This window comes from Marmota monax, unplaced genomic scaffold (assembly GCF_021218885.2).
Source record: "Marmota monax isolate L192 unplaced genomic scaffold, Marmota_monax_Labrador192_F-V1.1 WCK01_AAM20220418_F8-fsc00020, whole genome shotgun sequence".
NCBI lineage: Eukaryota > Metazoa > Chordata > Mammalia > Rodentia > Sciuridae > Marmota > Marmota monax.
This window is the reverse complement of record NW_026692912.1, coordinates 13,301,456-13,373,544: the sequence shown is the minus strand read 5'-3', so window position 1 is coordinate 13,373,544 and position 72,089 is coordinate 13,301,456.

Here is a 72,089-nt window from a genome sequence, read left to right as displayed (position 1 = left end):
CAATCTATGGGCCAGTTTCCTAAGGGGCGGAGGTCCCGTTAACCTTGCCTGTCTACCTCAGCAGCCATGTGGGGCTACTGAGCCCTTGAAGAGTGGCTAGTGCAAATGATAATGTTTCTACAGAGTGGTTAAATCAAATAAATTATTAGAAGTATTTTTCCTAAGTTTTTTTTCTTAATTAACATGCCCACTGGAAAATCTAAAACCACATATGTGCCTTGAATTATATTTCCGTTGGATAGCGTTGAGTCAATCATTCTGAAGTGAGGTAGGAAATGGTCATGTGGTATGAAATAGGTCACCTGAGCGGCAGGAGGTGTGTATAGGGAAGTTTCCTTTAGAAGGAGGGACTGTGTTTCATCTGCTGTGTTTCGATTACCGCAACTACTGTTGTAGTCCATCCTAGTTATTCACTGGGGAGCTCCACAGTAGCACTAGTTGAACATTTTATCCTATCTTATCAGTTATCTATCGCTGTGTAACAACACTAAGGCAAACTGTGTCTTAGAGCAGCAATATATTCTTCATTTCCCAGTTTTTGTGAGCCAGGAATCCAGGCATGAAGTAGCTGGATCCCACACCACAGGGGCTCATCATACTGTCACCAAGGTATTGGCAGAGACTACCCTCTCATCTGGTGACCTGGTGGTTGTAGCTTAGTTGGTTTGGGCCGAATTGAACTCCTTGCAGCTGTAGTAACAAACACATCAGTCTCTTGAAGGCTGTTGTGTGAAGGCTGCCCCCAGGACTTCGTGGGCTCATTGCCACACAGAGGACCTCCAACATGACCACTTGTCTTCAGGGAGGACGAAGGGGAGGAGTTTCAAGTAGGAGTGATGTTGTTATCTTTGCTGTCTTGGTTAAAACAATCACGGGTGCCAAGTGGGGTGGTGGTACATGTTTGTAATCCCAGCGACTTGGGAGGCTGAGGCAGGAAGATTGCAAGTTCAAAGTCAGCCTCAGCAACTTAGTGAGGCCTGGACTCAAAATTAAAATAAATAAGTAAATACACCAATAAAAAGGGCTGGGGATGTGACTCAGTGGTTAAGTGCTCCCTAGGTTTAATCCCTAGTACCAAATACTACTACTAATACTACTACTACTACTACTGCTGCTGCTGCTGCTATTATTAATATAATAATAATAATGTTATTATTATTAATTATTATTATTCACAGATCCTGCTCACACTCAAGGGCAGGGGAGTGTGCAAGGAAATGAACACCTGTGGACAGTTCTATAGGGGTCTTGTTACATTGGCCCACCAAAACTGCACAATGCTGCCTTTGGGACTAGAAGCAGAGACCTAGACCACCGTGTATTCCACATTTCAGGGATGATGCTGAGGCCTCATTTGCTTATTCTGTCTGGGCTGCAGTAGCAAAATACCACAGACTGGGTGGCTTAGAAACCACAGAAATTTCTTTCTCACCATTCTGGACCCTGGGAAGTCCAAGATCAAGGCATTGGCAGGTTTGGTGTCTGGTGAGGACCTGCCTTCTGGTTCCTTGATGGAAAAGGTGCAAAAGCTCCCTTGGGTGTATTGAATACAGACACTGATCCCAACCTGAGGACTCTATCTTCATGACTTAATCACCTCCCCAAAGGTCTGTTCTTCTGATTACATCCCGGTGGGGGTTAGGGTTCCAACATATGAGTCTCCAGGGGATTCAAACATTCAGACCAGAGATTGGAAAGGATCACAGAGGACTGAATAGAAGCCACGGGCTTTGTTCTTAATGTGGGATAGACAGGTTGTAGAACTATGCCTGTGGCAGATTGACCCTCCTCACAGCTGTGGCTTTGAACAGGCCTCTCTCCAAGGTCAGGCATGTTGCATCCTGGCCCCTGGAGTTAGGGAGGCAGAATTCACCTGCTGCTTGGGACTGTGAATGGCTCTGGGCCTCCTGGGCAGGTTGCAGGCGCAGCTAGCAGAGGCCCTGCAGGACATCCAATTAGCCGCACTTGATTCTGCTTCCAATTTCACGGCTGTTCGGCTGGAGACACAGTGTCACTCTTGGTCCTGGAGCACTGGGGTGACACTTGACCACATGCTGCATCTTGTCAGCAAAGAGGGAGCGCATACACAAGCTGCAAAGTGCAGCAAATCATCCTGGAACTTAAGACTGTGAGAATCCTTTAGAGCTAACAGGGATTTTATTTATCTATGAAAACATGGCCATAAAGTCCTGAATGCCAAACAAAACCCAGTTGATGCTTATTGAAAAGGTAATGGGACTTTGAATATATTTTGGTATAATTCCCTTTTTCCCTGCAAAATATGATTTTTCATAATATAGAATTGTCTACACATAATGAAATTTTCTTTTCAAAAAAACATCTTTACTGAACTGTAATTGATATATAAATTGCACTTATTTAACACATACGGTTTGGTGAGTTTAAACATGTTCCTGCTCCATAAAACTACCACCACAATCAGGAACATAGACATACCCGTCCATCACCTCTGGAAGTTCCTCGGTCTCCCTTCTTCTGGTTTAATTTGTTTGCCTTTGTTTGTGGTAAGAACAATTAACAGGAGATCTTACCCTCTGCAGTGTTTCAAATGAACAAATACTATTATTAGCACTATTTTGTACAGCAGATCTCTAGAACTCATTCATCTTGCATAGTGGAAACTGTATACTCCCTGAAAAGAACTCCTTGTGCCCATTGATGGAGGTGACCAATGGGGTTGACCTTTTACAGAGGGCTTGGCAGGCCTGCGTCTCATTTAAAAGAGCTGGAAGTCCCTCAATTTTTTGGATGGGAAAGCTGAGGCTTAGAGATTAGCTACCTGACTCACAGAGCAGGGGAGTTGGGGGGGGGGGAATGGGATGGGGTGGTCCAATCCAAACCTCTAGGGTCACACCTACCCCCACCCCACCCACCATCTTCTTCAGGATAATTCTGAACATCTCCAGTGATAAGACCAGCTTCCGTGGGTGACCTCTGTACACCACACACTGTCTTCTAAATTCCACATGGATGCTCTCATTTAATCCTCACCATAATCCTGACAGGTAGTAATGATCATTACTGCCATCTTACAGACAGGAAAAGGAAGTTCAGAGAGGTTAAGGCACTTCTCAAGGGTCATACAGAAGGTAGGTAGGAGGGCAGGAGTTTGGACACATCCCTTAGGTTTAACCACTGTACAAACGGTGGATAGCAGTGTCGATAGTGCCCTGCCCTTTCCTCTTTGCGTTTGTGGAAACCGAGCCCTGGAGGAGGAAGTGGCTCAGGGTGGGGTGAAGGGATTGCTCAGTGGTAGAGCACTTGCCTGAGGCCCTGGGTTAGATTCCCAGCATTGTGGGGGGGAGAAGAAATGCAGGTGAACTGAAGCTGGAACCAGGTATCCTGCTTCTCAGGCCAGTAGACTTTCACCTTTCAGAGGCAGTGACCTTGAAATGCCCTTGATGTGCTGTCCTTCCCCTCCACAGGATGGAGGCAGGATAATTAAAATCTCCCTCTTCTTCCTTTCCTCTCTCCAACACTTTGTAAACTATGTTCCCCCCAGTCCTGTCTTTTCAGCCTTTCCAGCTGCCCATTTGGATAAGATCCGATGCCCAGGGGTTTCTCTGATGAGCAACATCACCACCAGCCCCCTCCCCGGGGAAGCCCAGGAGAGGACCCGGAGGACAGGGAAGGCTTCCCATTAAATTGGTCTCCTGCAATCTGCAGAGTTTAATCTTCACTTCAAAGTGTTTTTGATGGGCTTTCAGGTCTGCTACCCGCTTCCGGCCCTCCCCTGTCTTTGGGCCCAGCCCCCTTTCTGTCGCCTGCATTCAAAGTTGTGTGTGTGTGATTGGAGGTAGGGAGGGGACCGGTGGCCCTTACTTCATCTCTGTCTTCCAGCTGCCTTTCTGAGCAGACAGAAGTGCTAGCTTCGCTTCCTTTTCCGGAAGTTTGGCATCAGCTGCCCTATGGAGAGCTGACCTGGGTCTGTTCCAGAAGCATCTCCAGCCCAGCGCTCCCAGCAGCGGATCAGTTCCTTCCTGCTCCCCTCCCCCTCCCCCCTCCCTCCTTCCCGTCCTCCCTTCCTCTCCCCCACCCCTCCCCCTCCCCCTCCCCTCTCACCCCTGACCTTGTCTTCTCCCTCTGCTCTTGCGTCTCTTCTCCATTGACTGTTTCTGCACTGTCCTTTCATGCTTTGGCCTGAATCCCTAACACAGCTCCCCTTCCAAGCAAAGCAGGGCCTGATCTCCTTCTAAAGGGTCCGGGGATTTGCATGGAAAATAATGTCTCCGAAGGCCTCATTATATATTCATTCGGCAGGACGCAGGTTTACCGGGAGAAGCCCGGATGCCTACTCCATAAATGAATCCCTGGCAAGGCAAATCCACCCAGACCGCAGGCACCCCAAGTCCTCTTCTCCACAGAGGACCTATGAGGCCCTATTATTCTAAATCAACCAAGTGTATGTTTACAGCTATGGGATAGAAAAACTCTGGATTGGGAAAAACGGGCCATGTTTTTGATGCTGACCAGCTCTGGATGTGAGGTCTGGTCCTGCCTTTCTGCCTGGCTATGGGCAGGGTCCTTAGCTCTCTGAGCCTTAGCTTTCTCAACAGTACCTATTTCCTAAGTTTGTTCCAGGAATTACATGAGATGATGCTTACATGTTTTACTGGACCATAGAAGGTGCTCAGTAAAATATTCCGTACTTCTTTCCTTGGGATCCTCCACAGGGAAGAATTTTAGAGCTTTGGAATGCGACATTCTGCCCGTTGCCCCATCCCCCATTTGAGGGATGGATACTCTCTGTCTCCAGGGAAGGATACCGCCTTGGCTATTTTTTTTTTTTTGAGGCTTTTTTTTTTTTTGTCTGTAAAATAAAGATAATTCCAGTTCTGATTGTGAGGGGGACTCAATTGCAATATAATCAGTGTACTCTAAAAACAAGTCCATTTCTGACAATCATTCTGTCTTCAAGATAACTCGTCTGGAGTGCTGTCTGGAGTGCTTTCTGGGTTTTAACTCGTTTTCATGAGCCCACCTTATTTGGTTTAAACACCAGAGGGAAACTCGTTTTTAAGGCTTCTACTAATTTTAAGCTATTCTTGTGAATTCATGAAAGCAGCCCCTTCCAGACATGTCGACTCTTGCAGGCTGAGTGCAATCCATGTATTAAATATTTTGAAAAGTATTTTCCCGTCTTTCTCTACATTGCTTTATCATGCACAAGTTTCATTATTCAAGTCTTCTTACATAAACACACATGCATTGAGGTTTGTGTTAGGGAAAAAGAATTGGAAAACCATGCTTATTATTCATGCAAACATCCTTAGAGCAGGAAAGCCAGCTGAGGACGTCAGTAGCAGTGGGAGGCTCAGGCTGAAGTTTGCAACTCTGCTGTCACACCTGGGTTATTTAGCTCATTTCTTGGACTCTCTATATTAAAGTGGCTGTCATGGGCAACCTAGTGGTTATTAGTCATTCATACCTTATTTATGCATAGTCTGTAAAAGGAATTAATTGCAATAAGGGATGCTGCGTACCCTGCGTGGGGAAAGGACTTTGCAAGCTTGTGCTTCCAGGCTTCGTTTTGGTCTGCTTGGATCATTCTTTGTACTCATTTGGATCATTCCCCTGCTCTCCTACAGGAAGGACTCTGCTCCCATTGCCTCCCGGGCTGCGTGGCTTTCCTACTGTGCACTCTGCCTCCAGACTCAACCACACTGTCACCCAAAACCCACGTCAGATTGTGAGAGATGAGGGCCATGCTTGATCTCTCAGGCCCCTTCCATTTCTGATCAACTGGGAGTTGGGGTTCCCAGTGCCCCCATCGTGAGCACCGTTGGCCATAGAGTCTCCTCTCTGTGTAGGAGAGGGGGGAGAGACATGAGCTGAGCCTCTCTTGGTTTCAGCCATCCGCCACTGCTGTGCCTCCTCAGTCGCCCGTGTCTCAGAAGGTTCCTCCCTGCGGTTCTTGGTGGCCGCCTGCTCTCCTCCATCTCCTTCAGAGCTGCTGGCCAAGCTGGAGGCCCTGCACCATGCGAGTGTGGATTTGCCGTGAAATCGGCCTTTATCTCCTGTGTCTGCAGAGTCCATTTGTGTGTGGGAGGGTGGAGGCTCCACGTCTCTGTCTCTTCAGTACCGCATCGTTTAGAAGAAAAAACAGGAACAGGTGGTTGATTCGATAAATATGTCACCAGTGGCCAAGGTAACACAAGCACAAATTTAGTGTCTATGGGGACCTATCAGAGAGCTGTGATTTGCAGTCTGGGTTCTCATTCTGGCTTCATCACTGAACCTGAAGAAATCACTGCCCCTCTCTGTGCTTCGGTGTTCTGAAGGCGGGGTGGGTGGGGGGTGGGTAAGTGCGATGAACTTTCTGTCTAAACTTTGTGCTGTGCTAAATCCCAATACACCATATTTCATGGTTTGTTTTTCTTCCCCCCTCACATTGTAACGTTTCTGAAATTGATTTGCATCTTACAATCAATGGCATGTCATAGTTTAATTGGCAACAATTTTTTCTTTGTGGGTGATGCATAAAATTATAGCGTGTCACGCAACTGATGGCATCTACATCTGATGAATTATGTGACATCCTTTGTTCTTTCCTCCTTCTCGTGACCATGGGAATCAAGTGAAAGAACCAGGTCTCGCAGCAGGTAGTGTCTCCCTTCCGCATCACTTCTCAAATTAAGCCATCTGGCTGCGACTGTTAGGATCAGGTTTAGCTGCATGGAAAAGGAACCCTCCAAATAAGGGTGGCGTTGGGAAAATCATTCATGGCTTTCCTCACATCCATGCATTTCAGAGGAAGGCAAAGCAGACTTGGTAAGGCATGATCAGGGCCCAGCTTCCTGATATATTTGGCTTATTTATTTCAGGGCCTGGGTCATGTGCTCAAGGTCATGGTTAGCCCAACAGGGTGAACAGAGCTTCAGTTATTCATGGCCAGTGAGCAGGAAGGGAGAATGGGAGGACACTAGGATGCCCCTTAGTTGATTCAGTTCCCTGCAAAGAGTCTTCTTGGAATCCTTCCACAAGGGTCAGTGTGCATACTGTCCATCCAGAGCTTGGTCACCTGATCAACCTTAGCTGAGAGGGAGGCTTGGGAATATAATAATTTTGCTTAATTTGTCGCTTCTTCAAATAAAATTAAGACATTTTACTAAGGAAAACCAAGAAGCAGGCAGGCTACTGGGCAGGCACTCAGCAGTCTCCGTGACCTCTGTGAAATGTGGAGCTTATGAATCTGTGAGTCGGGGGACAGTGGGTCTCATTTCATCTTTCCTTGCTTGGCCTTGGTTTATTTTTTTTTTCAGATACGTAATATGGTTTAGAATGTTTTTATGTAAAATCCCAGCAGCTCAGGAGGCTGAGGCAGGAGGATTACAAGTTTCAAAGCCAGCCTCAGCAATTTAGTGAGGCCCTGAGCAGCTTAGAGAGAGCCTGCTTCAAAATAAAAACTAAAAAGGACGGGGAATGTGGCTCAGTGGTAGAGCACCCTTGGGTTCAACTCCTAGTACCAAAAAAAAAAAAAAGAAAAAAAAAGAGAATGTTTCTAGGTAATAATAATATAATTTTTGTGCGAATTATACAAGACACAGTTATGAAACTGTTTCTTGAATATAAAAGATTCTCTAAAATGAAGGGATTTGGCTTTTTTAATTTATCAAGAAAATCTTTAAGAAGATAAAGTCCATTATGAATAGTTTCACTTCTCGTTCAGCTGATATTGCTATCTGAACATTTACTCTTCTCCTTGAACCTGAAAATCAGCTTCCAGGTATTCTATCCCATGCCTTGATGTCAACCTGAACGAGATCACACACTTTCCATTCCAATTGCAATCTCTCATTCTGCAGCACCCACCCCCCAACCCACTCTGCTAGTGACAAACACCTAACACTCCAGGGGCACTAGCTGAGGTTTTTCGTATGAATGTGGATGTAATTTTGAGTTTAAGGGAGATATTGGAAGAGTCAGGCCACCTGCTTTAATTTCAGGGCTGACTTTGATATCTACACCACTTCAGAAAAACCACATCCTGCCATGATCACCTTGCCGTTTCCTTGGTGGAAACAGACCACTGGGAATCGACTCTACAAAGCTATAAGGCTAAAGTAGATAATGTATGTGTACAGACCCATACAGTCCCTGACCCACAGTAGGTGCTTTTTTTTTTTTTTGTCGACTTGGCAATGGAAGTTGCTGGAATGTTGGAGCTGTGGGAGTCACTGATTTCTTCTTCCTCTTTCTATAAACGGGAATGAAGACTGGAGTGTGGGGAGTGACCTCCCTGTTTACAAAGCTGACGTGAGTCTTAGAGTGCAGATGCAGATCCCCTGATTCACAAATACCAGCTTCTACCCACATTCCAACTCTGCATACCTTCAACCATACAAATTCATTTTTAAAAAATTCACATTAAAATTGAATGCATATGCTGGGGGTGAAGGTGAGCTCCTTGCAGCCAGTGGGAGCCTCCATGGTGGGAGAAGCCAGTCCTGGTGGCTGGTTGCATTTGTCTCTCTCACAGCACTTGAAGTGATCTTCAGTGGTGACAGAGGCTACAGAGTGCCCACAACACTGTCCTGACCCCCTGAACTGGTAGGGTCAGGGTGTAGTTGTCCCCTGACAAGATTTAGAACCAGGCAGCCGTCCCCAGACGTGGCTGTCCACAGGGTGCCAACAGCTGCCTGTGTTGGGAAGTGCCGGGTAGCCACTGATAACAAGGTGAAGTCTTGTGACAGCCGTGGCTCTCACTTGGGGCCTGGGCTGGGAAATGCCTGTGAAAATCATGAAGTCCCCTGGGCTGCTGCTGCAGGAAGACAGGTCTGCCCTGCTGGGTGTTTCACTAGTGTCCACAAAGTTACAGATAGCACCGGCTGATGGATGTCCTACACTGGCTAATGACCCGAGTTGCTGCTCATATCTTCATTCAGTGGGCAACGTGAGACCCACCTGCAAGGAATGGCGTTAGGTGACAGCATCCAGGTGCTGGATCCTCTGGGCTCACCTCAGCTTTTGGGCTGAGATTGCGTTCTTCTCGGGGTGGGCCCCCGTTGTTCAACTAACACTTTTCTCTATCCTATTACTTAATTAACCTGACAGACGCTTATTAGCTCTGCTAGGTGAGTGGCATAATAAGAGACAGCAGAGGTGGGCGTATGTCAGGGGAAAAAGCTGGGGAGTGTGGAGATGAAGATGGGGTGCCACAGCCTCACCCCCGACGGAGCTGATGTGCGTAACATACAAAGAGGGGACCGAGGCTGTGTGCCTGCTCGTGGTGCCCGTGCAGGGAGCGGGAGGAGGGGCCGTCAGTGCCTGCGATGCCTGCAGCAGGCATTTTGAATGTGTGTATAGTGGCTCTGGAATTGGAAGGGTAGACTCTGTATATCAGAAGTGGAGTGACTTGGTTGGCAATGAGGGACAAAGAGTCCAATTGAAGGAAAGCAAGGTGGCAGAAGACAGTGTCCAGTGCCTAGTGAACAGAGAATTGTTGGCTCTGCCACTTTGTCTGGAGCTTAGGGGGCTCTGACTAAGTGTCCAGCTACTCAGCCCCTTTGATCCTTGCTCTGAACTTCTGGCCTCATTGACCTCTGAATTCTCTGATGTCCCAGCGTCATATGCATTCTAGCTCTTGCTGATCCCTAGATGTAGGACCTTTTTATCTCCTTCCAGCTCCTGATCTCAATGATCATAACTCAACTTAGAAGCCACTTCCTTGGAAAGGTCCTTCCGCCGTCCCTCTAGCATGTGGTCTGACCCTGTTTCCCACATGCTACTTACACTCCTCAGCGGCTGTGCATTGTCCACACTCTGTCTACACTCTGCCCACACTTGTACCATAATGATTCAGTCTCTATTTCTGTTTTCCTTGCTGTATGCCAAGCCCCATGAGGCCCAACAGGGTATCTATTGTCCCATCACTGTTTCTCCAGTGCCCAGCATTGGGCAGGCAGGTGGGTAATAACTCTTGAACATCCCTAAAAGCTGGTCAAAGAGATGGGGTTTCTCTGTTAAACAATAGGGAGCCTCATACATATTCATGAAAACATAGTCCTGCAAACCTCCTTGGTAAGAATCCATAATATTCTAAGTCTCTGTGGCATTTTTCAGTTTATATATCTGTGCCCAATATCTCATTATCCTCTTAGAGATTCCTTGAGAGCATCTAGGAAACTCCCTTTATCCCCTAGAGGATAAGTCTGAGGCTCAGGGAGGTTGAATGGGGTAATAAGATCACACAGCTAGGCTTATTAAAGAGTCAGCTCAACACCAAGCCTAATGACTTCATATTCCTGATCCTTCCCTATTGTGTGAATATTCTTTCTTAGGAAAAAAAAAAGAGCATCTCTTAGAGTTGAAATAATTGAGAAACCATAAAGGGCAGTAAGTAGGAATGGAAATATTTGTATATTCTCAGGGGCTCACAGCACAGGGCAGATAGAAATTACTAAGAAAGCTGGTGGAATCATGGAAGGAATTATTACTTGGGACAGTCAAATAATAGATAGTATTAGTCAATGAAAGAAAGTGGTGGTTTCTGTCCTTATAGTTTCAGGGAGATTCTTCTTACTGCTATGTTTCCACCCTTCTCTCCTTTAGGGCTTCCGTTTTGTTTAATATGCAAAAGGAAATGCACATCCAACCTAGAGCCATACCAGCCCAGTGAAAACGAAAGGTTGCAGATGCGAGATGTACTTTCTAAGCAGCTTTTTGAAATCTCCAAGATTCAACCAAAAGCAGAAGTTTAATTTTCCAGGTGTGCTTTCTAATCAAGAGGTATAAACTTGAACGGATGCTGATTCTTTTGGGGACAGCCTGGAGATGGTATTTAGGACAGATAGTCCAAACTTGGGTCATCATCAGAATTAGTTGGGGGTAGTATTTACAATCACTTGAGTGCTGTATTTAAAAATGAGTCACCCTTGGAGACTTAGGTCTTAACAGTTTGGGGAGAGATACTGGGAATCTTTTTTAACCTCTCCAACCTCAGGTAATTCTAGCAGTAGCCAGATTTGAGTCTCCCAAGTATAAGAAAAGGAGCAAAGCCATGGGACTTCTTTGTCAGATCACCAAAATATAAAACGTGCTGAGATTTATTCCAAACGGGGAAGACTGATTCAGTGTTAAAAAATTAGCCAGTTATCTTCTATATCAACAAACTAAGGAAGAAAATATCCAAGGATCATATCAATTAACACAGGAGAAGTATTTGAAAAAATTCTAAACTCTTCATGGTAGGAACCTTCAGCAACCTAGAAATAGAAGAAAATACACTCAAGCTGATAAAGAGCATTTATAAAAAATCTACTGCTAACATAACACTTGAAGGTAAAAGATTGATTGTTTTCTGTATAAGTCTGGGAACAAGACAAAGATATTCATTCTTATTCAATTTATTACTAGAAATACTATCCAATGTAATAAGACAAGGGAATTCATACATAGAAATGAAGAAATTAAATGGTCTTACAGAAGAAAACCCCAAAGAATTTACAAAAGAAAAGAAATTTTTTTAAAAAAAATCCCCAAATAAGTGGGTTCAGCAGGATTACAGAATACAAGGTCAATATATAAAAATCAATCACATTGCTGTGTATTAAAAAGGAACATGAAAAAATCAAAATTTAGACTTTTATGCTGAAAAAATAGAAAAAAAATAACAACTCAAAGAAGACCTAAATAAATGGAGAGATTATTGTGTCATGGACTAGACAAATCAACATAATAAAAATACTAATTCTTTCCATAAGGTTACTGATTGACCCATAAGGTTTATGCAATTCCTATCAAAATCCTGGTAAAGTTTTCTGTGGACATAGGCAATGTTAATTAAAATGTATATAGAAAAATATCTGGACAGAGAAGGGTATGATTAATATGACTCTACCTGACAGTGAGGCTTACTATGTAGCCACAGGAATCAAGACATGAAGTGTTGGTCATAAATTAATGGGACAGACAGAGAGCATAGATACATAAATTAATGGGACAGACAGAGAGCATAGAAATACACATGCACAGGTATGACTTATAGAATTTGACCTATAGAATTTGCATAGTTAGTTTAATGGAATGAGGTCAATCTTTTCAATAATTTGTGCTGGAGCAATTGGACATTGTAGGTAAAGCATATATATGCACACACACAACAAATAAACAAAGAAAGCCAAACAACACAAACTCCCTTGTACCTTACAAGAATTACTTTGCAATGGATTATAGACAAATGTAAGCTTTCTCAATTTTAAAAACTGAGAACAGATTCATGGTTGCCAGGTGTTAAGGATGGTAGAGTAGGGTACTGTGGGTACGGTGATGTAAGCGCAACGTGAGGGATACCTGAGATCTCGGAAATACTAAGTATCTTGATGGAGGTGTTAGATATGTGGACTTAAGTGGGTAATAAAATGCAGATTGTATCGACAGAGCTCAACACCAACACACAAGTGCACACATGTGTGCATACACACAAACACACACCCTAATACAAGTAAAATGGGGAGAAATCAGAAGAAGAGCCGCAGATTAATTATATCAATGGTGGTAGATGTGGCACCATAGTTTTAGAAAATATTCCCATGGCAGAAAATGGTGGAGATTGTACAAGGAAAATCTCTGTACTCTTTCTTATAACTGCATGTGAATCAGTAATTGTCTCAAAAAGTATTTCAGTTAAAAATGTAGAGTATCTAGTTTTTGTGACTGAACCCAGACAATACATAGACTTGGGATAAAAGCCAATGTCAGTATGCAGCACAGAAAGATGCAAAATAATTCAGGTCCGTGGTGAAGTTGCTAAGCCCTGAATCAAACCGATTCTAAAGTTCATCCTGTCTCCATACTTCCTGGTCATAGAAGGCAGTGATTTCCCTATTGTTTAAGAAGCATGGACCATGGAGAGATTTTTCCTTTCCTACTGGACAATTCTCAGGTGAGCCAAAGAAAACTTACATTTTATGAAACTCACATTTGGAAGGCAGTGATGATGTGGCAGAAAAATAGTAATTAAAAGATGATTTTAACTTGAACCTCTTTAATGACTGGGTGACTTTGATGTGGAGTTATTTATCTTCTCTGAAAAGCCTGCAGATTCTTCTGTAGTTCTGTGGTAAGGTTCTATTCACGAAATCCATGTTTTCCCAAGTGTCTTTTGTAGGTTTCAGCAACAGCAAGTTGTATGTACAAAGTCTCTACCTCATGGAGGTTGATTCTTAGCCCAGGGAGACATGTACTAAATACATGACCAAATAAATACATAAGATATCACAGGATGATAAGTACTAAAGAGGAAAACAAAGCAAGTTCTGGAGGTGTGTGGGGGTAAGTAGAGAGAATGGTGGGTGATATTTGGTTGTATGGTTGGTCAGGCAAGGTACAGATTCCAGTAAGATATTTGTACTAAGAAATGAAGGGAGAGAATTGGTGAATGAGCCACCAATTGGTGAATGAGCCAATTGGTGAAGAGCTTCCTAAGCAGCAGGTAGAGAAATTGGCTTGCTTCTTTGGACATCTGCTTACCTAGCTATTAAGTATGGACCAGACAATCTACTTAGGTAAACTTTATCCTCAGTTTGTTCAATATATATTGATAATCGATAGCATCTTGCTAAAATTTTTATTAAACTAATCACTTTTCAGTTGCTTGAGTTGGTTTCATATGAGAAACCTCTATGTGACCTCTTGGCTTCTGCGGGTGGAGAGCACAAGTGACATTCTCTGTCAGAGGCAGTGAACTCAGATGTCGGTTTCCCTTCTCTTTCCATCTCAGGAGAGTGATGGGTGAGTGGGTGTGAGTAGACACGAGCCTAGGGGTGTCTGTGCCCAGTGTCTTCACCTATCAAGAAGTCATGATTGGCAAGGGCCAATTTACAAGGGTGGAGATGTGTGCATCAAGCGAGGAACAGGAAGAAAAGGAACTTCATAAATTTTGTTATTTCATTTCAGGTCAATGAGATGATCATCCCCACTTTGTTCCAAAATCTTTTGCTAGAAGAAGGGGCATACGCATGAAAAACAGGGACATTAACACCTAGGAAAAAGCATATATATATATATATATATATATATATATATATATATATATATATATATATATATCCTATTTTTTGAGGGGGGGTTGGGGATTAAACCCAGGAGTGCTCTACCACTGAGCCCCATCTCTAAGCCTTTTTATTTTTCAATTTGAGGCAGGGTCTCACTAAGTTGCTTAGGGCCTTGCTAAATGGCTGAGGTTGGCTATGAACTTGCAATCCTCCTTCCTTGGCCTCACAAATTGCTGGGATTACAGGCATGCACCACCGTGCCCGGCTACATAGATCTTATTTTGCACTTAGCTTCCGGGTAGGTGGGAGACTCTTTGAAACTCATCTGATGAGGCACAGGTTAAGGATCTCTATGAAATGATTGGGTTGACAACATACTTTTAAAATCAAATAATATGTGGATTATTTGGGGAGTCAAGTGGGAAAATAGACTTAAAATGTATCAGCCTGGGTATCATTCAGCATTCGAGAGGTTGCATTTGTGCAGGTGTGCAGGAATTGGTGCATTCATGGATGCTTACTGTGAAGGGGAAGGAGGATGAGATTGCTTGTTTGTGAAACCATATACATGAGTACATTTGGGAATAAGTCTTAGTTCAAATATGAGTGTGTGTGTGTGTGTGTGTGCACGAGCATGTGAATGCGTGCCTGTGTGGCTATGCATCTGTCCATGTGCCTTTGTTAGCGCTTGTTGGAAGTGAATCCTTGCCTCTGGGATCAATGCACCAAAAGATGAATCTCATACAGAGCAGGACCTGGCCCCAGGGGCTGGCTTCCTGCAAGGTTGTCTGAAAAATGCTTTTGCAGTCAGATGCTAACACAGTCTAAAAAACACTGACCATGTCCAGCATTGTGTCTGCTGGATTTTCTGCAAATTTTAAAGAGAAAAGGAAAGCATAATCCGCTCTTTGGTCTGCTGCTGTTTGTAGCTCTTTTGTTCCTTCTACTGATGGAAGGTCAGGAAAGAGAAAAAAATTTTTTTTTCCAGCATGAAATCAGCTCCTCCTATATCCTTGGGTTTTCAAAAGGGATAGTACAGAGCACGGTGGCAAGAAGCTGAACTTGGGAGTTAAAATATGTGAGTTCTAATCTTGTCTCTACCATTGGTGGCTGATGCTTGGAAAAAAAAGCCATTGAAGAATCTTCCAAGATCCAAGGATGGGGATAATATCCGTTTTGCCACACTGTGGCATTGTTAATAGATAACGCTTGCAATCATTTGCACAGAAAAAAAAAACATCTATTTTATTTAAAAGATAACCTTTCACATTTAATCAATAAAATTTAAAAAATACTCGAGAGAATTAAATAGAGCTTCCTTTTTTTTGTGGTGGGCATTCCAGATTAACTCCAAAAAGGAGCAAGGGAAGTTCTTATCATATATTTATTTAAAACAAATATTTGCTCAGCATGTGTTTTATACCAGGTACTGTGTTTGGTTTTGAAGACACAGTGAAAAAAAAAAAACAAAAAAAGAAAAAACTGAAGCCATAATCCCCACATAAGGGAATTTGCTGTCTATGAGAGGGACAGATATTAAGCACACAGATAAGCAAATAAACAAATAAAACTGTAAAAAAGTGATCAAATTAATACCAATGGAAACTACAGAGGAACAGAGGGAGGGATGGGCTTAGCCTGTGTCCTCAAGGGAGGCCTGAGATCTGGAGGGACAGGGTGGATTGGTATGGAGCCATAGCACTGTCTGAATTCTCCCTCTGAAGATCTGCTTCCTCCTGTGATTCTGTAGAACAAACATGAAATTGAATTCCTATTCCATGCTGAAAAGTAAGTAAGAGAAAGGGGTGGAGGGATATACGTAAGAAGAATATTAAGCGATAAATCTTATTTTTATATTGTAGTCTCTTTCCTTCAAACTGTTCCTAATCCCCTGACTTTGGGTTCATAAATAGATAGAATTTTCCCTCATGTTATAGCTTTGCCTAAAGACAATGAGCGATTCCACAACAAATGATTTATGTACTGAAATCCAAAGAGATTTTACTCATAAAAATACTCCAGCCGTTTATTTTGATCATCCGATATATCTGAGCCTGGCTTGGATGCTTCTGAATTAACTGCAGATTAAATGATTCAAGCCAGTTGGAAGAGCATAAAGGCGGAGTGGGGTGGGGGCCCTGCAGGAGGCTGATGGCCACCGTGATTGTGTCCTTATCAACTCAGGAGCCAAAGGGCTTCCAGGGCTCTTTTCAGGATTAAAACAGGTGGAAGGAAGATCTAGGACCTTGAGGAGTTCTGGGGAGCCTGAGTGTCCAGCTGTAAACATGCTTATTGAGTGTTTAGCACGAGTTACACACTGAGGGTGCAGGAGAGAACGCACCAGGTACCAGCACTGTTCTCTGAGAATGTCCAGAGAATGGGAGGTTTGCTGGAGAAGGAGATTAAACAAACAAGAGATCTACTGATGCATCTTGATCCCAGTGTCACATCAATTTAGGGAAAACTCAGTGTGGGTCGGACCACGGTTAGTCTTGTGGATACCAGGGCTTTGTTCCCTCTCTAAGTAATCCTCACTGTCCTCCTGGTCATTCGATCATCCACCTGCTATTCAACAGCTGTATTTACAGAGCTTCTATTGTGCATTTTATTCTGTCCCACCAGTAGGAGTCCCGGAAGATGAATCAGTTGGGACCCCCACCTTCAGAAGAGCCCACCATCTCTTGGGAGTGAAAGGCCATTTGCACAAATCATCCCAGGGAAGGCAGAACTGGGTGTGTGTGTCCAAGACGTTTTGTATGAGATGTTGGGAGTGTTCAGAGGGAGCCGAGACCTTACGTAGCCGGGTAATTGACTTCATGGAAGAGGTAACACACTCAACCCACGTACATCGAGTGCCACACTCTAAATGCAGGCTGTGTGTGGGATTCTGGAGTTACAAAGACTATCAGACAGAGGAACTGCCCCAGGGCAGGTTCCAGTACAGAAGGTGAAACAGACATTTACACGGTAATTTCAATACAGTGTGGGGGAATTCATCTACTAAGGATCTAACTTCTTTGCGTTATTGTATGTAGGTGCAAAGCAAGCAGAAGAGAAGTTCCCTGCCCCTTGGGGATGGAGACTAAGGTTGATGGTCTGGCAGATGCATCTGGCTATTTTATTGGGCATCACCAGCCTTGGTTTATTGTCAGATGGGGTAGGTGATGGGGGAGGGGTGGGAACGGACTGAGCCTACTGGAGTCGAAGCCCTGGGAATCCAGTGAGCAAGGTTATAACTGGGACTAACTCAACCAGCAGTCTGCTTCAAACAATAAAAAATCTTTAAAAAAATCAAATAAATAAAATAGTCCAAAAGGTGGGTTGGAGGGACCAAGCCAGAAGATGGGAGCCACCTCGATGTCCAGGGAGTCGGCTGCAGGTGGAAGGAAAGGGAGGAAGCGGACGTGTACCGGGCGCATCCTCAGGGCAGGTGTTACAGGCTGGTTGCCGACTTGTGTCATTTCTTTCACTTTACAGAGGACGATTGCTAGAGAGAGTCAAGGCCCAGACCTAGGTAGGACTTGGGATCCTGGACATATGATCAGAAAATCACTGAGTTAAGTTTTTAGGAACACAGACACACGAGGTTGGAGGGAGAGAGATAAAAGGTCTTTAGAAAGGAGCCGGGGTGCACCCAGGAGACACATGCAGTCCTCAGAGCTGGAGTGGTGTGCGGGAGGACCCCCGGAGCGGCTCAGGGTCTTCCTCTCCTCCCTCCTGTTTGAGTGGAACCTAGAGCTGCCTGCAGGTGAGGGCAGCGATGCCCTCTATGGACAGAGGGGGCAGGGGAGATGGTAGTTTCCAGGGCTTGGTACAGAAGAGCATTTCTCCCCCAGGAGCCCTGTTCCCCACTTCTGCTCTGACTGCTCTCCATGGCAAGTGAGATCAGGTACAGGATGCAAACTCCCACGGCCCCCGAGGTTTTCATTCGCAGCACTTAGAAATTGTTCAGTTGCAAGTTGCTGATGCTCAATACAAAGCGGCTTAAAGAATGAAAATACTTATTGTTGTTTGTATTCTTCACAGCTGCCATTCTGACCGGAGTGAGATAAAATCTTAGAGCAGTTGGATTTGCATTTCTCTAATTGCTAGAGAGGTTGAACGTTTTTTTCATACATTTGTTGACTGATCGTGTATCATCTTCTGAGAAGTGTCTGTTGAGGTCTTGCTTTCTAATGACTTCTCCAATAGAAACAAACAAATTAAAAAAAAAAGATTAAATAACTTATTTTAACAAATTTTTTTATTTATTTATTTTTTAAAATTTTATTGTTGGTTGTTCAAAACATTACATAGTTCTTGATATATCATATTTCACACTTTGATTCAAGTGGGTTATGAACTCCCATTTTCACCCCGTATACCGATTGCAGAATCACATCAGTTACACATCCATTGATTTACATATTGCCATACTAGTGTCCGTTGTATTCTGCTGCCTTTCCTATCCTCTACTATCCTCCCTCCCCTCCCCTCCCCTCCCCTCCCATCTTCTCTCTCTACCCCCTCTACTGTCATTCATTTCTCCCCCTTGTATTATTTTCTCCCTTTCCCCTCACAGATTTAAAGACAATTCATTTCTAATTGTTAACATGCTATACAATTTGTCCTTTTAAAGTACATACATAACTTTTACACATTTTGTATATTCATAGATATGTGCAATCATCACCACAGTTTTACATTTTCATCATCTCAAAAAGAAATCCTGTTTCTCTTAGTTGTCAATGCCTATCCTCCCATACTTCCCCAAATGAAGCAAACACTAATTTACTCTTGATTTCTAGAGATTTCTTTACTCTGGATACATCATATGAATGGATTCATGCAATAAGTGAACTTCTGCGACTGGCTTCTTTGGTTTAGGATAATGATTTTGAGATTTATTCAGGTTGTAGCAAATATGACCACTTCATTCCTTTTGATGATTGAATAGTATTCCACTGTATGGATGTACCACATTTTTCTTAAGCATTCCTCAGGTTGATAGGTACTTCAGTTGCTTCCAGCTCCTGGCTATTACAAATCACGCTTCAACAAACATTCATTGACAAGTCTTTGGGTGGACAAGTTTCATTTCTTCTGTGTATGAAGCAGGAAAGGAATTGGTAAGTCATATGGTAGCTCTGTTTAATGGCTTGACTCTCTTTTGTGGTTGCTACACTATTGTATTCCCAACAGCCATGTATGTGGATTCTGATTCCTCCACGTGTTCCCAGCCTTTGTGAGTATCTGACTTTTGGACTTCAGTCACTCAGTGTGGACTTTTGCTTTGCATTTCCTTCATGACTAATGATATCAAGAATCTTTTCATGGGCTTATTGGCTGCTTTTATATGTTCCTTGGAGAAATCTCTACTCAGATCTTTTCTCATTGCATTTTTAAGTGAGTTTTTTTTGGTATGGGTGATTGAACACAGGGGCTTTAAATTATATCCACAGCCCTTTTAAAATTTTCTGTATTTCGAGGCAGGGTCTAAGTTGCTCAAACTTGAGATCTTCCGGCCTAAGCCTCCCAACTAGCTGGGATTACTGGAGTGTACCATCATTCCCAGCTGAGTTATTCATCTTTTTATTACTTATGATGGTTTTTGTCTGAATATTCTCAGGATCTGGTAAGTTTTAGGGAAGTAGATCCAATGTCTCAATAACATCACCAAAATTTATTTTCTTTATATATGTTGTTTCTACCCTCTACTGGTATTGTTTTTTTTTTTTTTCCTAAGCTTGCCTCCCTTTGTGGTTAAAAATGACTGATGGCAACATCTGGGTCAAATATTTTCTCTGCCACATCCAGTGGCAAGAAAGGGAGCCTGTTCCTCACTGTGAAAGTCCTGGCTTCCCTGGGTAAGACTGTCTTGGTCACATGCTCACCTCTGAGTCAGTCATAATGATGATGAATGGCTCTTGCACAGATTGAATTGGGCTGTTGAGGGTGCATTGAAAGAGCTGAGATTGGGCCTACTTCCTAGCTTCACCCCAATGCATATGGCTGCCACACAATGGTGGTGGGTTGGGGCAGGTTTTGGAAAGGCATCCTACATAATCCACTTGGCATTTTTGTAACTATATATTTATGGAACTATTTGAAGTTTGTGCTCCCCATTTAGAATATGAAGGCAGGAACTATATTACCTTTTGCTTGTGTTTAGAACATGATCCTATTCTCATTAAATCACGGACAGATCTGCCTAGGCTCTGTGTATGCACCCTCCATGGATCAGAACACTGTAAGGTTAGCATTTTATTATCACTTCACTTACATATGAAGATATTCAGGCTCATACAGGTCAAGAGACTTATTGAACAACCCAGGTCTAGTAAGAGACTGGGCTAGAATTCGAACTCAGGCTGTCTGAGTCCTGGGTACCATTTTTTTTTTTGTGTGTGTAAAAAGTGAATAATTTCTATCATTGCAGCCTTTATTACATTTTCCTCACAAAACAGGTGTTAGGTAGTCATGCCTGAAAAGAAATAACATTTTCATGTTTTAAAATAAAGGCATGATTTTTTTTTCTTTTTGGTAAAAAAGTGGTAGAGGTCAAAGACCATACTGAAGAGTCAGGTGGCTGGAGGAGTTTCCCAGCAGCCCCGTCCTTCGCACCGCCGCTGCAGCTTGGAAACGGAGGTCCAGGTCAGAACATCTGAGGTCCCTCATATCAGTCAGACATGTCCTTGGACCCTCACGGTGCTCTCCTCTCTGGAGGTCGAACCAATTTCCGACGTGCATGAGCAAGTGCAGAAATCCAGAAATCAACTTTGAAACCAGGCCTTATGCCTTCTGTGATAAATAATTGAAAAGTCCTGTAGACTTTTTTTCAATCCTTCAAATCAAAAGAGAAATAATGTGAGATCAAAACCCCCAGAAGAATATGGAGAAAAATATTCAGAAAAAGATATGGGTGCCTGGAATAGAAAACATCTTCTTTTCCCATGCATCAAAAGAGCTCCCAGTTTATCAGACGTTTCCACGTGGGCCGTAGCACCTTGGGAGGAGAATAAAAGCAGAGCAGTGAATTCTAGGTCATTAGACTGGAAAGTCGGTGGAAATGGAGCTCGATCTTGTCTCTCCTTTGAGACGGACGTCTTTGCAAATGATCTCTTCCATTTATGACTATTTCCTATTTCCCCACACATTTGGGTGAAAATAAAGTGCTTAGGTGAATGGTAGTTTAAACTTTTCTATGCGTTGCAAAGTGCTTTGTCCTGTATCATCTCGTATGATCTTTATGAGGAGGGTACATCACTTTTAATGGAGAAAGGCTAGTATTGGTAGTGCCATTTTACACTGGATAAAAATGAGGCTCACAGTTGTGCCTTGATAGGTTGGGTGTCATATAGTGGATGAGGACCGGAACTGAAATTCTTTTAGGGCCTTTACCCTCTTTGATTTGAAGAATAAAAAATATCAAGGGGTTCTAGATATTTTGACATTCACTCGAAGCTCCCATCACTCTTCCATCTGGTGTTTTCTTTGATATAAGGAGGCTGATTCATAGTGGGGTAGAAAGGGGGAACAAGGGAGGAATAGACGAATTCTAGATAGGACAGGGGAGTGGGAGGGGAAGGGAGGGGGTTAGAAATGATGGTGGAATGTGATGGTCATCATTATCCAAAGTACATGCATGAAGACACGGATTGGTGTGAATATACTTTGTGTATAACCTGAGATATGAAAAATTGTGCTCTATATGTGTAATAAGAATTGTAATGTATTCTGCTGTCATATGTAAATAAAAAAATAAAAAATAAAAAATATTCATTCTGATTGCTGTGTAGGGAATGGGGTGGGTGCAAAAATGGAAGCCGGAGACGAGTTAGAGTGACATGACCATGATTTGGAAAGGAGAAGAAACTGGTAGCTTAGAGCAAAGAGGTGGTAGTGGAGGTGGAGAAGAGTCACACTCATGTAATTTTGAAGGAAAGTCAACAGAATTTGCTGAAGTTTAGATACAGAGCATGAGAGAAAGGAACCAAGGGTAGCTCCTGGCTTTTCACCTGTACGATGGAAAGAATGTAGGAATTTTTAAGGTAGATGCTCACGCTGCTTCAACAGGTTTATTCCCTTTGAAAATTGGTCAGTGATATTGTTATAGAGCTCAGAACTTCAAGGAATAGGAGTCATGATCTGAGCTTTTGAGAGGATAGAAACAAGGAGTGGACATAATATAATGATATAAGATTCAATGCTAGTATGTGTGTTTGTAGAAAAAAAGAATGATCTAGAAAAAGTAATGGGAAAAAGGAGACGTTTTCCCTTTATGATAAACCTGTTGTACCTATTACACGTGCCACTAGCTTCAGAAGGGTAAAGGTAGTTGCTGGTCTCCTCTTTTCAGGAACAGCAGAGTGGAAACTCAAATAGAAGTGACTCTCTTTTTTGAGAAGGATCCATGTGCTGCTGAGAAAAAAGTGTAACTGCTTGATGTTGGGTGGTATAATCTATATATGTCAATTAAGTCTAGGTTATTAATTGTGTTATTGAGTTCTATAGTTTCCTTATTCAACTTTTGTTTGGAAGATCTGTCCAGTGGCAAGAGAGGTGTGTTGAAGTCTCCCATGATTATTGTATGGTGGTCTATTAGACTCTTGAACTTGAGAAGAGTTTGTTTGATGAACATAGCTGCACCATTGTTTGGGGCATATATATTTATGATTGTTATGTCTTGTTGGTGTATGGTTCCCTTAAGCAGTATGTAGTGTCCCTCTTTATCCCTTTTGATTAACTTTGGCTTGAAATCTATTTTATTTGATATGAGTATGGACACTCCTGCTTGTTTCCAAAGTCCATATGAGTGATATGATTTTTCCCAACCTTTCACCTTCAGCCTATGTATGTCTTTTCCTATCAAATCCTTTAACCTGGTTTCCTGCCCGCAAAAGTGGCTTCCAGCCCTGAGTCCATCCATTGCCATAGTTTGGATTTCTGTAGAAGCAGGGGCCTGCTGCAGGCCTTGGTGCGATTACTGACGTCCCAGGCAATGGCAGAGGTAGAAAGCAATTGCTCAGAAACTGGAGACATTGTCCAAATGTATGCGCATCTTTTGATGCTACAGGATACTTCTGGCTGGTGTGTGGATGACGTCAGGGGATGGTGAGACTGGATTGCAGGGGCATCCCCAAGCTCTCAAAGGCCATCATCTTAACAAGAGGAGACGGAGAGGAGCGACCCCACCCGTCCTGACTGACCGATGGCCACTGTGTGTGTCTGGCACTGTACTTTGCCTTTGACCTGCCTTTTCTCTTCAAAATAACCCGTGATTAGGTAACAGGAGTCTTGGAGTGGTTAAAATACTTGCTCTTCTATCCTCTAAGAGTGGAGGAGCAGAGTGGATAGCTCTTCTATCCTCTAAGAGTTTCCTTCTAGTATCGATATACTTATCCATCACAAAGTGTGTAACTCTCACCATACCTGAGGTCACTAGTATCTCCTCAGGGGTTCATTGAGAACATACTGTGTTCTAGAAAAGCATGAAAGAAATCAATAATTTTGACCCCTGTCTATCTCCAGGCACAGTTGTGGGCCTTTGGGATGCCTTATCTTTTTGAATCTTCTACTGTTTTAGTCATCTTTCTCGTTGTTGTCTCCAAAATACCTGCTAAGACAACTTAGAAGATGGTTCACGGTTTCAGAGGTTCAGTCCCGGTCAGCTGACTCCATAGTTCTGGGCCTAAAATGAGGCAGAACATCATGGTATAAGGGTGTGGCAGAGGAAAGTAGTTCAGGACATGGCAGCCAGAGAGCAGAAAGAGAGAAAGATCTTCACTTGCCAAGGACAAAATATAAACCACAAAGGGTTGCCCCAGTGACCTACTTCCTCCAGTCACACCCTACCTGACTAGAGTCACCACTCAGTACAGAAGTCCTTTCAAATTATGAATCCATCAAACATATTAATCCCCTGATTAAGTTACAGCTCTCATGATCTAATCATATTTCTGGGCATTTCTGCATTGTCTCATATGTGAAATTTCAGAGGCACCTTGTATCCTACATACCCACAATGTCTATGTAGGATTGGGAGGTGGAGGCATGAAGACTGCCAGACAGAGGAAACGGCTGGGCTTCTAGAAGCAAACTCCTAGCTCAAAGTCACATGTCCTTCAAAAGGTACTTGTAATCATTACACTATGACCATGCTAGAAAAAAAGGTCACATCTCCAATACACGGAAGAATCAGGACACTCAAGAGTTCTTAATTGAGACATGTGTTCTTCCTGTCTTCTTTGACCTCCTTCATGATTCTCCTTCAGCAACGATCTCTGGATGCTCACAGGTCTGCATTGTCTCCATAACCAAAGGCTGAAGCTGTCTAAATATTTTCTAAAGAAGAAGCATCAGGATTATCCCCACCTCAGAGAAAAATTGGGAAGGCCCAACTTCACATAAGCAAATGGGATAAAAAGACTTCATAAATGGGAAGGGGTCATGGATTATTATTTATTATTATTTATTCATGATTATTATAAGAGGCATAAAATCTAACTGCTCAGCTGGGAAGAATGTCCCCTGACCCTGAGCATGTGGGGGTCTCTGGGGAAATTCTGAAGACAGAATTTTGCATTTTTGACTTATTTCCTGCTGACTTCATTAAGAAAACATCGATTCAGTGGTGCAGTGTTGACTTTGTCTCCATTAAAGTCACGGAGGGACAGTGCCAAGGGAAGAGGGATGGGCCTAGTGGAAGCAGACAGGGAAGTGGGATGGGCAGACGGCTGGGCGGGCATCTCTTCCTACGCAGGGTGACTCCCTCTTTATACCTCAAAACTTCTCCTAAGTATAGAAAAATCCTGACAATACCTGGGGACATGGGCATCTATACAGATTTTGACGTCAAACAGAGACTTGTGGAGAGGGTCACGGGGAAGACATTTGGTGGTACAGATTGTTGCCTGGCTGGTACAAATGTTTCTGAGTCCTGGATTCCATTGGCAGCTTCTAGAAAAGACTCCTTAAGTTTAAAGTTTAGTTTGCTCTGGGTGACTTCAGGCATGGTATTTACCACCTTTGACCCTCATTTCTTATTTTTATAAAAGATTGTGCTAGAACTTTCCTTACCAAGTTATTGAAAGGAGATAAGGAAATGATATAGATGAAGTTATTATCTCTGAGCCTTACACATAGTAAACATGCAGTCAATGTTAGCTACCATCATGTCATACAACAGCCAGCTATGTCCCACCACTATAAATGCAAACAAAGAAGTACAGCCAGATACCTCAAGTACTTTTCAGAACAAGGTATGGAAGGAAAATAAATGAAATGGGGAGAGCAGGATGGAGAGGAGAATAAAAGGAAGGAGGCCACGCTTTCCTTAAGTATATCCAAAGCACTAAATGTTTGGAATTAAACAGGATGAAGTTTGAACCACAAAGCAAGTCATCCAGCCTCTTAAATAACACCTTCTGCTAAAACTTGAACAAATCAGAGATCAGATGCCTTTTCTATTCCTGGCAGAAGAAAAAGTTGTACAGAGCTACTGAGAAGAAACAGGATTTATTAAGGGTCTCCTGTGCTCTGGTGGAGAGTTTTGATAGCAAAGATGTATTTGAAATGCCCAATAGATAGTAGGTGCCTAAGACGGGTATTGGTTTGTTGGGGTGAAGTTTCAATAAGGGACCCAGAAATGCTTGGAACCTACTGTGCTCTTCAGCCTGCCTCTCCTGTCTTTCCCAAATAAGGCACCGTACACATGGAGCAAGAGAGAGCAGATCTGAGGAATCACTGTTAATACCTGTTTAAGAACCTGCGCCCCCAAGGAAAGACTTTCTAATAGGGCGCGGCCTTGGCTGGAGGCCCACGCAGAGCTCCCTGTGGCTACTCGGCCTGCATCTGATCTGCCCTTGGTGCTAGAGTACTCAGGGTCTTCTGCAATCAGGGTTCCAGGGCCCACACGGGCTGCCCTACTTACTATCAGGTCTTGCCTGACTGAGAGTAATATTCAGCTACTTTAGTTATCACCATTACTCCCAGCTCTCAGAGTGGAAGGTCGACAGGAATCACGACCATCATGCTCCATTTCTTCTATGTGGGAAGTGCTGCTTTCATCACATTTCCCATCAACACTTTTAAATAATCCTCACAACCAGTTCTGGGAAATCTTTGTTCAGACGAGGAGACTGAAATGGAGGGGTTCAGTGGTGTCACCAGGTGACCCAGAAAAGACTCAAAAAATAAATCTTCAGATATCTAGTTCATCACTCCTTCCATTACACTGTGATTCCCAAAAGAAATGGAGTGTAAGCCCTACACTACATTGATTTAATTTACTAACATTTTTTTTAATTTTCAAAATATGAGACTGTGAATTTCTTGAATATTAAGACCATGTTATATTTTGTCTGCATTCTCCAAAACTCATACAGTACCTGGGACGAGGCACACACTTAAAATGTTGTAGAAAGCGAGGAACAAAGAAAAAAAATGGAGAAGAAAATATTTTAGGGTATGCACACCCCCTTCATTCTTCAGATACCTACAGCATCACTAATGTGAAGTATTCATTCCCAGAAGCAAGAACCCTTTTCTTTTTATTTTAGTGGGAAAATAGGCATTAGTTATTCTCTTATTCTATTCTCTTTTGGAAAATGCAGAATGAAGAGGAAGGAGAGGAATTATCCTCCTCAAGTGTCCTCCTACAATTTCTCAGACATCATGAAAACATCCATAGTACAACTCACTTAATATGAGAGAAACATTGATTATATTCAAAACTCTCGAGTGTGTTTCTTAGCAGTTGCTTGAGATAGAATTAACAACTCCTTTAAATTAGTGAAAATCCTAAATTCGTCGGAAAGACTCATTCAGCTGCCTCTCTTTGCCTTGCGAAGTCATCTTAGCCAAAGTTTTGGAAATCAGAACATCTTAAAGGTGCTCATTGGAATAAATATTGCACATGAGCGGTCTGATCTCTGTGGCCTGATTGTGTGCCCGGTGTCTTGAAGGGTGCCCGGCCTGCAATCAGAACAAAATGATTATTTGTTGGATGATTTAAATGAATCCAAGAAGAACCTCGGAATGACATTCTCCATAGTTTATTTGCTCAGTTCAAGTCCAAGTCACTGGTATTTGCATGACTCTAGGTCTCCTTTAGAAAGAAGTTGATCCCAGTTTTTCTAATGATTCTGTGAAATCAGGCAGACCTGGCTGGATATTTGTGGTTGATCATGCTAATTAGCAAACGGATAGGCTTCCAAACACCAACTGTAATACCTGACTTGTGTATGCAGCAAGTCCAAATGTATTCAAATTGTTTACATCACCACTGTGTGCAGTTTGCCTGAAGAATATTTATTTGATTGCTTTCTTTCGAGCAATGCTTGATGCAGCTGCAACTCAAACCACTTTTCTGAATCACACCAGCTCACTCTGTTAAGGCTCAGGACAAGGACGCACAAAATTGTCTTTAATTCTAATTGAGGGCTTGAATCCTGGAACACCTCGAATATTGCAGGTGACACATGCTGTCTCTTCCAAGGCCACATTTTGAAGGGTCTTCTAACAAGGAAGCAGCCAGATATGAATATGGTGACATTAGACCTTGTCAGATAGAAACATCAATATTGGTGCATAATTAATGCTTGGAGCTTATCCGACATGGACAGAGCAGGCCCGGAGTGCTTTCAAAAATCAATTTGCTACCTGAATTACAAACATCGTGAATACAACCTGACAGGCTGATGCTATTAGAACTTGGGGGCATCTAGTGAAACATCTGAGCAAATCAAAGATCTGATCTCACTTTCACTCCTGAAATAAGGAGAGATTGAGCAGGGCTGAGATGAAAGGAGGAACATTTATTAAGGGTCTACAAGCATGTGCTGTACACTAAACCCAACCATATGGCATGTCTTGTTTCAATTCTCACAACCACTGATGAGAGAAAAATGAGACTCCTAATTGTAGAGAGGGAGGGATTAAGGCCAAAGAAGATTAAAGAATACAACTCAGGTCACACTGCTGGTGAGTGACACGGATGGAGTTTGGATGCAAATATGGCCCCAAAGTCAGGGTTCCTTCTCTGCTTTATTTTTCCAAGACCACCACCCATCTACACTGTGACCTTTTCCATTCCTTTTGAGTGTGTTCTGGGGAATGATGAGTAGTTTTGCAGAAGGGCAATCATCACAACACAGGGGATAAGTTCAACTTAAAAGAAAAAAATAACATTAAAAATAATTTCTATACTCCATTCCATCAAATAACCAATTTACATGCAAGAGTGACTACCAAAGAGTTAACTCTGTGTGCAGGTGTGAACTTTAAAATAAATCCAACTCCTGTCTATCTATCTGTCTATCTATCTATCTATCAATCAATCAATCAATCAATCAATCATATATCATCTATCTATCCATCTCTCCATCTTAGAAATGTGCATCTGTCATTGATTAGAAGCCTATAGCCCTGTAGAGGAATTTTACTTTAACCCAGAGCAGTACTCTTCCTCTCGTATGAAACTCTATAAGTGATTATCACCATGTTCTGTGTGAATAAAGATTTTTTCTTAACACAGCACAACTCAAAATGCCAAGATATATTAGATGATGAAGCTTTTTAAAGACTATGAGTCTTATCCAAAACTCTTGAGTTATTGTTTCATCAGGAAAAGAAATTTTTTTTTAGTGATGGTTGTTTAAATAAGTGTCATAAAAAAAGAGCTTGGGAAATACATGCATATAGTTAAGAGATGATTTCATCTGTTTTCCATACTGGAGCTCCATGTAAAATTTTATTTTTTAGAAGAAGCATTCTTCTATTAAAGTAAATTGAAAATCACTGAGCTAAAGGAATTGGGACACCCACAAGTTCCATTTCCTTTGGTTTAAATGATTTCAGTTAATTCAGTGTTTAAGAATAACACATAATGTTAACGGTAATACCATAAATGCCTAAAGTGGATTTTTGCATATAGAGTCTGTCTATATTCCAAGGCCTTACTAAAAGGAATTTTAAAAATGGATTTTTCCCCAAACCACAGCCTTTCTGCCAAGTGGAAATGGTATGGGGAGTGGGGTTGCAGCAAAGGACTCTGGGATAAATATGGAACCAGCTATTGTGTGCCTCACCAAACTCTTGTTCCTGGTTGACAATGTTCTCTCTTTGGAAATGTTTTAGCCTCCTGCCTGGGCCAATCCTCAGGCCTCCTTGATTTATTCTTCCTGGCTTCCACTTCTGTTGCTGAGTCTCCCACTTCACTCTTCAACACAGTCTTTGAATTTCACACATTTTTGACTCCCCGGCTACCATCTTGCCTCCTATCAACCACCATCTGGATTCTCCCTCCAGCTACAGTGCTTTGGACTGTTTTAGTGAAGCAACAGTTGGAATGATGAAATATTGATGATGTCAGTTAATGACCTCTTTCAATCCATACTCTTTGCCTTTGTAACTCTATGGTTTCTGTATTCCCTGACTCTGGGTTGGTTTTATGACTTACTTTAGCCAATAGGGCTGCAGCCTACATGTCAGAGGGCTGGCTGATTCTGAGCTTAGGCCTCAGGACCACTTGCCTACTTCCACAAAATTGCAAAATTTCCTGTGTTTACACTATGACCTTGACTTGAGAACATGCTGGAGAGATATGAGAGACTCACGGAGCTGAGACTTTGTGGAGAGCAGGGGCACCCCAGCTATCTCTCAAATCAAGACCAAAGGCACTGCCCAGCTGAGCCCAGCCTAAATTGACAGCTCTTAGAATGGTGGCTACATAAATAGTTGTTTCTTTAAATTACTAGGTTATGGGGTAGTCTGTTACGTACAAGAATATATTAGTCAGTTTTTCAATGCTATAACAAAACACCTTTGGCTGAGTAAAGTAAAGAAGTTTATTTTAGCTCACAGTTTTAGGGATCCAAGAGCATGGCATCAGTTTCTGCTCAGTTCCTGAAGGCAATCATAGAGGAAGGTATAACAATGGTGGAGTGTGTCCAATAGCAATAACATGGACAGTCAGGAAGCCAGAGAGGGATTCAGCCCAGCTCTTTCATAATTACTCATTCTCTTGAGAAACACCTCAAGCATGTGAGACCAGCATTAATCCCTTTCAAGGTCAGAGGCCCCAATTACCTGCTTACTCCCACTAGTCCCCACCTCTTCAGTTTCCACCACTTCTCACGTCACTGCAAGAGTTTTGGATAAGACTCTTCCAGGACGTGCACCCTTGGAAGCACCTTCAAGCTGTGCCTGAACCTAGCAAGGTGCTAACTGAAGGGCAGCCCTCTTAACTCAGCCGCATCTCTCCCAGGGGCCTCAGCTGAGTCCTGCTGCCTGTGCAGATCCTAACCTGTCTTTGTCCTGGGATTTGGCCCTTCTTTTTTTTTTGGCATTTTACCTGAACTTTTCATTGCTTATATACACTCTATCTTGTCTAGTCGTTGGCAAACATCTTAAGGATGAGACTTTGCTTAGCTCACACTGTAGCTTGGTCTCTAAGCTCCAGCCACACTGGCCTCTGATAGTTCCTGGAGCGTATCTCGTTATATCTTGTCATGGGCTTGGGCACTACTGTTCCTTTTGACGAAAGCACTTTTCCCCCCAAAGCATATTCTACTCTGCTTATGGCTTCAGCCCTTCACATTTTGCAAATTTCCATTTAAATATCGCTTCCTACCAGAGGCCTCCCTTGACTGCTCACGTTAAGTCATGCACGTTCTTCTCTGTCACAGCACCATGAGTTCCTCACAGGATCTTACCGCGTGCAATTATTTTCCATCCTTCTTTGTTTTCTTGTTCATTATCAAGTTCCTTCACAAGAAGATAAGCTCAACAAGCACAGGGAACAGGCCTGGTGTGTTCTCTTCAGTGTGTACCAAGGGCTTGGCTCAGTGCTTGGGACCAAGGAAGTCTATGGCTCATGCTAATGAGTGAGTGAATTAGAGTTGCCTTTCTGTATCCCCCAAAGATCTGTACATTGTTAACATCCAGTGTATGATGTATTCATCGACTGGTTGCTAGAATGGTTTCTATTGCCCAAAAGCCTTATGAGGTAAATCTAGCCTATAGTAGTGTTTTAGTCAGCTTTTTTGCTACTGTGACTAAAAGACCTGACAAGAACAATTTTAGAGTAGGAAAAAGTTTATTTGGCGCTCATGTTTTCAGAGGACTCAGTCCATAGACAGCCGGATCTGTTCCTGGGGGCTTGAGGTTAGGCAGAAAATCATGGTGGAAGAGTGTTCCAGAGGTAAGTGGCTCACATGAGGATCAGAAAGGAAGGAGAGAGAGAGAGAGAGAGAGAGAGAGAGAGAGAGAGAAAGATTACACTTGCCAGATGCAAAATATATACCCAAAGGTATGCCCTAGGGACTCACCTCCTCCACCCATACCCAGTTAGTCCTGATCAGGGGATTGATTCACTGATAGAGTTAAGACTCTCATAACCCAATCATTTCATCTTACATGAGCTTTTGTGGGATACCTCACATCCAAACCACAACAAATAGTGAATTTCTTTTCTGGAGGAGAGGGAACAGGCAAGGTAAATGACTTACCTTGATTCACTGGACAAGTTAGGCAGGGCTTTGATGAGAACTCAGATATCTTGAGCTCCTGCTTGGGGCTGTGCAAACCTCTCCACAGTGTTTTTGCACAGTGAACTCAGTGGAAGATTTGTTCATTTAGAAAAAATTAGAGAGAGGCTGTTGTAGGTTACCAAAGTGTCAATTATAGTTTAATGAAAAAAAAATATTCGCTGTTAATTCACAAGTACACACCATGACTCAAATCAAGCTAACGGGATTGAACACGGGATAGCTCTTCTGAGATCCTTCAAGAGCAAATAGATGAGGACCATTTTGTAATGAGCTGAGTGGTTTTATATGAATGGAAATCTGCATGCAGCCTGTTTTTACCTTCCTGCCACAATACTGAAGGAGGGTACAATGCCCCAGAGCAATTGGCACATTTAAGGTGGTTAGCTCATCTTCTTCCCTGTCCTGTTGACCCAAACACTGATAACCCTGATGGAATTATCATAAAGTCTAAACTAGTGGAGATGAAATCCTGAAGTCTGATGATTCTCAGAGTGCTGGAGATTGGTAGAAATAAGGAAACCATTTATAAGGACAGGGCAACCTAGCCGGCATCCCAAGGCAGCCGGGGGGGGGGGGGCTCAGCCATTCACCAAGCAGGGACATCGCTCACAGGGTCTGTCAGAAAGGGCAGCTGGTAGGACTTCTGCCATGATTTAATCAAACTGACACATGCCCCACCTTCCAGTTTCATTCCATTTCTGGATATCAGGTGCTTAGACAAACCAAGCCAAGTGTTTGCGCACTTGAAATGGGGTGATTGAAGGACAGCAAGAAGACAAACTGTGAGTCAGTCACAGAATGTTCCAGGTGGAGGGTTTCTTAGCAGCCACCTCATCAGAAAAACAAGTGCTAACCAAGATGAGAGACATAAATAAAAACCAAGTGTTATGGGCGTGAGAAAGAAGGGATGGGACCAAGCCCTAGGCTTGCAGGCAGGAAATCGGGGACACCTCCTGGAATGGCCACTGAGAGTGAGTCTCATCACCCTGGGCAGGACACGGCCAGGTGTGGACCTCAGATTTTAAGTGGGATACTGTGTGGAGGTGTATTGATTAAGGGTCTCAGGTCTCTCCCAACTCCAGGCTTTCCTGGAGTAAATAAAGATAAGACAAACCAAGGAGAGGGGTTTGAAAAAGAGAATCCGGACTTTAAAAGGCAGAGAGCCTGAGAATCTGTATTTGAATGTCTTGACTCCAGCTCTTTCTCCTCAGAGGTTTGCAGAGAATCAAAACAAATATTCTGTTTGTGAATAATTTATAAACTAAGACACAAAAGTTTTTTGAAAAAAAAATCCCCAAAGTGTCTCTGTGATTACTCTTTAACTTCCCTAATGCTGTGGACTCTGACCTCTGATGGGGGGAAGGGGCACATTCATGTTCAGCCCAGCAGGGAACACCGTCTCCCCAGCTCCCTGCCGTCCCTCTTGGAATCATCTCTCAGACACACTCTGCCTTTTGGTGGTTCTCTCCTTTCCTCTCCTCCTTCCTGGGACCTTGGCAGGAGGCAGGCAAGAGCAGAGGAAGAGGTCTTGGAGCCACTGGCTGGCCTTGGGACACAGTCTTGCCGGCCTGTTTCTGGGCCCTTGCCTCTGTCCTTGCTTAATCCTCTGTGGTATGGCTGGTCCTGCGGGGCCCCGGTCTGGGCTGGCGTGGGCTGCTGATGTGGAGTCTCTACAAATGGTGCTGCTTATAACCCAGTGCTTTGCTGACCCTCTGGTTCTTCTTCCGGAGGACCAGGGGACATTCTGGGCCTCCTCACGGCATGCTCAGGCTAGAGGAACAGGCTGTTCTCATTTTATGTGTCCTGGTGCCAGCCTCCTGTGCCTTCGTGTATTTAGGGAGGAAGTCAGATGGCAATCTAATGTGCTCAGATTTCCTGTCACCACATCTGAAGTTCTGATGGAGACTTTTAAAAATGCCCTTTCCTGGATCCTTCTTTGGGCTGGGTCCTTGAGGATGGATGGGAAATGCATGAGAAATGCATGAGAAAGGCGATATTCCAAAAATAGTTTCATTGAAATATGCATATACAACATGTTAGTCAAATGCAAACATTTACTTTTAACAGAGTTCTTTCCAAGGACTCTGGCCTCATTTCCACCTCTATCTCATGACTTCAAATGTCTATCTCCTGGCCACACATGCTGCCCATCCTCCTCCTGTCCAGTGGAAACTTTGCGTTATGTCAGATCCTGAAGTTTCCTACCTGTGACAAAGCATAAAACTTGATGCCAGATTATCCTGGCTGGGCTCTCCAATCTAATGAGAGCTTTTGGAATTTAGAAACCCTTTGCTCTTCAAATGAAGTCTGAAGACTATTGTTTTGCCAAAACAAAAACAAAAACAAACAGAAAAAAAAATGTAACTTGATGTTCCCAATTGATCTGTAGCTTCTTTATTTTTACTAGCAAAGTCCTGTGAGCTGTCGCCTGCTACATACTGCTCCCACAGCTAGGAAAAGACGGTGCATCAGGAATTAAAGTAGGAAACACATTGTTCCATATGATCAAAAGCATTTTGCACGAAGAATACAGGATAAGGGGAGGAACATGGGGCCAGGTGGTAAAGGCTGATCCTCTTTCCTGGGAGGGAGCATTAAATCCTTCTTAATAACCATTACATCCCATTTTAAAGACAGGAAAGCGGAGGCTTTCAGAGAGGTTAGATGACTTCCCAAGGCACAGAAAGGAAGTTGGCAGAGCTGAGATTCAAATTCTGCAGCACCTGACTCTCAACAACACGTTCCTGGTCCACCTTCTGCCTCCAGTCCTCGGCAACGGGCTCTGCCGAACGCAGGAAAGACCAGCAGTCACTGCACACTCAGGAAGTTAAGGTGCAAAGAACTTTCCCAACACCTTGCCCAGTGGTTTCATTGATCCAGAGGGTTATAATCCAGTGGGGTTCGAGGCCCCGATTGGAACTGAAGTTCCTGAGTCCCAGACACTCGCTCTGTCCCACATCAGGAAGTCATCTCATCCCAGAGAAAGCACACACAAAGAATGGGTGAGCTTTGGGAGACCACTGTTTTTTTTTTTTTTTGTCTGCCCTTGTATCGCTGGTGCCTGTCACAGTGTCTGGTGCACGGGAAGTTCTCATAAATATCAGCTGCATAAAAGAAATAATGATAATAAATGAGAGGATGACACAGGTGAAGCACATGGCAGAGAGGTTGGTGCTTTAAGATCTTTCTTTCCTCCTCCCTGCCTGTCATATTTCTCTCTCTCTCTCCCTTCTTCCCCATTCTTCCTTTATATCCTTAAACTCTCCTTTCCCTACCAACTACAGGAAGGCTGCGGCGAGGGCAATGGACCCTCCTGCTACCGCCCCAGACGGGGCCTGCGTTCAGGTGGAGTTGGGAGGGGGTGGACTTGGGAGGAGGTGTTGCTGGGGAGCTGGAGGAAGAATCGCAGAGGCTGTGCTGTGCTCCTCGCAACTGGAGCTGCTGGTTCCTACCACCAAGGCAGCGAGCCATGTGGTGGGTAAAAATAGGCTGCTCAGGGGAGAGTGTTGGAACTGCCACCCCAGGATGGATTCAGCAAAAACAAAGCGGCATCTGGTGAGGCCCCAGCTGGTGGGGGTGGGTGGGCAGGGAGGGGCGGGTGCCGCGAGGCTCAAAGAGCAGAGCCAGAGAGGCAACACAGGCCACCCCGGGGACTCTGTGCAGGCCACCCAGGCTGCCCCCAGCACTCCTCTGCATAGTTTTAATTTGTTAAGTTAGGAGGATCCTAAATGGATGCAGAAACGGACATACCCATTGCACAGAAGCCCATGCACAGACTTAGCCCACTACGCAATCTACTGTGGCCATAGGGAGAGACCCAGATAGCAGTAGCTCATCCATTTCTGAATGCCCGAGTTGGGTTATGGTGGCCGTGAGTCATCAGGCAGGGGACTGGGGCTGGGCTGGACAGCAGGAAGCCACTTCAGGTCCCAGAAAGCACACACAAAGAATGGGTGGGCTTTGCCAAAGGGCTCACTTAAAACACACGCTTTGGCAGGTGCTTCTGAGCTCAACTCGGTACCTGTCCCGAGAATACTACCAGGTGCTCAGGGAGTAATATGGGGCATGAAGGAATGAACGCGTCTAGGTTTTAGGCAAGGCTGGCTGAGTTCTGAGCTCAGTACTGCATCTCGCTAGCCACGTGGCTTGGACATGTTGCTTCCTCTTTCTTTCTTCAAGGGGAATTGTCCAATCCAGCTGGGGAAGGTGTTGAGATGGGCTATGGGAAGGACTTTGTAGAAGGCTCCGTCTCTACTGCAGAACCAGGGCCAGTTTCTCAGGCCTGTCACCCTCAATATCAATTCAGTCTCAATTCTGGGGCCGTCTCACAGGATTGGTGGAGGGCTCCCCATTTAGGTAGGGGATCTCTCCAGGATCCAGATGCACTTTGGTTAGCATTTTGTGTTTTCCCCTGCCTTCTCTGACTCAGGGCACTATGACAGTCATCTGTCAATCTATGTTCTCTTTCCTCTTTATTTAACAGGACCTCTTGCTAACGCCCTGAGAACATCTTCCCCTTCCTCATGGACTTGTAATATTTATAGAGGTCCTTCTGACTCACTGACATTGGACATGAGGGAAGACCGGGAAGTGCTGTCAGCCAAAAGGTACAAAAAGCCATCCAAAAAAGCACGGTGTCTAGAAGAAGCCACCGGAAACCACCACCTCCGAATGCTGCCCAGTTGCTCTAGGAAGACCCCTCCGCCTCTTTCTCCTGGTGACATCCTCTCTGCTGGGGCTGGGTCATGGGTTGTTGTGGAGCTAATTTTGGATTGCTGAACAAAACTGAGGTGAGGCCATGTTTCTGTAGTTGGTGTCCTTGTGGTTTTGACCAAAATGTGTCTTTTGAGGTGAATGTATGACAGGCACTCTAATGTCAATCAAAGTTCCTTAGATTTAGCAGGTCAGAGACATTTCCACCTTCCCTACATTCCCGTGACATCTTTTCAGATGGTTCCAGTACTGATAATATCACTCACTCTCCCACTTAGGCAAAAAATGATTTTTTTTTTTTTTGGTTTGTGGGGGAGGCCCACAGTGAACAAATAAACCTGTAAATATGCAAAAATATCAAATTCTGGTCAGTTCTGTGAAATAAAAGTACACGGTGCTGGGAAAGAAAAACATCATGGAAGAAAGTTTAGATCTGGGACTTTTGGACAGCCTCACGGAGGAAGTGACATTTCAGCTGAGACCAGAGGGATGAGGAACTGGCCAAGAAGGAAGAGAGAGGAGAGTGTGTTCCGGGTGGGTGGGCGGGTAAGTGTGAGGGTTCCAGGCTTTGAGGTGAGAACGAGCTTGCTGGGTATGAGCGCCCAAAAAGAGAACTATTTTTCAGAGAAAAATGGTAGGCATTTATATATGTCAGCACCACAGTGGTCTCCTGCGTACCTACAAGAAATCCTGGGCAATTGATTCATCTGTCTCTTTTAGCCCTAAGAGATGATATGTGACTGAGGATTTGTGTGTCTCTGGGCTGGAGCAGGAGGCTCTCAGAACCATCTCGCTGGGAGAGACAGCCCTCTCCACCTGACCCTCCGTAGCGGCTACTGGAGACAATACTTCTCAGGTTGAGAGCTTCCACCTGTCAGAGCCTCCCTGGGGCTTAGCATGGTGTTTGGGAGACTGAAAAAAAGATTGTTGATTAAGGGAGGGGAGGGATGATGTTTAGATGAAAAGGAAGTGCCTGAGTTCTTGAGAGGAAGAAGAATCTGTCCATCAGGGATACAACTGCCTTTAAGTAGGCACCAGATGTACCGTAAACCTCTGGAAGCCTCTCTGGTGTGAGCAGGATCTGACATGTGAGTCAGCAGAAAGACCAGCGGGGACCCAGGAGTGTCAAGGAGCAGATGGCTCCAGGTCTATTTGCAGTAACCATAAACTGGCCCAGAGGAGGGCTGGGCAGCGGGGCTGGGCTCCATCTACAGAGCTGGGAGGGGCTCTCAGGCCTTGAGTCTTGCACATGCGCCCTGGGCCTGCTGCTTCATGTCTGGCTGGGCCTTCATTCGGAATGGACGCTGCCGTTCTGGCCTTGGATTCCCTGAAAGGCAGCATCTGTTAGTGGCTCCAACTTCAACATTCCATTTCTGATTTTGCTCCTTAGTCAGGTCTCTTTACCAGAAGAGTGAGTTCCCACCTGCCGTTTATTCACAAACTCCTTGTGGACAGAAGCAACGGAGGCACTCTGAAAAGGACCTTGAGCATGCTGGAAGTTAGGGGACCAACCTGACCTTGACCCAGTGCTGTTCAATGCTTGGGAGTCAAGCTTTCTCTCTGTCACGTGGTTAGATCAATGGTTTTCAGACTGCCTCCCTGTCTCCCTTACAGTTGGGTAAAGTAATACTTTTTGCCTCAATCAATATTCATTGGATGAATAAATAAGTTGAAGTTTCATGGAACTCTCAACCTGTCAAATAGAAACAAAATGGACGTTATCTGATTTAGGCAAGGTTGGTCACCTTGGGGTTCTGTGTTCCAAACAGCCCTCAAGCTACTTGTAGGGAGCCCTATAATATGACTGCAACTCAAAAACAATTGGATGAGACAAATTCAAAGGCTTTAAAATGTTATGATCAAGGCGGGAGGCTCAGGAGGCTGAGGCAGGAGGATCACAAGTCTGAGGCCAGCCTCAGCCATTTAGCAAAACCCTGTCTCAAAATAAAAAAAATAAAAAGAACTGGGGGTGTATCTCAAGGGGAGAGCACCCCTTGGTTCAATCCCCAGTATAAAAAATAAAGTTATGATCAACCACTGCTGTGCTCATTTGAAAATAGTTTCTCTATCCCTGAACATCTCCAAGGTGAAAAAGGAAGGAAAGGCAAGAAAAGCACAAGTCCTTCAAAGTCTCAGGATCACAGTGCACTAGACCTGGAAGAACCTTAGGTGCTGTACCGTTCACTTTGGTGAATGGGTTGTGGGTGTCACTGGAGTATTCCAAGCTGAATTCTGCAGTTATGACACAGTTGAAAAGAGTGCAGGGATCTATTAGTGATGTCTGCACTGTGTACTGGAGAGGGAAATGGGCCACTTATGCCATCTATGAGCCACGACCTGTTTATTAATAAATACTAAGACTCAGAAAGTGCAAAGAGTACAGTTACAGCCCATAACTGATGAGTGGTCGATCCAGGAATCAACTGTTTGGCCTCTGGTTTTCCTACTTTATAACTCAAAAATCCCCAAGGGACCTGCTTGTCAGAACTGTGAACCCGATAGGCTGGAGCCCTGGCTTCTAACCTGGGTCTGCAGGGTACCTTGGGCTGGGCCCACAGCTGACAGTCCTAACAACTGGTGTGCCTTGTAGGATTGGGCTCCGTCCTTCTCTTCTCCTACCCTCTGCTCTGACTGCCGGGGAATCTCCCTCTGCTGTCCTGATTCTTGCTCCTTGGTACCACTCTTGGCCTCTCTGTCACCATGCACCCCACACCCCCCGACTTCATTGAAAACATAGGCTGCAGGGTCAAGTGGAGCCATTTACAGCCCCAGCCACTCACAAGCAATGCACCCTTCTTGAACTAACCCTTTAACTTCTCGGAGCCTCAGTTTCCTGACCTGTCAAACAGGGACCATGATAGAATAATCGTGCCTATTCTAAGGAGGATTGCAAAGATTTTTTTGAGATAAAGTATTTAGTGGGCTCAGCCCAGGATTGACATCTGATAGTTGATTAAGAACTGCTAGTTACTACACTAATAATGATGACAGAGGTAACAGATAGCAACTACTTCTATCATGTGTTGTCTTCGTTATCATCCTCATCATCATCTTGGCCAGCAAGTGGCTTGCTTGTTCATATCTCTTGAGGTGGTTATAAATAATAATAGAATAATGGTAATTCTTCTCATTTATTGATTGTTTACTCTGCCGGGGCTTTATCTATATTAATCAATCAATCATCGATCACCTCCCTGCCTGTATTTCTATTTTTATCTGCCATATTGCCAATAACCTTATAAGATAAGGTCATCCTTATTCTGCTAGCAAGGAAACAGAAGCATAGACATGAATTGCAACTTTCTCCATTGTACCAGCCACTGGTCAGCTCAGATCAGCACTTGAGTCTAAAGTCTGCACAAACACCTGCCCACGTCCACACTGCCTCTCAGGGGTCCACCCAGTGGCCTGCACACCCTCCCCCACTTGCTCCCCATGTTTGCAGGCAACTCCTGCACTGCCCCATGGTCCCTGTCCTTGTTCCAGCTCCTTCCATTGCCTTGCACTTGTCTCCAGATCCAGAACCCACTAATAGAGAGGCCAAGGACATAACAGGACAGAAAACCAGAGAGCTTGGGCAACTTTCCCAGTCACTGCCTTCCACCAAGTGGAGGATTTGGGACATCAGCCTCCTGTCCCCTTTCCAAGGTGGCAGCCCCTTAGGTCAACCTCCCTTCTTTGCCAACAGCCAACAACCAGGGAGCCGCCTATTGGATGCTCCCAAATGTCACACAGCTCTCTGCACTACACCGAGGCTCACGTAGCGGTGGGTTCCTGTGACATTAACGGCCCTGTCTTCCTGCCTGAGGAAAGCACAGAGTCAGGGAGAGGGCTGGGTGTTTTCAAAGGGCGAGATAATTCTGTGTGACCAACAATAACATTTACAGTTATTTAAGCTTAGATAAGGGTAATTAAATCTCATGCTTCATGGGCTAAGCTGATTGCCTGCAGGGGTCAAGGAGGACCCCCTCCCCCCTGCGCGGCATCCACAGAGCCATTATCCAGGTGCATTGTGGGAGCTCAGGGAGAGCCCGGGTTTCCTCCAAAGCCCAGGCCCAGGTTGAGGCAGCTCACACATCACCTCTCAGGGGACGGTTCCACACTTCAGATTCAGGCACTGTGGCTCAGCTTGGCCTCTGGAGTCCACCAGCCCTAGGTTTGAATTCTGGCCCTGGGGAGCGCAGGGTGACCTTCGACCAGTCACTTGACCTCTGTTAGAAATGGTTTCTTTGCTTATGAAACGGAGGTAACGTGTATCATGGGATGTTGAATAAAAGGAAGAACAACTGGCATTTGCTGGGTATTTTCTAGAAGCTGGGCTATTTTAGTGCTTTTCTTCACTTAATTCTCACAGCCCCAAGCAGTCTGTCCTCCCTTCCTCGTCATTCTGCCATTGTCACCCTCTTTTGGCAGACAGGAGACTCGGGCTGAGAGGAGGGGGTGTCACTTGCTCACGGTCCCATTCTGGAGGTCAGAGCACAGCAATAATTACACTCGAGGTGGGTGCCCAAGGAGACTCAGCGAAGGGCCTAGTTATGTACGTAGAGGTGGACCAGGAAGGTGGACAGTGAGTCACCTCTGTCTAAGGGGCAAGGCAGGGAGCAGTTCCCAGAACCCAGGGTGCGGGAAGGAGAACGGCTGGGTCTTAGGAAAGAGCTGTCCTATGGGAGCCATTGTCCCGACCTGGTGAGCAAAGAACTGGGGAGGTGTATAATGATCTGCTTTAACTCTCCCAGGTGAGGACTCCCAGGGCACAGGGCAGGACAGAGAAAGACAGAAAGGATCTCAAGCAAATAAAGTATCCCGTCCTCTGACTGTGAGGATAGACCCAGCAGGGGAACTTCAGTGTCTAAGCCCAGGCCCTTTCACCCTCCCTGCTATGCTGCATCCCCCAGAGGGCATACAGTAAGTGATCAATAAATGATAGCTCTTAAATTTTGCTTGCATCTTCCCCTACCCCATAAGAAAAGGGGACTACATCATTGCCTTACCTGAAGTGAAGGTTGGTTCCTTCTCTCCCCACTGAAGCTGAGAATACAGGCTTCCTGTTCCACACGGGGAATTGAAACATGTGTCCCCTCCATGAAGAAGATGGCTAATTAGCCCCTTGCCCTGGACCACTCTGGTTGCAGTGTGAAGACTGGAGGGGGCCAGACTTGGGGAAGATGAGGAGAGGCAGGAAGCCAGAGCCAGCCTGGAATGACAGGTCTGACCCATGGCAGAGGAGGCGAGGATGCAGAGGATGGGCAAGATTCGAGAACCGTGTCAGGACACGATGACTAGGTAGAAGAAGAGAGGAACATGGGATGAATGAATATGTAGAAATGGACTTGGGTCCCACTCTGGGGACAGAAAAGTGTACAGAGAACTGAGTGGATCACCTTAAGAAAAACCTTTGTGTTATGACCCAGGGGCTAGTTCTCGCCCAGAGAGATGGAAACTGTCAGAGAGTGGCTAATTGTTTTTGGAAAAGGGCAGAATTAAGGAACAGTGAAAGGTTTTCCAGCTTTTATGGATAAAGGAAATTCAGTCCAATTTATGCTGGTGAAAATGGACACATAAAAAAGAAAATATTTGCAGATAAGTATAAATTCAATCTTGCCCCTCATACTGGCCCCAAGTCAAAGAGGATGTGGAGGAAGAAGGATTTCTTGTTTCTTTTTTTTTTTCTCTTTTATAATCTTAGGGCACATCTGGTGCTTCTTCTGGGTGGAAAGGGAATTCACTTTTCCTGTATTCTTTCTTTATCTGCAAAAATGGAAAGAATTAGCCATGTCTTCCCAGTGCCAAGGATTATTGTTACGATCAAATGAGTGATTGAGAAAGCCCTCTGTGAATCAAAATGTGACATATCTGTCTTATCAGTGAATTACATAAATTTTGATATTATTACTTTACTCTATGCTGTAACAGAAAAAAAATCAGTGACTCAGATCTCAAATCAACTTGACTTGGAATATTAGCTCTTCTACCTATTAACTGTGCCTTTAGGCAAGTTGCTTCTCTTCTGGAATTCACTTACCTTATCTGTGCCCTGGGATTACAGCACCTGTCCCACAGGGCCGTTGTTCCATGGGAGCAGGTGAAAATGGTATCTGGCACATCAAGGGTACGAAGGGTAGATAGTGAAGGTGATGGTTATTCGTTGATCTATAAACCCACGGTGGAGCTTATCAAAGAAACCTCCAGATGTTTTTGTTACTTGCACGCATCCAACACTGTAACTTCAGGTTGCCTTTACAAACTTCCTCAAGAAATACAGAATGGGTGAGTCTGGGTTGATGAAAGGTGTCAAAGAGAAATAGAATAAACAGAAGAGGAGACAGGCATTCTTGGATAAGAAGGCAAAAGAAGAGGGTCAAGAGCGCCAAATAAATGTGTTTGTCTGGGAGACAAGGGACAACTGTGCTGAGAGCCATAGCGGAGTCCGAATGACGCATGGCATTTTTGCCAGAACGGAGTGGTTGAGAGGTACGCCAGCAAGCCATTGAGATGATAATGGTTATGTTAAGCTGTGTATATTAGACCCCTGCTGTCCCCCTCGGCCTGCTACTTTGGAGTTCTCCTGGGATTCCCGGAGAGTTCCCACTGGTTGGGGATGTGCTGGAGGAGGGATTTCCGGTTGGTGGTTCCTGGAGGAGCCGCGTGGCGTTCGGGGGAATTCCCGGGAGCGTGTGGAGTGTGCTGGTGGAGTGGAAGTGCTGGGCTAGAAAAGACACTGAGGACATTTAATCCAGAGGTGAAAGGTCAAGCGATCATGGGCCAGATGGTTGATAGACATGAGTTTGGATGGCCGGAGAGACTTGAGGGAATGGCGAGGACTGTGGTTATAGTATATAAAACAATTGACGGCCTCCATCATTTAGTTTAGTCCAGATAGTGTGAGCCTTGCTTCCTCTGGGGAGCTTCTCTGCATGCTTAGAGCTGAGTTGGACCTTTCTTACACTTCCAATGGACTTGGGGCATACACTGAGCTGGGCAGGATAGGCCAAATTGTATGGAAGTAGCATACATCTCCCCAAACCTCAGTCACTCCACAAAGATCGATCTGTCTACATGTCTCTTATGGTCTACAGGGTGATTTGTGCGTTTGAGTCATGGGCAGGTCATGGAGGCTCCATTCTGAATTTTCCACAGTAGGAAGAAGGGAGCACTCAGAGTGGCACACTGGCTCTTGAAAGCTTTTTCCTGTATGTGACACCTGTCACTTCTAGTCACATTTCATTTCAAATCACCCTACAGGTGCTCAAGTGGGGGTGGGGTGCGGTATTACCATGTGCTTGGAAGTGGAACCAGGGCTCACAGTGATGCAGGGATTGCACTGGGGAAGGCCTTCCTTTTATTCATTCCCAGCACCCTGGCACCCAGCGCTGGGGCTACCACAAAGCAGAAGCTTTAGAGGATGTGTGTTCAGTGGATCACAGGACTTACCATGGAGTGTAAATGGTTCATATCAGCAGCAAACATCCCTGGGGCATGGATTATCATTGTCTCTGTACACTCAGTACCTGTCACAGTGCCTTCTATGGAGTAGCTGCTCACTAAATGTTTGCCAAAGGAATTAATATGGACTTAGCAATATGTGATATCTGCTCACAATGGTGGCTGTCATTTCTTTCTACCTGGTTGTGCATCATTGGACTTGTTAGTGCCCAGGCCAGAGCAGCAAGTCCAGAAATGGGAAACGTACCCAGCTCAGATGCCAGAGAAAGAAGAATAAACAGCACTTACCAGCCTGGAGCAAAAGGAAAATCTTTCTTGCACAAGACGGGTAAAAATCAAACCAAATACAAGAGGATTCCAAGATTGATTTGGGGTGAGGTTGGGCATCCAGTTTGCAGGCTTAAGTTTAGAGCCTAGAAGAAGGGAATGAAGGAGGACACCCTCAAAGGAACCAAGAATATATGCAAGAACTCAAGGGAAAGGAAAGGGCTTTACTTATTATTATTGGAAAAGGGCTTTAATTATTATTATTATTATTATCATCATTATTATTTTAAAAATGGCTCCAGGTTGCATCTTTTTCTTTTTGATGAGTCAGGGCTCTCTCTTTTGGCCAGTCTGTACACTCCTTGAGGGCAGGGACCACTGACTGGTTCCACGTCAACATTGCCCGGCACAGGACATGACAGACAGAGGTCACCAGCAGATGTTCGTGGATGTGTCTTGCACTTGCACGTGCGACTCTTTGGGGACCGGAAAAGATGATTCACAGCAACGTGGGAAGACACAGGAGCAGATGAAACAGGCCTTGCTGCAGCATTATGGTGACACTAAAAAAACTGCTGGCTTCTCATTCCCCTCGGGGAGCAGGTGCTGTGCAGCACAGGGCTATTGAGATGAATGAGAGCTAACTTCTTCAAACAGATTTGAGAGACAAAACAACTACACTAACAAGGAAAGACCATCAGACGGGGTCTCCGTCTAAACCGCCCGCCCGTTTCCCTGAGGTTTTGTGCGGAGCTTTGCTCTACCGTCCTGGGAGGTCTCAGGGTTACCTTATGATTGTTCTTTACTCTCTGGTCCCACCGCACAGCAGGGCTCTTGGGGACACCAGGCCCTCCATGAAATGGTGCCAGATCACTGTGCTCTACAAATTCACTGGGCTGTTTAACATCCTTTGCTTTGTTTTACTGTCCTCCTGTGAATTCAGATGTCAGCTGTTACTTCTTTGTCGTTTCTCCCCTATTGGGGTCCTTTCCAGTGATTAGTCTTCTAGTAAATTAGTCTGAATACCCCCACTGAACACGTCGTAGAGTGAACACCTCTCTTTTCGAGACGCTGTGACCTGTGGAGTTTGGAAGCGATGAGGTCACCTCATAAGCCTGTGGGTGTACCTGAGGCTTGAGGCCAGTCCTGTTCACCTACTGGGTGACCCCGGGCCCACTCACAGTCCCCTTTATCAAACAATTCCCAGGTGTGTAAATTGGGCATCATAGCCATGCCTACCCTAGAGCATTGTCTCTTTGTGAGGAATTAACTGAAGAATGAATGTCGGTGTGGGATATTGTTTCATTTCTAAGAATCTTAGAGTCTGGTCCTGGAGAAAAGACTCATAGATAAAGGATGAAGGGAGGTCATGGGTGGGAAGGGCCACCAGGGACGAGGTGATGAGTTAGAGGGGGAGGAACTGGGAGGATATTGAGGAAAGAAGAGAAAGGAGACAGAGGCAGGAAGAACAGGTGATGGTCCCCATGCTGCAAATGAAGGAACTGACCCGTGGAAAGATGGATCCACAGAGGAAGCACCAGGTGGGGCCAAATATGCAGGGTGACTCCAAACCAGGGGCGGCAGACTAGGACCAAAGGGTCACATTGGACCGTTGCCTGTTTTTGTTCAGACCATCAGCTGAAATGGCTTTTGTTAGTTTGTTTGTTTGTTTTTAAATGGTTGGAAAAAACCTAGAGAGAATAATTTTGTGATATATAAAAATTATATGGAGCCACATCAATGTTTATAGAAGCACAATTCACAATAGCTAAACTGTGGAACCAAACTTAGAGGCCCTTCGGTAGATGAATGGATAAAGAAAATGTGGCATATATACACAATGGAATATTACTCAGCATTAAAAGAGAATAAAATCATGGCATTTGCAGGTAAAAGGATGGAGTTGGAGAATATAATGCTAAGTGAAGTTAGCTAATCCCCCAAAACCAAGTGCCGAATGTTTTCTCTGATATAAGGAGGCTGATTCATAATGGGGTTGGCAGGGGAGGGGGTGCAGGGGAAGCATGGGAGAATTAGATGAACTCTAGAGAGAGCAAAGGGGAGGGAGTGGGAGGAAGGGGCCTAGGGGTAGGAGAGACGGTGGAATGAGATGGTCATCATTACCCTAAGTACATGTAAGAAGACATGAAAGGTGTAACCCTACTTTGTACACAGAGATGTGAAAAGTTGTGCTCTCTATGAATAATATGAATTGTAATGCATTCTGCTGTTGTAAAAAAACAAATTAGGAAAAAAAAATTTAAAAAATTATATTGAATATAAATTTTAGTTTCTAAAAGAAAAGGAATTTTACTGGTGGCCTTTTTTGTTTGTTTTTAACTCAGTGCATTCTTTTTTTTTTTTTTTTTTTTTTAATTTTTTATTGTGGGTTGTTCAAAACATTACAAATTTCTTGACATATCATATTCCACACTTTGATTCTAGTGGGTTATGAACTCCCACCTTCACCCCATACACAGATTGCAGATTCACATCAGTTACACATCCATTGATTTACAAATTGCCATACTAGTGTCTGTTGTGCTCCGCTGCCTTTCCCATCATCCACCCTCCCCCCTCCCCACCTCTCCCCTCCCCTCCCCTCCTCTCTCTCTACCCCCTCCACTGTATAACCCTGAGGGTCTCCTTCCATTACCGTGCAATTTACCTTCTCTCTCCCTTTCCCTCCCACCTCTCATCCCTGTTAAATGTTAATCTTCTTCTCCTGTTCTTCGTCCCTACTCTGTTCTTAGTTACTTTCCTTATATCAAAGAAGACATTTGGCATTTGTTTTTTAGGGATTGGCTAGCTTCACTTAGCATAATCTGCTCTAATGCCATCCATTTCCCTGTAAATTCTATGATTTTGTCATTTTTTAATGCAGAGTAATACTCCATTGTGTATAAATGCCACATTTTTTTTATCCATTCGTCTATTGAAGGGCATCTAGATTGGTTCCACAGTCTTGCTATTGTGAACTGTGCTGCTATGAACATCGATGTAGCAGTGTCCCTGTAGCATGCTCTTTTTAGGTCTTTAGGGAATAGACCAAGAAGGGGAATAGCTGGGTCAAATGGTGGCTCCATTCCCAGCTTTCCAAGAAATCTCCATACTGCTTTCCAAATTGGCTGCACCAATCTGCAGTCCCACCAGCAATGTACAAGTGTACCCTTTTCCCCACATCCTCGCCAGCACTTGTTGTTGTTTGACTTCCTAATGGCTGCCAATCTTACTGGAGTGAGATGGTATCTTAGGGTGGTTTTGATTTGCATTTCTCTGACAGCTAGAGATGTTGAGCATTTTTTCATGTACTTGTTGATTGACTGTATGTCCTCCTCTGTGAAGTGTCTGTTCAGGTCCTTGGCCCATTTGTTGATTGGGTTGTTTGTTCTCTTATTGTCTAATTTTTTGAGTTCTTTGTATACTCTGGATATTAGGGCTCTATCTGAAGTGTGAGGAGTAAAGATTTGTTCCCAGGATGTAGGCTCCCTATTTACCTCTCTTATTGTTTCTTTTGCTGAGAAAAAACTTCTTAGTTTGAGTAAGTCCCATTTGTTGATTCTAGTTATTAACTTTTGTGCTATGGGTGTCCTATTGAGGAATTTGGAGCCCGACCCCACCGACTGTAGATCGTAGCCAACTTTTTCTTCTATCAGACGGCGCGTCTCTGATTTGATATCAAGTTCCTTGATCCATTTTGAATTCACTTTTGTGCATGGCGAGAGAAAGGGATTCAGTTTCATTTTGTTGCATATGGATTTCCAGTTTTCCCAGCACCATTTGTTGAAGATGCTATCCTTCCTCCATTGCATGCTTTTAGCCCCTTTATCAAATATAAGATAGTTGTAGTTTTGTGGATTGGTTTCTGTGTCCTCTATTCTGTACCATTGGTCCACACGCCTGTTTTGGTACCAGTACCATGCTGTTTTTGTTACTATTGCTCTGTAGTATAGTTTGAAGTCTGGTATCGCTATACCGCCTGATTCACACTTCTTGCTTAGCATTGTTTTTGCTATTCTGGGTCTTTTATTTTTCCATATGAATTTCATGATTGCTTTCTCTATTTCTACAAGAAATGCCATTGGGATTTTGATTGGCATTGCATTAAACCTATAGAGAACTTTTGGTAATATCGCCATTTTGATGATGTTAGTTCTGCCTATCCATGAACAGGGTATATTTTTCCATCTTCTAAGATCTTCTTCTATTTCTCTCTTTAGGGTTCTGTAGTTTTCATTGTATAAGTCTTTCACCTCTTTTGTTAGGTTGATTCCCAAGTATTTTATTTTTTTTGAAGATATTTTGAATGGAGTGGTTGTCCTCATTTCCATTTCAGAGGATTTGTCGCTGATATACAGGAATGCCTTTGATTTATGCGTGTTGATTTTAAATCCTGCCACTTTGCTGAATTCATTTATTAGCTCTAATAGTTTCTTTGAAGAGCCTTTTGGGTCTGCTAGATATAGAATCATATCATCTGCAAATAGTGATAATTTAATTTCTTCTTTTCCTATTTTTATGCCTTTAATTTCTTTCGTCTGTCTAATTGCTCTGGCCAGTGTTTCGAGAACTATGTTGAAGAGAAGTGGAGAGAGAGGGCATCCCTGTCTTGTTCCAGATTTTAGAGGGAATGCCTTCAGTTTTTCTCCATTCAGAATAATGCTAGCCTGAGGCTTAGCATAGATTGCTTTTACAATATTGAGGTATGTTCCTGTTATCCCTAGTTTTTCTAGAGTTTTGAACATAAAGGGATGCTGTACTTTGTCAAATGCTTTTTCCGCATCTATCGAGATGATCATATGGTTCTTATTTTTAAGTCTATTGATGTGGTGAATAACATTTATTGATTTCCGTATATTGAACCAGCCTTGCATCCCAGGGATGAATCCTACTTGATCATGGTGTACAATTTTTTTTATATGTTTTTGTATCCGATTCGCCAGAATTTTATTGAGGATTTTTGCATCTAGGTTCATTAGAGATATTGGTCTGTAGTTTTCTTTCTTTGAAGTGTCTTTGTCTGGTTTAGGTATCAGGGTGATGTTGGCCTCATAGAATGAATTTGGAAGTTCTCCCTCCTTTTCTATTTCCTGAAGTAGCTTGAAAAGTATTGGTATTAGTTCTTCTTTAAAGGTTTTGTAAAATTCTGCTGTATACCCATCGGGACCTGGGCTTTTCTTAGTTGGTAGTCTTTTGATGGTTTCTTCTATCTCCTCAATTGATATTGGTCTGTTTAGGTTTTCTATATCCTCCTGACTCAATCTGGGCAGATCATATGACTTAAGAAATTTATCTATGCCTTCACTATCTTCTAATTTATTGGAGTATAAGGATTCAAAATAGTTTTTGATTATCTTCTGTATTTCTGAAGTGTCTGTTGTGATATTGCCTTTTTCATCCCGTATGCTAGTAATTTGAGTTCTCTCTCTTCTTCTCTTCACTAGCATCGCTAAGGGTCTGTCGATTTTGTTTATTTTTTCAAAGAACCAACTTTTAGTTTTGTCAATTTTTTCAATTGTTTCTTTTGTTTCGATTTCATTAATTTCAGCTCTGATTTTAATTATTTCTTGCCTTCTACTTCTTTTGCTGTTGTTTTGCTCTTCTTTTTCTAGGATTTTGAGATGAAGTATGAGATCATTTATTTGTTGGTTTTTTCTTTTTTTAAGGAATGAACTCCAAGCAATGAATTTTCCTCTTAGAACTGCTTTCAATGTGTCCCATAGATTCCGATATGTTGTGTCTGTGTTTTCATTTATCTCTAAGAATTTTTTAATTTCCTCCTTGATGTCTTCTATAACCCATTGATCATTCAGTAACCTATTGTTCATTCTCCAATTGATGTATGCTTTTTCCTTCCTTCTTTTATCGTTGATTTTCAGTTTCATTCCATTATGATCAGATAAGATGCATGGTAATATCTCTACTCCTTTATATTGTCTAAGAGTTGCCCTGTGACATAATATATGATCTATTTTTGAGAAGGATCCATGTGCTGCTGAGAAAAAAGTGTAACTGCTTGATGTTGGGTGGTATACTCTATATATGTCAATTAGGTCTAGGTTATTAATAGTGTTATTGAGTTCTATAGTTTCCTTATTCAACTTTTGTTTGGAAGATCTGTCCAGTGGCGAGAGAGGTGTGTTGAAGTCTCCCATGATTATGGTGTGGTGGTCTATTAGACTCTTGAACTTGAGAAGAGTTTGTTTGACGAACATAGCTGCACCATTGTTTGGGGCATAAATATTTATGATTGTTATGTCTTGTTGGTGTATGGTTCCCTTAAGCAGTATGTAGTGTCCCTCTTTATCTCTTTTGATTAACTTTGGCTTGAAATCTATTTTATTTGATATGAGTATGGACACGCCTGCTTGTTTCCGAAGTCCATATGAGTGATATGATTTTTCCCAACCTTTCACCTTCAGCCTATGTATGTCTTTTCCTATCAAATGCGTCTCCTGTAGGCAGCATATTGTTGGGTCTTGTTTTGTGATCCATTCTACTAGCCTGTGTCTCTTAATTGGTGAGTTTAAGCCATTAACATTTAGGGTTATTATTGAGATATGGGTTGTTCTTCCAGCCATATTTGTTTATTTCTGTTACTAAACATTGTTTGTTTTCCTCTTTGATTGTTTCCCCCCCCCCTTTACTGTCCTACCTCCCACTGTTGGTTTTCATTGTTATTTTCCATTTCCTCTTCCTGTAATACTTTGGCTAGGATGTTTTGAAGAGATGGTTTTCTAGCTGCGAATTCTTTAAACTTTTGTTTATCGTGAAAGGTTTTAATTTCATTCTCCATCCTGAAGCTTAATTTCGCTGGATACACAATTCTTGGTTGGAACCCATTATCTTTCAGTGTTTGAAATATGTTATTCCAGGATCTTCTAGCTTTCAGAGTCTGTGTTGAAAGATCAGCTGTTATCCTGATTGGCTTGCCCCTAAATGTAATCTGCTTCCTTTCTCTTGTAGCTTTTAAAATTCTCTCCTTATTCTGTATGTTGGGCATCTTCATTATAATGTGTCTAGGTGTGGATCTCTTATGATTTTGCACATTCGGCGTCCTGTAGGCTTCTAGGATTTGGGATTCTGTCTCATTCTTCAAGTCTGGGAAGTTTTCTTGTATTATTTCATTGAATAGACTGCTCATTCCTTTGGTTTGGAGCTCTGTACCTTCCTGTATCCCAATGACTCTTAAGTTTGGTCTCTTAATGTTATCCCATATTTCTTGGATGTTCTGCTCATGGTTTCTTAACAGTCTTGCTGAGCTGTCTATGTTCTTTTCCAGTTGAAATACTTTGTCTTCATTGTCTGATGTTCTATCTTCTAAGTGTTCTACTCTGTTGGTAGTATTCTCCATTGAGTTTTTAAGTTGGTTTATTGCTTCCTGCATTTCTAGGATTTCTGATTGCTTGTTTTTTATAACCTCTATCTCCCTGTATAGTTGATCCTTTGCTTCCTGGATTTGTTTGCGTAATTCGTTGTCGAAGTGATCTTTCATTGTCTGATTTTGCTGTTTAATGTCTTCCTTGATACTCCAGATCATCTGAAGCATGTATATCCTGAATTCTTTATCTGACATTCCATCTGCTGCAGCTGTTACCTCTTCTAAAGTTGCGTTGACCTGCATTGCTTGTGGTCCTTTCTTTCCTTGTCTTTTCATACTGCTTGCGTATCTTTCCTGCAGGTGCGGGCGGCGGCTCTGCTCTCTCCTTATTCCAATTGGGGTGTCGTGGCTACCACGCCGGCAGGTCACTGGGCCTGTTCTAGGAGCTGGTGGCGGCTCTGTTCTGCCCCTACTCCAATTGGGGTGACGTGTCTGTCGTACCAGCAGGCCACTGGGCCTGTCCTGCTGGTCGGTCGCAGATCTGCCCACCTTTCGGGCACGAGTGGAGGCTCTGCTTTGCCCCTACTCCAATTGGGGTGTCGTGACTACCCCGCCTGCAGGATGCTGGGTCTGTTCCTGGCAAGGGAGGCGACTCTGCTCTGTCACTACTCCAATTAGGGTGGTGTTTGTACCCCGCCGGCAGGCTCCTGGGCCTGATCCGCCGGTCTGTTGTAGGTCTGCCTACCTTGAAGGCGCGGGCGGCGGATCTGCCCTGCCCCTCCTACCACGCCTGCGGACCCCTGGGCCTGATCTGCAGGTTGATCACTGGTCTGCTCACCCTGCGGGCACGGGTGGCGGTTCCGCTCCACCCCCACTCCAATTGGGGTCACGTGACCACCACACCGGCAGGGCCTGATCCGGGCGTGGGATAAGGATCTGCTCTGCCCCTACTCGAGTTGGGGTGACGTGTGTACCACACTGGCAGGCCACTGGGCCTGACCCGCCAGGCTGTCACAGGTCTGTTTACCTTGCAAGCGCGAAGGGCGGCTCTGCCCTGCCCCTCCTACCACGCCCATGTACTACTGGGTCGTGGGTCTGCCCACCTGGCGGGTGTGGGTGGCGGCTCCGCTCCGCCCCCTCTCCAATTGGGGTCACGCGGTCACCACGCTGGCGAGCCGCTGGGCCTGCTCCGGGGGCTGGCGGCGGCCCGGCTCCTTCCCTCTGGCTCGAGGACAAATTGAGGAGACTCGGGTGACTGAGCCTCACCCCCCTTACCAGGAGACCAACTGCTTATGTCACCGCTGGTATTGATGAAGATCTCTCCTCCACCGCTTTCTGCTGACATCAGATCTCTGCCATGTTGGTATCCTATGCGAATGGCAGCATTTCGTTCCCCTTGCCAGGCAACCCAAGCAATGGGTGAGTCCTGACCTGCCCTCAGCAGGACCCGGACCGAGACACAGTTTCCGCGGGCTCCTAGCCCCGGTCCAGGGAAGTTCCGGGAGCCGGAACTCGGCCGCTCCGTGCTCAGTGTAAGCTCCTATAAGTGAAGGCTCCAAGAAGCAGCCCCCGCGGGCTCAGTTCCGGGAGCCGGAATTCGGCCGCTTAGTGCTTGGTGTATGCTCTGATAGGAGCAGGGTCCAAGAAGCAGTCTCCGCGGGCTCCGCAGCCCTGAGCCAGGGCGGTTCCGGGACGGTTCCGGGAGCCGGAACTCGGCCGCTCTGTGCTCGGTGTAAGCTCCTATAAGTGTAAGCTCCAAGAAGCAGTCCCCGCGGGCTCAGTTCCGGGAGCTGGAATTCGGCTTCTTGGTGTTTCGTGTTTGCTCTGATATTAGCAGGGTCCAAGAAGCAGCCTCCGCAGGCTCCGCAGCCCGGAGCCAGGGCGGTTCCGGGACGGTTCCGGGAGCCGGGACTCGGCCGCCCCGCGCTCCGTGTTCACTCCGATAAGATCAGATTTTAAGAAGCCCCCAGGCGCTGAACCCTAGCAATCTGTCTGCAAGCCGCAGGCGAATTGCAGCCTGAAATTACCTGTTCTATGGCTGAATGAGCTGCGGTCAGTCAAAAACAGGTGTGGTGACGTCAGTTTACCAACATGGTGGCTGCTGGCCTCCTCTGTGGTCTGACCGGTGTGGAGAACCGAGATGGACCGCTTCCTTCCCCGTCTCGAACCCAGAATTCAGCCCTGAGTGCGGTGCTTGCGCGGCTGGCAGAAACTGCAGCGCTGTAACCCTGCGTCTCTATCCCAGCGCGCCTTGCAGACTCTAGCCGCGGGGCGATTTGCTGAATAAGCAGTTTTACCCTCCGTGCGACAAACCTCTCGCGTTTGAGTCCCCGTAGCCGATCCTCGTGCGATGGAAATCCTTCCTCCAGGTTCCGGCGCACCCCACTATTGCTGGAAATTCCTAACAAGATATCCTTTAGCCGTCCTGACTTGTCATACTCCCACACAGTGAAGCAGCACACGGGGGTAATGCACTCCCCTCGCCGCCATCTTCCCTCCCCTCAGTGCATTCTTTGTGGCTACTTTTGCATGACAAAGTCAGAGTGAGTCTGAGACAAGAGCCATTGGCATAAAAAAATTCACATATTTACCGTCTTGTCCATTACAGGAAAAAAAAAATTCTGATCCTAAATGGACTCGATCCAACTGCTGGGCAACTTGTGGGAGCAGCAGGGAGACACAGAGTGGGAATGGCGGGTCAGGAATGGGGTTGCCACCCCTTCTTACCTCACCGTCTCTCCATGCCCTCGGGAAGCACGGCTCCTTCATGATGTGCCCCAACTGCCTGCTTTCCCCAGGACTTCCATTCTTTGAAGAGACAAACTCATCATCCTCTCTTTTCATGTGGAATTTTTTTTTTTTCAAAGAATATTTAAATGGGCTTTCTCCCTTACATGCTAAGTGCAGAGAGCTCTGGGCCGCACCACGCTAATCAGACTGGGTGCCATTCTCTAAGTCATTTTCTGCAATTTCGTGTTCTCTCTCCCTGAAAGAAGTAGAATTACTTTGATAGATTAAAGCCGTTTCCTTATTGGAATGGGCGTTGTGTCTCTTTTCTCCCCGCTCCCGTCCACTGTCTCTCGATGCCTGCAAGGTAGGGAGGCCCTAATTTCCCCGGGTTGCTCTCGGGGAAGCAATTTCTCATTTCTGCCGGGCCCTCCAGGGTCTCATTTGCAGAATGAGGGGGACTCTGGCTAGGGCTGGAAATGGAAGGGGCTGGAAGGTGACCCACTCTTTTCTGCTGCGGATTTGTGTTGTAAAATATTTTCAACTCAGAGGCAGATGTTCCTAGTTGTTGGTCAAAAGGGTTTCTTTTCACTCTGGTCTTCGCCAGGGTTACAGAAGGGCATATGGAGAATAATGGGCTCTCACTATGGAGTAAAAGGGACGTTGCACTCGGTGAATTTAAACCTAAATGGCTGCATTTACAATCCCATATAATATACAGTCGTTAAGATAGAAGAAGTCTGATTTTAATTGCTTATTTCTTCTTACTAGGTTTTTGATGAGCTTAGAAGTGCTTTAGTCTATTTAAGAATTATCGTGGCCGGGACCCTGGCGCACGCCTGTAATCCCAGCGGCTGGGGAGGCTGAGGCAGGAGAATCGCGAGTTCAAAGCCAGCCTCAGCAAGGGCGAGGCGCTAAGCAACTCAGTGAGACCCTCTCCCTAAATAAAATACAAAATAGGGCTGGGGATGTGGCTCAGTGGTTGAGTGCCCCTGAAGTCAGTCCTGGGTATCCAAAAAATACATACATACATAAATAAATTATCCTGGAGGCATATCAAATACAGATTCCCAACATTTACCTCCAGAGATTCTCATGTAGTAGCCTGCGATTAGAAGCTGAAATCTGTATTTTTAACAAATATCCTTGGATGATTTTGATACTGGTGGTCCCACACAGCCCTTGAGAAATATTTTCCCCAGATAAAATTTGTGATATTTTAAGCTTTAATGAAATAACCAAAAGGCCTGGCACTGGAAGGTGTAAAATAAATATTATTGATGTAGGTTTTGTCATCATAGTTATTTTATATATATATACATTTGTTTGTTTTGGGATGTGGCTATGCTTTGGCCACATAAAATTCTAGGCTGAGATGGGAGCAGAGAAAAAAAAAGTGGTTCCTTTGAGACCATCCAGGATGAAGTACATGCAATTATATTAGTAGGTTTCTGCTGCAGGAGGAAGAGTGGGTACAACTCAAGGTTGTGAGTGCTGGATTGTCGATGGGCCACCTGGGGCCACAACCAGTTTCTGCCAACGTGGAGGCACTTCCCTAGTCATACTATCTCCTCTCTAAGCTGACTTCAGGGGTATGATGAAGTTCATCTTAGAAGGCAAGACTTTGGAACATCATGTTAAGAATTCTTTATTGTTGGAGGGCATATTGTTCTGATTTTCATTACTATGACAAAATACCTGGAGCTAGGTAACTATATAAGGAAAATAGATTTATTTAGTTCAAGGGAGGTTGAATCTTATGGAGGTTCAAGGGATTGGCACTAGTATCACATTCACTCTGGTGAGGACCTCATGGCAGATGGCACCATACAGGTGGGACTGTACACAGGGGAAAGGGACCCATCCTTGAGACGAGAAGCCAGAAAGATTCATGGGTCAGACTTGATCTTTTATGACAGTCTGATCTCACAAGAACTAATGAAGGAATCTCATGAGAACTATCTTAATCTTTCCCAAGGATAACATCGCCAGTGACTTAAGAACCTCTCCCTAGGCCCCACCTCTTAGAGATTCCATCACTTTGGTAATGTCGCTACACTGAGGTCCAAGCCTCCAATACAGAAATCCCGGGGTACATCCACAGGACAGGAGAGGGCAGCTCATGTAGGGCCATCAGCTACTCCGTGCTGAGTACTGTGCTGGGCCTCGGGGCTGCAGAAGTGAACAAGGCAGTGTCTCCAATCGTGAGAAAGCTGTAGAACAGTGAGAAATACAGACACATCCACAAGTAAAAAGGAGCTCTCTGGCTCAACTAAAAGTTTGTGCAAAATATACGGGAACATGACGATGAGCAGGAGTGAAGAGGGGGAGGGAAAGGGAGGGAGGAGAGTGAGGAAAGCTCTCCAGAGGAGACACCCTGGAATGTAGCCTGGGGATGAAGCGGGGCCTCTGCCTGAGCACTGGGCCTCAAGGGGCATCCAGGCTTGGAAATGGGCCTATGCAAAAGGCCCAGAGGCCATTCATTCATTTATTCATTTGCTTGACCATTAAAAAAAACATATACAAGAATAATTTTTGAGGTTACTGAGTCAGGCGTGGTGCTGTGTGTTTGCATGAAGATAAATGACATGCTGGCCGAAATAGCTTTAGTCTTACTTTGGTAGTAGGGGTAACAGCGGAAGATGAACTTGGAAAAGGGCCCTAAGACATGTTACAAAGAATTTTGCAAGCTGGTGTAAGTTATTTGTGAGCAATGGAAACCCAAGTATGTAAGAAAAGGAAGAATTGTATCCGAGCATTGCAAAGGGTACTCATAGTTGGAGTGGATTTTGAGGGATGAGACAATAGATAAATAGCATCATCAGGTCTCCCTTGTCCACCAGGACCAATCTCTAAAACACCCCTGGCACCCTAGCTTTGAGAGGATCCCCAGAGCCTGGAGGCCTGTTGGTCCTTCTCTGGTGTCTTTGCTATGATTGATAATTTGTACCAAATCCATTTGGGGAGGTTATTTTTCTTCCCCGACATACATCACAGGATATTTTTATAGCTTGATGAATCTAACACATCTGTGTAATCACACAGTTTCCAGAGATCCAGATGTTCCCCAGAGCACCTCTGGCTCCCACGCTCCTGCAAACATTTGCTGTAAACACCAAAGGCTGTTTTGTTGGTTTTAATGTTCTAGCTCATCTCATTACCCAGCGAAGGTGAAAGATTGAAGCCAGATAGTGTTGCCAGTCAATGTTTTTGCCCCTAATGCATCTATTTCTAGTGACTGATTAGTATGCGGTGGGGCTCACGGGCTGACGCTGCCTCAGCGGCCAATCGTGTTCTGCCTGCTGCGGTGCCGAGGAGGAAGTCAGGCCGGCTGAGCAGATCCTTTCTGTTTGCTGAACTGAGGTCCCCAGCTGAAAAGAGGGCTCAGCCAGCTGAGATGTGACAGGGAGGAAAAAGGGACCAGTAGCCAGCTCCAGGTTGCTGGGGAGTCACTAAAGGAGTTAATGAGTGTAAAATATTTAACTCTACCTGGAATAGGGACAGAGCTTAACAAAAGGTAGCGACTATGGGGATGACTCGTAACTATCAGTCCACAATGAGGACACACACATCCCGACTTTAAGGAGTTCCACAGTACCAGAACTCCACCCCAGAGATGGAGAAAGGGCACTGGAATAGGAATGGGGAGGCTTAGCCTGAGCCCCAGGGGTGTAGGCAGGTGTCCACCTTCCTAGGCACCAAGTTGTCCATTTGTAGAGTGATAAGATTGTCCCAGATGATACCAAAGGGACTCTTAGGTCTAATGCTGAGGCTATTAAGAAGTAAAGCAATTGGAAACTCAGAGGCTGGTCACTGATCACCTGGGATGGAGTGTAGACGTCTTCCCTGTACAGAGCTTTATACAATAGGTAGGAGCTGATTTCCCTCATCTCTGTCCTGTAGGGAGTCCCCTTCCAACCTCTTACCCGTTCACCTCCTTTATCTGAACGAGGTCTTTCACTGACTTCTGATGAATGACCCTAACCAAGGAAATGACTGGTCCCCCATGCTATTCAGTTGCTTAGCATCACAGATTTGTCCTCCATATTTGGTAATGGCTTGATTAATGTTGACCTCTCCCACTCCACGGCAGCCTTCATGAGAGCTGGGGCCATGTTGGTTTTGACCACCCTTCTATCACCCATGCCTGATTATGCTCAATCAATATCTATTGAATTAATGAAACAAACGGATGAATGGAATCTTGTCTAGGGAAGGGGGATGGGTCTGATAGCTTCTGTCTGAGTCCTGGGATCTTTTACAGAGTATACAGGATGCAGATGCAAACACTGGCAAAAAAGCCAGATGGGCAAGAAAGGGCTAACCTAATAGCAAACCCCGAATTCAACTTTAAATATAGAGAGATTAGATGGAAGAAGGAGAGGAATTCATGTACTATTAAATAGAAAACACACACACACACACACACACACGAAGAGTAAAGAAGTACCGGTGCAGGGTGTGGGTTTGCAGGGGGAAGGGCAAGAAATGATTTCCAGATGGAAGCCTGAAGAGCAAGAATGGCACTAAGCATATTCCGTAGCCCACCACGATTATCAACTTATTAAGACAGAAAGATTGATTTATCCGTATGTTCTTGAGAGGGAACTGTGAAAAGCAATAACCCATCTGCAGCACAATAAGATCATCTTAATCGGAACAGATAAAGCTCAGAGGATCGAGGGAGATTACGTGATGAGAGCAGGAGTCCCTGGGGCTTCCTGGGGAGGCCAGGGTGGGCAGGGAGAGCGGGGGAGGCTCCTGCAGGTGTGGGTTGAAGGCTGGCCTGCTGCTCACTGGCTGGGCCACCTTGCCCAAGCCTCCTGCCCTCTCTGAGTCCCAGCTTCCTTCCTTTTCTATAAGAGAGGTCGGTAAACCAAGGCCCCTAGGCCAAATCTATGCCACCGCCCCTTTTAATGAATCTTTTTAAAATAAAATTTTATTAAAACCTACTGTCCATGTTTGCTTTGGTGTTACAGTGGCAGGGCAGTTGGGAAAGAGACCCTGTGGCCTCCAAGGTCATTACAGGGAGACTCTTGGCCAGAGGGCTGATGACTCCTGCTGGGGACTGAACCCAGGGCCTTGGGCATGCAGGGCAAACACTCTACCAACTGAGCTGCGTCCCCAGCCCTCACAGCCTTCTTTTGAAGATCCATTCATTCAGTGTCTGACGTGGCAAGGTGCTCAATGTTGCCATTGGTGGAATTAATGAATTAATCCATGAGCAACATGATATATCAAAATGGTTACAGACAGATATGGGGTCAGCATTCAGCTCAACTCCTAAGGGCTATGCAACCTTCAGAAAACGGCCTTCCTCTACTGCTATATTTCCTCACCTACAAATCAGATATAATAAAACTTACTTTGCAAAATGGTGGCTGGTGAATAAAACATGGAATGATCGCTTTGGATATACACACTCAATAATGTCGCCATTGGTCAGTCACGGCCTTTGAGGCACGGCGTTCTAGGGGAAGTTACTGGAGTTCTCGGCTCAGGTTCAGAAACTACCTCTGATAGCTCCAAACTTGGGATCCTGGTTCTGAGGCAGGGTTCCCACAGCTTGAGCCATTATCCAAGTCCTAGCACCGTGGTGCATGTACTAAGAGCTTAACGCATTAAGTCATATTGGCTTAGGCCTCAGCTCTGGTGGAGACTCCCCCTGGGGTGAAGTGGTACCTTTGGGGTCTTTTGGGGTCATCTCCAACTCTTCCTAAGTTGTTCCAGGATGGTGATTTGATCTTTTCTACCCTGTGGGGCTAAAGGTGTGGCTGGGGCCATCATGGGAAGGGTACTCCCAGGGCACATCCCTGTAGTCATTTAAAGTTGGCAGTTCTCAAGCCAGCCCACACTGAATCAGAAGTTCTGGAGGACAGGCTCAGGCATCAGCGTCTTTAAAAAACTTCCCAGGGACAGAGAGCTCCTGTCCTAGAGGCTGTGGTTTAACCTTGCTAGGGAAGCCCCTGAGGCCTCTTTAGCTGGGACGTGTGGCATGTCGGCAGCAGGAGCAAGGCTAAGACAGATTGCTCATCTGAGCTAGCAGGACTTTGGGAAGGCGACAGGAACAGTCCTGTAGCCTTTCCTAGGATCTGGGGGTCCTAGGTAAGTGCATTGGTTCATGAAGCTTCCAGAACTGAGACTCGACCCACCTTGTGGTGGAGGGAAGGGGTGAAGAGATCTGAATGGAAGAAATCTATCTTTAGGGTCCAAGTCTGCTGGTGGTGGTAGAGGCAGACTTCTTTGGCTTCTCAGGGTCTTAGGAAAGAAGGAATTTCTTGCACTCTGAAAAGGTTTGTGCAAGAAGTCTCTAAGGCCATGAAAAACGCCTGGGTCCCCCTACCAAGTATCAGAAGGGTCAGCTGAAACCGTTACTGAGTCCAGAGGACTAATGCTTACCTACTTTTAGAGTAAAGCTTGGTCACAAGAATGAGAGTTTGGGGCCCTAGCGTCAGGAGTGGGTTCAAGTATGGGGAAGGCTTTGATAGGAAAGGCCTGTGGTCAATTTGGAGAATTTGGCTAAATTGTTTTTTCAGGAATTTTTTGGGACTCAGGCCAGAAATGAAACAGCTTGGTCAAGATCCTGGCTCTTCTAGCCTGGGTGGCAAATGAATTTCTTGTTTTGGCCCAAATCTGAGCGGTTGGTTGAGGTTGCCTGGAGCATCCTGTTAAGAAGGATTCTGAGGTCACATCTGGCTTGCTAGGAAAAAGTGCCATGATTCATTAGGTTGGCTGTATGTGTGAGAGAGGGAGGAGCGGCTCATCAGAAAAATGGCAAACAGACCGTATGTGGGAAGATTAAGGCATGACAGGAGCTCTGGGGGAGAGGACTGAACTGGAGACTATCATGCTAAGTGAAATAAGCCAATCCCCCCAACCCAAAGGCTGAATGTTCTCTCTGATATGTGGATGCTGACTCACAATGTGGAGGGTGGAGGTTCACTGAATGGACAGGGGGGAGTGGGGGGAGGAGACGGGGTATGGGAAGGGGAAACACAGTACAATGAATCAGACATAACTTTCCTATGTTCATGTATGAATTTGAGACCAGTGTAACGCCACATCATGTACAACCACAAGAATGGGAAGTTATACTCCATGTTTGTACGATATGTCAAAATACTGTCACATATGACATGGCTTTGAATACCAGGATTGGGAGTTTGGATTTGAAATTTTTAGATTCAGAAAAAATTCTCTCATGCCTTCTAAACAGAGGGTCAATGTAATTGGGTGGAAGTTTTGTAATTACCTTTTGCTGGCAGTAAGGAGGGGGCCTGGGCTGGTGCTTGTTGCACCAGGTGGAGGGATAGAGGGCCCATTGCAATCCCCCATCCTGAAAAGAGGAATCTGAGCAGGGCAGTGGAGTGGCCCGGTCGGTGTGGGATGGTCCTGCATGCTGTTCACTCCAGGAGGCTTTGGTGATAGGGCTCCTGACTCCATCCTCTCTTCCAAAATGGAGAGCGAGAGGGAAAATAAGTTTTATTTAACTCCACTCTGATCAATAACAGTAGCATTTGTAATAACAACAACCATTTATTGAGTGTTTTTTTAAATGCCAGGCTCTAAGTGAGGCTCTTCCCATAAATTATTCTATTTAATCCTGGTAACAACCAAGCGAGTTGGGGTCACTTTACATTCTCATCTTGCAGATGCCAGACCTTCAGCACAGTTCAGAGATGTTGGGGAGCATGCCCAGGGTTCCACAGCTAGAATGCTGCAGTCTGGGATTCAGACCTCAGGCTTGTCTGGCTGGAGGTCCACCCTCTTCCCCATCGCACCAGCCCACCTGTGTCTGCAATCAGCCACTCCTGTGGGTCCGCGCTGCGGCATTAAACAGACCTGCAGGCTCTGTGATTCCACGGGGGTACTGCGCTTTGATTGTTTCTCGTTAGCAGCTGTCTTCCCTCTCTCCCCGGGCACTTGGTTACATAATACCTGAAAATATTAAATTAGTTTTCCTTTACAGGAAATTATGCTCCCTTAGGGCCACTGACATAGCTATTCCGAGACCTCCAAGAGAGTTGTGTGCTTTTTGGAAATCTCCGACAAAATCCGATTGCTCGCCAGCCAGGAGCTCTCGGAAGGCCTTGTGGCTGTTGAGTAATTAGGCATTAAGTGGCTCTAATAATAGAAGGAGGAGACCCAACAAGAGGGTTCCACCCTCTTGTCAGAGTGGCCTTGGGTCCTGCTTCTGGTGGAGAAAAGAGGCCAGTAGAGGCCCACCCTGATCTGCTAGCCATCTTCTGACTTCACTTCCCAGCACTCACCATCACAGAGCATGGGCAGGGGACGGGTTCCAGGGAGACAGAAGCAAGCAGCCTCCTCTTGGATCCTCTGGGGAAAAGTGCTTGGCTCCACTGCAAGGGGATACAACGTCTGCCCAATGGGGGGGCGACTCGGGGGAGAACTGGGGGCTGAATCTGAGCGGGTTGGGTTCTATGCTTTTGTGATTATGTCGAGGTATATCCTGGGGTTGTGTCATAACTAAAAATAAATGCAAAGTCTTAACATTCAAGATGGTGCAAGATGGGGGGCACCCATTTATTTTTCGGCATGCTTCTGTCTCTGGATCACTTTGTGATTCCCCGTTCCCCCCACGTCTGCTCTGCAGTTTCTTTTTGACTTTCTTAGGAGGCTTCGTCCACCAAGAATGGAAAGTGGGAAGATCCTCCCATTCCTGCATTTTCAAATCCTACTCCAAATCTCATCTTCAAGATGATCTTTTTCTGGAAGTTTTCTCCAAGTTCTCTTTCTTAAAAAAAAAAAAAATCTCCCTCACTCTCATTTGAACACCCACAACATTTGGTGAGCACTTAAATGAATCATCTTATTTCCTTTCATCTTCTATTGGATTATTTTATATAAATCTCGTCTCCTACAATATGGTAAATTATTAAAATGCAAGGACTATGTTTAGCCCCTCTGCACAGCTTCCCTGACTTTTCTTGTTGAGCTTTGCATGTAGTAGGTATTTCATAAGTACACTGATTTCAATGATGAATCTCATATATGATGGCGGTCCCATATTATTATGATAAGCTGAAAGTCGTAGGGACACTGTGGCTGTGGTTAACATCCAAGTGCAATGTAGTACTCCCACAGTTGTGGTCCTGTGAGTGTAAATAAATGGACTACACTGCCCATTGTACAAAAGTATGTATGATTATGTGCAGTACATCATACTTGATAACAATAATAGAGGACCAGGTTATGCACTTACCATATCATAGTTTTATTGTTATTTTTTATTTCACTGACTTATTGGAGAGTTTACTGTAAAACAGTTATCTGTGATACAGCTGGCGAGAGCTTTATGCATCTCACATTTGCCATATCTCTTGACTGCTTCAAAAGGCCACATTGAGTGGCTAACAGACACCCTCTAGGTTTGTGAAAGGACACTCTCATGTTCACATGATGACAGAATTGACTAAGGATGCATTTCTCAGAGTATGTACCCATGGTTAAGCAACACACGACTATAATACTAAATATAACCATCACTTCAATGGTAGATAACACATCTAGAGATGGATGTTTTCATGGCCATCTGTCCATCCATTCATTCTCTTTTTAGCTCTTATAAATACACCTCATCTCTTCTCCATGCTCCTGCATGATATCTCCAGTATCAATATGGTGTTGGTGCAGGCCGGGGAGTGGGGTATGGGGTAATAGAATTCAGGATACAGACATACTTTGGGCACAAGTCTCAACACGCAGATTGATGGACATACACCTTAAAAATGGATTCCTATTTCCCTAAAGGAAGGGTACATTGGGATTTCATATGGATTTGATATTTAGTATGGGGGAAAGGACACCAAAATTGTGTGATGATTTACATCTCTCCTCCTCCCTTTCTTAAAAAATGAGTCTGTCTTCCCACCCTTATGTCCCAGCACCCACATTCTGTTCTGTGATCTGGACCCTGATCTTACCTCACATGATATTTAACTTCTACTCTCCTCCAGGTTGGATCCATCTAGAGACAAACACAAAGATTCAAGTAGAAAGATAAAACCAGTAGCAGATGCCCTGTGGGGAGAGCTGTGTTCAAGAACATGGAAGCGCTTGGATGTCCCTTCATAAATCTGGACTGTGGAACCCCTGCTCCCCGATCCTGGCACTGATGGAGAAGGTGGCACTCAGTAAGTAAAGGTGGAGGCAGGTGAAGAAAGTTCTACAAGGGACACCTTTACTCATGCCTGAAGACATCCTTCTTTCTCCTTCTTCCATGGGTCCTTCTGATCTGATGGGATGAGCTGACCCTTAGCCTCACCAATCAAATCCTGTCAGGGGCCAAGTGAGTAAGGGGATCGAGAGAGGAACCTGAGATACCTCCAGATTTTCTAGGAGAGGACTAGAAAGTGCTTCTTGATAGACCTGTGCCAGCCGGGCTTCAAGTTACGTCCCCCATAACACATGTCATGTGCCCACTTGCCATCATGCCTTTGCCCATGCTCGTCCTCTTCCTCAGAGTCCCTCTCTTCCATTTCTGCCCGACAAGATCCCACACAAATGCTGCCTCCCTCCAGAAGCCTTCCAGATTTTTCTCTGTCCTTCCCAGGTGGAATGCAGTAGCCCTCTTTGGGCTTCCACATAATTGGTGATGCTTTTATTACAGCTCTTTCCACATCCAGCCTGTGTTCTGGACACACGTGACATGACTCTCTTCCCTCTCCCCGCTCCTGCCCTGCTCCTTGGAGGAAGCCCCCTATAACTCTAGTGCCTACCCTCAGCCTGGCAGGGGTTGGTGCTCATGAGTGTTGATTGGGTCTCCTGAAAGAAATGGTGGTCTTGATAGTGCAGGACGAGTGCTGTGATTAGTGACTCCTGTGGATGAGGACAATGTTCCCTCTTGGCATTCCAAGTCCCACACTGAGACCTGGACTGCACGATGCTGGAGTGAATGCATCAAAGCATCTCGTGGGGACCCATTTCACAGTGTCCTGCACAGCCATTTCCCTGGCTTCACTTGTATCTGACTTTCTTCTAGAACAACTCCTCTTTCCTCCTCCCAAGGAACCGGGAGGTCAGTGAGTGACCCTGTGTCCTCTAGCCATAGAGTATGAGCTTCTTCTTCCTGATCTTCAGACCCCTGTGGGTGACCATCATTTTCTGGGTGAATGTTGTAGAAGGGAGCTCAGATTCAGGGTCTGACAACTCTCAAAGTTCTTGATATAAACAAATGGCCCCCCCAATTCTGATGTTCTTTCTTCTTACACCCTGAAAAGGGGCATGATCTCATTGGATCCCCCACAACCCTGGAGAGAGTTGTTATTGCTGTTGTTATTAGTAGTTTTTGTACAGTCTGCTTTAATCTTATGTGGGACAACAGATCTATCCTTTAAAGTAAATGAAAAGGGAGGATTGTTTATTCAGTGGATAAGAACACAAAGATATATTAGATAAAATATGGAAAGCATTTAGCATAATGGTTCAGACTAAGTAAACACTCAATAAATAGCCATCATTATTATCATTGTTATCAGAGAGGAGGAGTCTGTCACCCAAAGTCACGCAGCTGGTTAACGACAAAACACAACCTGGCCTTCACACCTGGAATTTTTAGGCACTGGGGTCCCCTGCCCTTGCTTTTAGACTTGTCCTACATCAAAAGATGTGTGTATATGACATTTCCAGATCCTTTTTTGGTCTTGGCCACTCAGCCAAAAAAAAAAAAAAAAGAGAGAGAGAGAATAAAAAAAGAATTTAAAAAAAACCTTCTTTTACCACAATGCAGGGAAAAAATTACCCTTAATTACTGGGGCTTCGCTACAATTATAGGATGTGCATTTGAACTCTGAAGGGTCCTCTCCTGAGGATAACCTTTATTTGCCTGATTGCGTCTGTTCAGTTAATTCTGGCTAATTACTATTTTCTTCCTATTAGATTCTAATTATATACAGTATTTTCATTATAAAGCGTAATGTTTCCCAGAGAACCATGTCAATTATACAGGCAATATTACCGGAGGTCTGGTTTACCTCATTAAGCCCAAGCGATGAAGCCATGTATCTGATTAAACCTGCCGTTTGCGGGATGGACTTTGACTATAGGTGGGTACCAGTGACTCCCATGTACAATTCACTGGGTGTGGGAAGGAAGAGAGAGGCTGGGGGACGTCCCTCAAAGGAGCAGAGAGCCCATTTGCATGTCTTGGATTTTCTGCAGGAAGAACAAGTGGTGACCCAAATTACCTATTTCTGAGCCCCCTATGATTTCAAGTTTGGCTGGGGCATGGACCGGATGCTCTGGAGGAAGAGTGTGTCTTATCCGTGAGTCAAATACTTCCAATAGACCACCTGGCTTTGCCACCTCCATCCCTTAAGATACTGAAAACCTTCCTTCTTCCTGACCTACTGATGTACCTATCCAATAACCATCTGGTATCTCTACTTGGAGGTCAACATGCATCTTACCCTTCATATGTCCAAAACAGAAGTCTTGGTTTCTGCCCTCCCCAGTGAGGGCATTCCTCCCTCTACCATTCAATCTGAGCAAATGCCACAACCATCCACCAGATGCTCAGAACACATGCCATTAGGCCATACTGAGTCTCTTCTTTGCTTCATCTCCCATATCCTACCCATGAGTGTATCCTGTGAATGGTAGGTCCCAAATATATCCTAGATCCTTCCTCTACTCATTTCTCTCACAAGACCCCTAGTTCAGGCCACCATCGCCCCTAGAAAAAAGTATCCCTCTAATTGTTTCCCTTGTTTCATTCCCCTCCATTTGTGTCCCATCTCTCACTGGCACCAAGGTGATTTACAACAAAACAAAACCATACCAGTAAGAGTTTGCTACTCCCTTGTTTAAAACCCTTGCCGATATTGCTTTTGGAATTTAGGTCACACCTATCACATGTCAACAAGACAATCCACGTTTATACTCTGGACTTCTTATTCACCACGTATTTATTGGGGGGCTACTGTGTACCAGGCACTGTTTAGGAACAAATGGATTCTGTTTGAATGGGGAGGAAATAGACCAAGATCACCCTCATGAGCTGTGATTTTTTTTCACATCCTCTTAATGGATCTTAATATTTTGCATGTTTGTCTTGTCCAGCTGCATTGTCTAAAATATTTGGGTCCATGTCCTTCCTCCACACGCCTGAACTGGCCCTCTATCTGGAAGCTTCTTAAGAAATGTGAGCTACTTTGCTTTGATTTGACACTTGGGCCGGAGTTGGAAAACAAAGTTGATTAAAAAACACACTTTTATTGGATTCTAAGGGAATTAATAAAATCCTCCCTTTGGGGATTAATAAAACAGGATTTTTTAATATTAGCTTTATTTTTTTTCAACTTTATAAAAGTATTTTAATCAACATTCTTGGCTTTAAAGGGTGGATTTAAGCTATCTTCTTTACTTATGGGGGTGTGTGTGAGTGGGCTGCATCAGCTCATTTGTAGATGAGTCACATTTTTGATATTGGCTTCCCTATCTGCAAAATGTTGTCACTAATATTTATCTAACAAAAATCCATGAAAACTGTTAAGTTCAAGCAAGAATGGAAGCAACCCCTCTTGAACCTCTCATAATTTAAGAGCTGATTTTTTGACCAGTTATTGGCCCTGAGTTATTGCTGCAGTGTGGAGAGATTCGGTACATGATCTAAAGTCTCCAAGGAAGTCATCCTAGTACCACTGACTGTGCAGGCTCCGGAGTCAGAGAACCTGGGTTCAAATTCTAGGCCTTCCATTTAGTTGCTGTGTGTGACCTTGAAGACATTTACTTAACCTTGTACTTCACTTTCCCCATTTGTAAAATGGGGATACTTTTAATTCCTATTTTCTGGCATTGCTTTAAGAATTAAATGAACAAATTTACTTGGAAGAGTGGTTGACATACAGGCTCCAGAAATGCTGGTTGTTATTACCTCAGTCAAAATCTATACTAGACTCACTCTAAGTACCATTCTTGCCATTAATAAATAGCACTAGCAGCATCAGGTCAGTTCATTAAAGGATCTCCGTAACCCAACCTCGAACCCTGACAAGAGCTTGCAGTGCACATACTGTTATTACAATATACAGGGTAAAATTGAGGCTCCCAAGGATCCTTGCACCCAAATAAGGCAGATCTGAGAGTCACGTTCAGATCTGCCTGTCCTCAAAGACCACATTCTAGAAAGTACTTTGAATGTTTTGTAGACTTTGAAATAGAGCATACTGTACACAAGGAAGGTGTTATGGACTGAACTGGTCCTTCTCAAAACCCTATGTTGAAGCCCCATTCCTCAATATAATTCTGAGTAGTGCCTTTAGAGAGATGATTAAGTTAAAATGAGACCATGAAGTCTGCTCCAATCCAACTGGTGTCCTTATAAGAAGAGGAGGAGACCCTGTGAAGTCACAGCAGGAGGGAAGCCAGGTCATCTGCATGCTAATGGAGGACTCAGGAGGGACCCTACCTGCATATACACCTCCACCTTGGACTTCCACTCTCCAGAACTCAGAAAATACACATCCTTTGTTTAAACCATCCATCCTGGTATTTTGTTATTGTTGTCCCAGCCAACAAATATAGAAAGGGATATTGTTAGTGGGGAAAAAATTTAAAAATAAAATAAAATAAAATAAAAAGAGATGTCAGGTGACTTAAGTCTTTTTTTAATTAATTAATTTATTTTAATAAGGTATATATGACAGCAGAAATCATTTTGATTGATTGTACACAACTGGACCACAACTTTTCATTTCTCTCGTTGTACACGATGTAGTGTCACACCATATGTGCAGTCATATATGTACCTAGGGTAATGATGTCCATCTCATGCCACCATCTTTGCAGGCCCCATACCCACTCCCCACTCCTTCCTCCCCTTTGCCCAGTCAAAGTTCCTCCATTTTGTCCATCCCCCCTTTCACCCATTAAGCATCCATTTATCAGAGAGAACATTTGGTCTTTGTTTTTTGGGGATTGGTTTTCTTTGCTTAGCATGATATTTTTCAACTCCATCCATTTACCTGAAAATGCCATAATTTTATTCTCTTTTAGTGCTGAGTAATGTTCCACTGTGTATATATATATATATACCACAGTTTCTTTATCCATCCATCTATTGAAGGGCATCTATTTTGTTACCACAGTTTAGTTATTGTGAATTGAGCTGCTATGAACATTGATGTGGCTGTGTCCCTGTAGTATGGTGACTTTAAGTCCTTTGGGTATAGACTGAGGAGTGGGATAGCTGGGTCAAATGGTGGTTCCATTCCAAGTTTTCTAAGGAATCTCCATACTGCTTCCCAGATTGGTTGCGCCAATTTGCAGTCCCACCAGCAATGTAGGAGTGTGTCTTTTCATCAGGGTGCTTCCAGTGCTGGAGCTTAGTCCATGAAAGAACCACTGTGCAGAAAACGCCTTCCTTTTCAAGACTGAAGTGGATACCTCCAACCCCTGTGTGGCCCTTATGTATTTCAGCTCCCCATTCTGTACTGAGCACCTTGCATGGTCATGGCCTGGCATCCCCCTGCTCTGGATGCTCCATGAAGATGGGAACCGTAAGTATCTTTTAGGTTAACCAGGCACAGCACACCACTGCTCCCCAATCAACATGCCTTGGCTGCAAGTCAGTCTAGTATAAAGACCACGGGGCAACTTCCAGCCCCATGCCTCTTCTCTGAGGACCTGCCCTTGGTGGGTCAAGTTGCTCAGGTGCTGGGGCAGGTTTGTGTGCAGCAGCCCTGCTGGGCCTCGGCCAGAGCGCCTGGAGCCGCCGAGTCTGGGACATGCAGTCTGTTTCTGTGAGCATCAGAAAACACTGCTGGGATGTACTGGAAACATGGGGCAGGCCAGCAGCCTTGTCCTGCTGTCCCCATTACCTTAGTGAGATCTCAGGACCATGGCAGGCAAGGAACTCCTGCCAAGTGGAGTTGGAGCCTGGGAGGGGGCCATGAGCCCCCAAGCCTGACTTCTCTACCCCGTGAGCCTTTCTGGGGGAAGGCTGGTGTGGATTCATAGAAAAGGATGCTCAGCCAGGTGGATCCCTGCTCCATGTAGAGGCCTGGACCAAGGTGAGAGAAAACTAGTTTGCTTCTAATTTGGTGAAAATAAAAAGAGGAAAAGTTAAAACAGAAAATTTTCCCTTAAAAATATAGATTAGAATAGGTGCAAAGTTACTGGTCTGATCTCACTCATCCTCTTATTTTAGTTCCTTTCTTGAGTGGAAAAAAATCTCCCTGGATCTTAGCTGTACTAGAATTTTGCCTCGTCTTGATTATGCAACAAACGAAGAGGCGGAAAGCTTTTGAAGTCATAGAGAGGACCACACGGAATTATCTAAGAGGTTCTTTGAGTATTTCTTTCTTCCCAAAAATCCCTTCCTGGGGGCCTGAATGTCTTGTCTTTGAGGTGTTTTGCTTTCAGAAATTCACCCTAGGTCATTAGCATCCTAGCAGGTGGCTTCTGGTGGCCAGCCTGATGACCTGATCCAGTGTGCAGGACTGGGTCCTTTGGCTGGTTCCCCATCCTGCTGGGCCTCAGTTTCCTTATTGGTAAAATGAAGAAATTAGTCTACAGTCAGTTTTCTCTGTCCCTAAAAATGTAGAGCCAAGATGTCTGGATTTGTCACAGCCCTGTGGCAAACCTTGAGCTCCTGGAAAAACCTAGGCATTGCTCTTGGGGTGACGGAAGTAGGAACTGGCTGGGACATTTGCATGAGGTCTCTGGTAAAGCCGGTGTTTGGTGTGGGTAAGAGGAGAGAGCAGGGAGTCCTCTGGTCAGGCAGCACATTGGGCATGACCGGCACCTGGACCAGCTCGAGGGACATGAGTTCCAGTTCTGGTTCTGACATTTGCAATGATATATGATGCAATGATTTTAATGGAGTCTCCTAACATCTCTGTGACCATTCACTCCTGGTCCCTTCTCTCTTCTCCTCTCCTTCCTCCCCTCCCCCCTCTCTGCCTCCCCTACTTTTCCTGTCCTCTCTTTTCTCCCTCCCTCACATTTTCTTCATGTTCATCAGTCAAACAAGTGAAGCAGACCCTTTTGAGGATTCCATGGCCCTAGAAGGTGGACAAGTCATTACACAAAATTTGCCTGAGTCCCTGAATGATTTTGAGAGCAGTATAATTCAGCCAAGACTGCTCCTTGATCCAAATTAACCCAGGAAAATTTGGGGTTGCCCAGCTTGCCTTGATGAGTACCTTAAAGTACTTTGTGCGTGCGTGCGTGTGTGTGTGTGTGTGTGTGTGTGTGTGGCTATAACCCTCTAGAAGCGGTCATCTTTGTCCTTGAATTACATGGCAAGACTGACTTAGACTCAGTGTTTTCTGGAAGCACAAACCCAAGCTTGGCTGCTTGGTCCTGGAGCAGGTGTTCTCGTAAAGCTTGCCAGAGGAGGTGGGGATGTGGTAGAGATGGTAAGGACTCGAGATCCCAACATTTCAGGGTCGAGTATCAGTGCCTCCAGTCATGAGTTTTGCTGCTTAGTATCCGTAGCTCAACCCTCATCTTCATCTAAGTTCAGGCGACTCATTGCCCTCATCTCTGGACTCCTCCTCTCCCAGGCTGGGCAAATTCTGCAAAGGCCCTGCTGTTTCCCTTTTCAGCTCTCATAGCATTCGTGATGTCTGTTCAATGTTTGTCTCTCCTGTTAGTAAATAAGCTTTGAGAAAGCCGGAACCAGATTCTTTGAGTTCAGCTATATTATCTTCATCTCCCAGTAGAGTGCTTGGAACACTGTAGATGGAAAATAAACAACTCTGGATTGAATGAATAGACAAATAGATAGATGAACCTGAACTCTTTGCTTGGTATTATTATGTCTAGACTGGGTGTAACTGCTTAGCTATATCCTGGGGTTTCACAAAGATGGATTGTCATCATATTTGCAAAGCTCCACCTTGTACCCTGCAGGCCATAGGCTAGCTCACATTGCCAGATCCCTTCTTCCTTGATGTAAGGAGCCCATCAGGCTGAGAAGTGGAAGAGTGTTTGTAGCAGAGAGAACAGCAGGGGTCACAGGCCAAACAATGCACGTTGTGCTTGCAGAGCCTGGTTGGGGGTAGGCACCACATTGTAAGGATCTTAGGTATTGGATGCACAAAAAAA